The 72,089-nt window shown below is 45.2% G+C and overlaps 3 protein-coding genes across 6 annotated transcripts in view; 1 reads left to right on the top strand and 2 right to left on the bottom strand.

The window, feature by feature from the left end:
• Window positions 1-19,414: 19,414 nt before the first annotated feature.
• U2AF1 (U2 small nuclear RNA auxiliary factor 1) lies at window positions 19,415-26,289 on the bottom strand. Of its 2 annotated transcripts, none has more exons than XM_075197562.1 (9): window positions 26,187-26,289; window positions 24,308-24,395; window positions 23,656-23,722; window positions 23,472-23,521; window positions 22,350-22,448; window positions 21,687-21,820; window positions 21,407-21,499; window positions 21,291-21,323; window positions 19,415-19,757 (listed from the first exon to the last, which is right to left on the bottom strand). In XM_075197562.1, exons 1-9 carry the CDS (start codon window positions 26,228-26,230, stop codon window positions 19,592-19,594), a joined length of 774 nt encoding a protein of 257 aa, XP_075053663.1. In that variant the 5' UTR covers window positions 26,231-26,289; the 3' UTR covers window positions 19,415-19,591. The 2 variants fall into 2 exon arrangements, with proteins under 2 accessions (XP_075053663.1, XP_075053664.1); XM_075197563.1 differs by having other exon boundaries at window positions 24,308-24,370; window positions 26,187-26,277.
• CRYAA (crystallin alpha A) lies at window positions 26,193-60,176 on the top strand. Of its 3 annotated transcripts, none has more exons than XM_075197565.1 (4): window positions 26,193-26,428; window positions 35,513-35,573; window positions 58,982-59,104; window positions 59,862-60,176. In XM_075197565.1, the coding sequence occupies exons 1-4, from the start codon at window positions 26,208-26,210 to the stop codon at window positions 60,069-60,071; spliced, it is 615 nt and encodes a 204-aa protein (XP_075053666.1). In that variant the 5' UTR covers window positions 26,193-26,207; the 3' UTR covers window positions 60,072-60,176. The 3 variants fall into 3 exon arrangements, with proteins under 3 accessions (XP_075053666.1, XP_075053665.1, XP_075053667.1); XM_075197564.1 differs by having other exon boundaries at window positions 26,193-26,449; XM_075197566.1 differs by lacking the exons at window positions 26,193-26,428; window positions 35,513-35,573 and adding an exon at window positions 57,617-57,840.
• A 10,203-nt stretch (window positions 60,177-70,379) lies between these two features.
• SIK1 (salt inducible kinase 1) overlaps window positions 70,380-72,089 on the bottom strand; it is a 13,304-nt gene continuing 11,594 nt past the window's right edge. Inside the window, exons 9-14 of the mRNA XM_075197561.1 lie at window positions 72,076-72,089; window positions 71,785-71,856; window positions 71,581-71,701; window positions 71,284-71,496; window positions 70,904-71,054; window positions 70,380-70,782 (exon numbers count right to left, since the gene is read on the bottom strand). The exon at window positions 72,076-72,089 is cut by the window's right edge and continues 103 nt beyond it. Coding sequence (XP_075053662.1) covers window positions 70,587-70,782; window positions 70,904-71,054; window positions 71,284-71,496; window positions 71,581-71,701; window positions 71,785-71,856; window positions 72,076-72,089 — 767 coding nt within the window. The 3' untranslated portion in view covers window positions 70,380-70,586. The remainder of the gene's footprint in view (window positions 70,783-70,903; window positions 71,055-71,283; window positions 71,497-71,580; window positions 71,702-71,784; window positions 71,857-72,075) is intronic.

The raw sequence follows: 72,089 nt of genomic DNA, 5'->3' as shown, positions 1-72,089 counted from the left end.
CCACGACCCAAATAGTATTGTGTCCCGCAGAGGGTGGCAGATCAACTATAAAGTCCATGGACAAATGTGTCAAAGGTTTTGCAGGAGCGGCCAACGGAACTAACTGACCTACTGGGCGAGTCCTTGGAACTTTCTTCCTGGCACAAACTTCACAAGACAGGACGTGACTCTTGACGTCAGCAGACAAAGACGGCCACCATACAGTATGGGAAAGGATTTCCAATGTTTTGAAGACTCCAGGATGTCCAGCAGACTGACTATTGTGTGCTTCAGTAAGGACTGCTTTTCTTAGATGAACTGGGACAAACAAGCATCCTACCGGAGTATTATCAGGAGCCAACCTCTGGAACCTTTGTAAGGTACAACTTAAGTCTTGGGTTAACCCGGCATGGATCATAGACACAGGAACAATAGGTTCTGGACTAGTAACCGGGGCATGGTGTGCCAGGAAACTTCTGGACAGGGCGTCTGCCCGAACATTTTTAGAACCTGGACGATTGGTGATTATAAAGTTAAAACGGGTGAAGAACAGTGACCAACGAGCCTGTCGAGGGTTCAGTTGTTTGGCCGACTGTATATGTATATACTGTAGATTTTTATGATCCGTTATAACGGAGACCTGATGTGCGGCGCCTTCCAACCAATGTCGCCATTCCTCAAAGGCCCATTTAATTGCTAACAGTTCTCGATTTCCAACATCATAGTTGGTTTCCGCTGAAGAGAACTGACGGGAAAAATAGGCACATGGATGTAGGCGGTGAGTATGGGGATCTTTTTGTGACAAGATGGCCCCGGCACCGACGTCAGAGGCATCAACTTCAAGGATAAACGGTACTTTAGGATCCGGGTGTCTAAGGACCTGAGCAGACACGAAGGCTTTCTTCAGGGTTTCAAATGCCATTATTGTTTGTGGAGACCAATTAGCTGGATCGCTTCCCTTGCGGATCAAGGTAACGATAGGGGCCACGATATCAGCAAAGCCGCCAATAAATCTCCTGTAATAATTGGCAAATCCTAGGAATCTCTGAACCGCCTTGAGGTTATTCGGCTGTACCCAGTCCAGGATTGCTTGGACCTTGGTTGGGTCAATGGAGAAACCTTCTGAGGAGATTATATAACCTAGGAAGGATACCTTCTGGACCTCGAACTCGCATTTCTCGAGTTTAGCGTAGAGATGGTGTTCCCGCAATTTTTGTAGGACTTGTCTGACGTGACCCTGATGTACTGACAACGATTCAGAATATATGAGGATGTCGTCCAAGTAAACAACAACGAAGTGTTCCAGAAACTCACGTAACACCTCATTAATCAAATCCTGGAATACTGCAGGGGCATTACTAAGACCAAATGGCATGACCAGATATTCGTAGTGGCCCGAGAGCGTGTTGAATGCCGTCTTCCACTCATCACCAGCTCTAATACGTATGAGGTTATAGGCACCACGAAGATCGATTTTTGTGAAGATAGTTGCCCCTCTTAATTGGTCAAAAAGTACGGATATGAGAGGAAGGGGATAGGTATTTTTAACCGTAATAAGATTCAGCCCTCGGTAATCGATACAGGGTCTGAGTCCCCCGTCCTTCTTGGATACAAAGAAGCACCCTGCTCCTACTGGGGACTTGGATGGCCTGATAAAGCCTTTCTCCAAGTTTTCGTCAATATATTCTTGCATGGATTGGGTCTCTGGACCGGAGAGAGAGTACAAGCGTCCCTTGGGTAATTTTGAACCCGGAATGAGCTCAATGGCACTGTCGGAATCCCGGTGCGGTGGTAGAGTGTCAGCAGCCTTTTTGGAGAAAACATCCCAGAAGTCATGATAGTGTGAAGGAAGCTGCTCCGGAATAGGCTGAATCACACGCAGAGGTAGTGTCAAGCAAGACTGAGTACAATAAGGGCTCCACTGGACAATCTCTCCTTTTACCCAATCTATGACAGGGTTATGGCGGGATAGCCAAGGAAGGCCCAGAATCAAAGGAACTGACGGGCATTCGATAAGACGGAAGACTATGGATTCCGAGTGGAGAGCTCCAATGTTCAATTGTAGTAGCGGGGTCTCCCAGGTAATCTTACCGCCTGGCAATGGAGTGCCATCTAAGCCACATACCGTGATGGCAGATTTGAGTTTAACCCGCGGAATTCTAGCAGAGTGGGCAAACTCGAAGTCAATGAAGTTGCCTGCAGCTCCACTGTCAATGAAGACCGACAGGTCCACAGAACGAGCACTGAACGTGAGCTGTGCAGGGATCAATACAGCATTTTTCGGGGAGACAATCTGCAGACCTAGGTGAACTTTCCCCTCGTTCCCTAGGCATGCTCTTTTCCCGGCTTACTCGGGCAGGAACGGGAGAAATGGCCTTTTATGCCACAATAGAGACATAAGCCCTGTGATCGTCTCCTGTTTCTTTCGTCAGGGGAGAGACGATACGCTCCTAATTGCATGGGTTCCTCACCATCCGTGGAAACAGGAATGAAGGCGGATGGAGGTGAAGATGCCTCTTTTTCGGTTTTCCGCTCTTTAAATCTCCTGTCGATTTTAATGGAGAGGTGCATCAGATCCTCCAGAGAGGTAGGAGATGGGTATTGCACCAGAGAGTCTTTAATCTGTTCCGACAGGCCGAGACAGAACTGGCTACGTAAGGCGGGGTCATTCCATCCACTATCATGTGACCATCTTCGGAATTCAGCACAATATTCCTCTGCCGACCGCCGGCCTTGTTTCAAGGCCCGTAGATGAGCTTCTGCAGAGGCCATTCGATCCGGGTCATCATATAGTAGACCTAATGCCTCAAAGAAAGCGTCTACGGACTGCATGGCAGGACTGGTCTGTGGCAAAGAAAAAGCCCAGGACTGGGGGTCACCTTGTAGGCGGGAAATGATAATCCCGACTCTTTGTTGCTCTGAACCAGAGGAGCGGGGTCTTAACCGGAAATAGAGCTTGCAGCTCTCCCTGAAATTCCGAAACAGGGATCTATTTCCAGAGAACCGATCCGGTAAATTCACCTTAGGTTCACAGGTGGAACTCGGAGTGGGTTGTGAAGTTTTCGCGGCTGACTCTTGAACGGACAACCGTTCAGCCAATCCCTGGATCATCTGGTACAAGGACTCATCATGGCCTGCTAAGGCTTGTGCCGGAGACGTTGTGGATCCACTTTCATCCATCGCAACCTTGTCTCAGAGTGGGGCCGGTTATAATGTTAGGAACCCTTCCAGCCGGCACAACACAACCCGGAATCTACTCTGCCAGTCAGGTGTTCACTGGAGCCCCTGATGGTGGGGAAAGACTGGGCCGCAGACTGACAGAGGGTCGTGAAGTGTGTACCGGCTGGGGAGAACCCAGGCAAGCGGAGTGAGGTCCGCGCAGAGGTCAAGGGCCGGCAGCAGACAACAGTATCAGTAAACAAGCTGAGGTCAGGGGTCACAGGCGGATAGCAGGAACGGTAAACAGGCCAGAGATCAGGGTCACAGGATACACAAGTGAAGTCCAATTCAAAGCCAAGGGTCATACACGGGAAATCAGTAGCGGTCTCAGAAGACTATAACAGGAACAAGCAGGTCAGCAGACTGGAGCACAGAAGCTATAACCGGCAATGAGGCAGCAGACCTCACTCATTGCCTTAAATACAGACACAGACCAATCAGCAGTTGAACACACTCCTGCAGACTAATTACAAGTATCCCGCAGGGCCAATCAGGGCTTGTCTCTGACCTACACAGTTGCAGGCTAATGCCTGTTAATCAGACTCATAGACTGAATGCTTTGCGCATGCGCCCGGCTACCAGCACCGCCGGGACGCAGCACTAGTGAACTAGCGTCTGGCCGTTGCCCTGGTTACGGCCGGACAGGAAGAGGAAATTACGTCTCGGTCGTCAAGGTGACGGCCGGGACGCTGGGGCGCATGAGAAGCGAGCCACGGCGGCTGTGAGTACCGCCGCGGCTCATGACACATACCTTCCATATGTGTCTCTAGAGACACAAAGGGTGGGAGGTGAGGAGACCCTGGTTGATGATGAGTTAGGCAAGAGTACTGACACGCATGATTGTATGGAACACCTGAACCAGACCTTTACTGCAAGGCCCAACATACGTGACACCCCCTTAGAAAATGTAGATTTTACGTTTTATACAGACGGGAGTTGTCATAGACGGGAGAGCTATGTACTGGTTACGCTGTGGTAGACGATCAGGATGTGGTAGAAGCTGAACCCCTTGGCCCACCTCACTCAGCCCAAGTGGCAGAACTAGTAGCATTAAGGAGAGCGTGTGAGTTGGCAGAGGGTAAATCAGCCAATATATATATACTGACTCTAGGTACGCCTTCGAGGTAGTGCACGATCTTGGGGCCCTTCGGCGTCTTAGAAACTTTACGACAGCAGCAGGTACGCCAGTGGCACACTCACAACACATAAAAGGACTTCTGACAGCAATACAATTACCTAGAACGGTACCCGTTATAGAGTGCAAAGCCCATACCTTTGAAGAAGACCCAGTGTCATTGGGCAACAACAGGGCAGACGAAGCTGCTAAATGGGCAGCAGGGCAACCTATGACTGTATCGACCGAGACTATGATGGTTTTTCAGACATTAGACATGCAAAAATTAATTGAAATGCAAGATTTGTGTTCCCTGCAGGAAAAGGCGGTCTGGAAGGCGAAGGGATGTGGTCAAGAGTCCTCAGGACTCTGGAGGGATGGACAAGGTAAGCCTGTAGCTCCCTAAACATACTATCCAAGCCTGGCTGAAACAGCACACGGTCTCACTCACCTGGGTAAAGAAGGTATGTGCAAACTGGTGAGAGCATACTGGTGTGCTCCTGGATTTTCCTCTCAGGCTGGTAAGAAAGCAATGTCATGTCTTACTTGTCTGAGGAAAAATGTCGGGAAAACTATTCCAACTGAGCCATCCCACATCCCTCCTACAGATGGACCTTTTCAGGTAATACAAATTGACTATATCCAATTACCACTGTGCAGGAATCTAAAGTATGTGTTAGTATGTATTGATGTGTTTTCCGGTTGGGTAGAAGCATATCCAGCATATACTGCTGTGTTCACTGCAAAGAAAATTGTACAAGAATTTGTGTATAGGTTCGGTATCCCTAGAATCATTGAAAGTGATAAAGTAGATGACAGTGATGCAGAGATGGATAGGGTAGAAGAGGCGGATAGAGTGGGCTTCAAAGGAGGAGAATGAGAGGGAGGGTTCAGGAGGGATGACACAAAAAGCACAAGTGGAGGAAAGGAGGAAGCCCACTCCACTGCCAGGGCGGGCCCCAGGTCTGGCGGAGTGGGTGAAGGAGAGGCCACCATAGGAGAGGGCAGCAGGGAGGCAGTGTCGGAGTCAGAGAGCCAGGTTTCAGTAATGGCAAGAAGGTTGAGGGAGTTGGATAAAAGGAGGTCATGGGTACCCACTTTACTGGTGATATCTTCCAGAATATGTGTAAGCTCATGGGAATCAGTAGCAGACTTCACACCCCTTACCGACCACAAGCCAGTGGTAAGGTGGAAAGAGTAAATGGTACTATAAAGAACAAGCTTGGTAAGATAATGGCTGAAACTGGGTTGGCATGGCCTGAAGCTTTGCCACTAGTCCTCCATAGCATCCGAACAACTCCTAGACCTCCTCTTCATCTGTCCCCCTTTGAGATACTGTTCGGACGACAACCTCATTTGATCGTGAGTCCGCAAGACGACTTAAAGTGTAATAATAATGTGACTGTGCAATATCTTATAAAAATGAGCAGACAACTGAAACAACAACAACAAAATTTCAAAATGCTGTCACCTGGTATGCCAGAAACGAATTGTCATGATGTTGAACCTGGGGACTATGTTATGATCCGCAATTTCTTACGTTCAGGTTGTTTAACAGACCGTTGGGAAGGCCTGTACCAAGTGCTGCTGACCAGTACTACATCACTGAAGGTTGCAGAGAGAGACACTTGGGTCCATTCCACCAACTGCAGGAGAGTCAATAACCCAGAGAAAGTGCGAGATAAAACTGAGACCGACGACACAGATCTGTCACTCGTAAATCTGTTCCGGGAGACCTAAGGCCCGCAGTCAAGACACCTAAGCCAGAGACGTTGCATCAGAACTATCTTTCCAGCTATGGAGTGGCGGTTTTTGTTTTTCTTTTGTTCCAGGATTTTCCTTGTTTTTACTTTTTCTAGGACATTCTATTTTTGTGAAGGAGGATGGAGGACAGAGGAAGGTTCTGGCAGCGATACGGATGAAATGGAAATCGAGGAAAACTTATTAGAATACCCAGAGCAGTCCATTATTAAGCTTGGTCCAGGGGTTATGAAAAGGTCTGCTAGCTGTCACGAGCCGCGGCGGTACTCACAGCCGCCGCGGCTTGCTTCCTTTTTGCCCCAGCATCCCGGCCGTCACCATGATGACCGGGACGTCACTTCCCTCCAACTTCCAAACGTTGCCAAGGCAACGGCCGGACGCCTCCTCAGCGCCGCGTCTCGGCGGCCGGGCGCACATCTCAGAGGAGATTAAGGATTCACTTGTGCAATATCCTTCCCCCGCCTCATTGGAGAGCCTTATGCAGCTTGCTGTTAAAATTCACAGGAGAATCAAGGAGAGGAGGACTGAGAAAGAGTCATCTTCTTTTTCATCTGCAGTTATTCCAGCCTCCACGGCTGTTGAGAAGCCTACGCAGTCGGCAGCGTTTCACCTCCCTCCTGAGGAAAGGGACAAGAGACGGTTACAAGGTCTATGTCTCTATTGTGGCAATAAAGGCCACTTCTCCTGCTCCTGTCCATACAAACCTGAAAAAGGAGTATGTCTGGAAAAGGTTCACTAAGGCTTCCAAATTGTTTCCCAAAAGAATGCTGTCCTTATTCCTGCACAAGTCGCTTTCGGTGCCAGTTCCGTGGCCCTGTCGGCCTTCATTGATAGTGGAGCTGCAGGCAACTTCCTCGACATCGGGTTTGCCCATTCTGCTGGGATTCCTATGGTGAAGCTTCGTTCTGCAATTACAGTTTGTGGCCTAGATGGGAGTCCATTGCCTGGAGGAAAAATTGTTTTTGAGACCCCATCACTACAACTAAACATAGGAGCTCTCCATTCCGAGGCAATAACCCTCTTCCTTATCGACTGTCCGTCAGTCCCGCTGATCCTGGGCCATCCGTGGCTTTCCCGTCATAATCCTGTCGTGGATTGGGCAAAAGGTGAAATTGTCCAGTGGAGCTCGTTTTGTACACAGTCCTGCTTGACTCTGCCTCTGCGTGTTATCCAGTCTATTCCGGAGCAACTTCCCTCACAATATCATGAGTACTGGGATGTTTTCTTCAAAAAGGCTGCTGACACTTTACCACCTCATCGAGATTTCGACTGTGCTATTGAGCTGATTCCTGGTTCCAAGTTACCTAAGGGGCGCTTGTATTCTCTCTCTGGTCCCGAGACCAAGGCCATGCAAGCTTATATTGAGGAAAATCTTGAAAAGGGATTTGTCAGGCCATCCACATCTCCGGTAGGTGCCGGATGCTTCTTTGTGTCAAAGAAAGATGGTGGACTGCGGCCCTGCATTGACTACCGGGGCCTTAATTTAATTACAGTCAAGAACACCTATCCTCTCCCTCTCATCTCGGTGCTATTCGATCAGTTAAGAGGTGCCACCGTCTTCACCAAAATCGATCTCCGTGGAGCATACAACCTCATCCGCATCCGAGAGGGAGATGAGTGGAAGACGGCATTCAATACACACTCCGGCCACTATGAGTATCTGGTCATGCCGTTTGGCCTCAGTAATGCACCTGCTGTATTTCAAGACCTGATTAATGAAGTTCTCCGTGAATTTCTTGACCACTTCATGGTTGTCTATTTGGATGGCATCCTGATATACTCTCAGTCGCTGTCCTTGCATCGGAGTCATGTTAAGCAGGTTCTCCAAAAACTTAGAGACCACCATCTCTTCGCCAAGTTGGAGAAATGCGAATTTGAGGTACAGAAGGTGTCATTTCTGGGATACATCATCTCTCCGGCTGGCTTCTCCATGGATCCAACTAAAGTCCAAGCCATTCTTGACTGGGTACAACCCAACAACCTCAAGGCCGTGCAGAGGTTCTTGGGCTTCGCAAATTATTATAGAAGGTTCACCCGCAGTTTTTCTGATATAGTGGCTCCTATTGTGGCCCTTACCCGGAAAGGGATGGATCCCACTAATTGGCCTCCTCAGGCGGTAGCTGCATTTGAAGCCCTAAAAAGAGCGTTTGTATCTGCTCAAGTCCTTAGACATCCCGATCCAGATGTTCCTTTTGTGTTAGAAGTGGATGCCTCCGATGCCGGGCTGGCGCTATCCTTTCTCAGAAGGATCCTCACACTCACCGTTTGCATCCATGTGCATACTTCTCTCGTAAGTTCTCTACTGCTGAAGCGAATTACGACGCGGGCAACCGAGAGCTATTAGCTATTAAGTGGGCCTTTGAGGAGTGGCGTCACTGGCTGGAAGGAGCGGTACATGTTGTCTCTGTGATTACGGACCACAAGAATCTACAGTACATCCAGTCGGCAAAACGGTTGAATCCCAGACAGGCCCGCTGGGCACTCTTCTTTACCCGCTTCAAATTCGTAATTACGTACAGACCTGGTTCTAAAAATGTCCGGGCAGATGCTCTGTCAAGGAGCTTTATGTCGCATCACGTTCCTGTTTCTGATCCTCTAACTATCATTCCTTCCTCTGTAATCCATGCCGGACTAACTCAAGATTTAAGTATGACGCTCCATAGATTCCAGAAGATAGCTCCTGCTAATACTCCAGGAAATCGTCTGTTTGTTCCAGTCCACTTGAGAAAAGCGGTCCTTTCCGAGGCACATGACAACAAGACAGCCGGGCATCCTGGAATCCATAAAACATTGGAAATTCTTTCTCGTGCCGTGTGGTGGCCCTCGTTATCTGCGGATGTCAGAGACTTTGTCCTCTCCTGTGAGACTTGTGCAAGGAGTAAGATCCCCAGAAACTCTCCTTCAGGCCAGTTTGTTCCGTTGAATATTCCCTCAAAACCTTGGACACACTTATCAATGGACTTCATCGTTGATCTTCCACCCTCTGCAGGACATAATACCATATGGGTGGTTGTAGATCGTTTTAGTAAAATGTCCCATTTCATACCGCTAACCAGACTTCCCAGCGCTAGAAATCTGGCTGTTCTCTTTGTCCAACATATATTTCGACTCCATGGTCTTCCTGTTGATATTGTCTCAGATCGTGGTTCTCAGTTTGTTGCGCAGTTCTGGAAATCGTTCTGTACCCTTCTTGGAATCAAAATCAGTCTCTCATCTGCGTACCACCCTCAATCTAATGGCCAAACTGAGAGGGTTAACCAGTCCCTGGAGCAGTTTCTACGATTATACACCACTGAATTCCACGACAACTGGTCCTCTCTGTTACCCTGGGCAGTGTTTGCGTACAACAATTCCTGTCACTCATCCACTCATACTTCTCCGTTCTACTGTAATTTTGGTTTCCACCCCAGGTCCAATTCTTTATATTCGCTCAGATACGTTCTACAGCTACAGATATCACAAGTATCTGGAAGAAAGTTCAGTGCTCTTTAAAACTAGCCTCATTTTTCTCTAAAAAAAATTCGGATCGCCACCGTACCACCTGCTCATTCAAAGTGGGCCAGAAAGTGTGGCTTTCAACACGGAATATTAGGCTTAGACAGCCTTGTAAGAAGCTGGGGCCTAAATTCATTGGTCCGTTCATGATCATCAAGCAGATTAATCCGGTAGCTTTCAGATTAAAGATTACTGGTTCACTGAGGATCCCCAACACTTTTCACTGTTCTCTATTTAAGCCGGTGCTATACCCGAACCAATCCCAGCCTCCAAATTTGCCTGTGAGAAATATGAATAAACCACCAAAATACATTATCCAGAGGATTCTCGACTCTAAAAAAGTGCAGGGTCAGGTGCACTTCCTAGTGCAGTGGAAGAATCGCGGATTAGAGGAGCGGTCCTGGGTCCCGCGAAGACGACTGCACGCTTCAAAGCATTTGAAGAAATTTTTAAAAAAATTCCCTGGGAAACCTGGATGTCGGGGTCCCTCGACCCCTCCTCAAGGGGGGGTACTGTCACGAGCCGCGGCGGTACTCACAGCCACCTCGGCTCGCTTCCTGTCTGCCTTGGCAACGGTCAGAAGTTGGAGGGAAGTGACGTCCCAGTCGTCATGGTGACGGCCGGGACGTCACTTCCCTCCAACCTCCGACCGTTGCCAAGGCAACGGCCGGACGCCTCCTCAGCGCCGCGTCTCGGCGGCCGGGCGCACATGCGCACTAGAGGCAAGTAATCAGATTCAGCCTGTGTCTGAATTAGCAGGTATTAGCCTGCAAGTGGGGATTTCAGGGCTAAGCCCTGATTGGTCTTTCTAAGTATCTGGCAATTAGCCTGCAAGTGTGGGACAGGTTCTGATTGGCTCTTGGCTGTATTTAGGGCAATGAGGTCTGCTGCCTCATTGCCGGTTATAGCTTCTGTTGCCAGTCTGCTGACCTGCTCTGTGCCTTGTTCCTGTCTCTTGGAATTTCTATTGACTACCCGTGTATGACCCCTTGCCTAGATTTGGACCCTGCCTGTGTTTCTCATGACCTTGACCTCTGGCTTGAATACCGACCACCCTGTCTGCCCGTGACCCCTGACCTTGGCTTGTTTATCGGATCTGCTATCTGCTGCCGGCCCTTGACCTCTGCTTGGACTCCACTTCGCTTGCCTGGGTTCTCCCCAGCTGGTACACACTTCACGACCCTCTGTCAGTCTGCAGCCCAGCCTGTCCCCACCATCAGGGGCTCCAGTGAACATCTGACTGGCAGAGTAGACTCCGGGTTGTGTTGTACCGGCTGAGAGGAGTTCCTAACACTAGCTCGGGAACTCGGAGACAGTGTGAGGGGCTATTGTCTGATGAGTATTGTATCTGCAAGTTCTGTGACTCCCTAGTTGAAGAGAGATGCATCCAGCTATGTCAGTCCACCGGTAATCTGAATGTGGTCGGGCATCCTTTGGAGGATTATCACTCCCTGGTGGGTAAGGTGCTAAACCAAACCGAGTGCTGGGTGTGCTCTCACGTGCCGCAGGGGCAGCATAACATAGGACTAGTGCCATTCCCATTAAACATCTCCGAAGTACTCGAATTGAGGGGTGGGAGGCCCATAGAGGGGAGGTGCAATAACACTAGGTCCCCTAGTCTAACGCTTCGACAATACTCTGTAGACAGATCTTTGCTGTGTCTAAATATCTCTCATGCAAAGCGTCTGGAGAATTGGGAAGCTGACCTATCAGATCAGACAATGGCTCACCACGCTCATTTTGGAGGGAGACTGAGGCCACCAATAAGCAGGTCGTGTAACCAAACATAAAAAAGTATCCATTGGAAAAGTCTCTATAGATAATTGTAAAAATGTCATCCATGCGGACACGTGTCTTGAGCAAATGGAGACACTAGGCATGGGTAGTTTTATCGAAACTCTGTGTGATATAATCAATGGACATACTGTTCCTTATGTTCTCCCTGATGATGTGTACTTTGTTTGTGGGAGGAAAGCTTATTCCTGGGTGACTCCGAGTTCCAAGGGCTTGTGTTTCTTAGCTAAACTGGTTCCTGAAATCATGACTATTACTCATGAAGAAATGGTTGGTATTCACAAGACTACATCACCACCATACATACACACACAGTATGAACACTGTGGCAAGAGAAATATGATTCCTGGTGAGGAGCCCATAGCTACAAAATTGATTAGTGAAACCGCTGGGTTTCAAGTTATGGTTGCTCTAGATCTCACCAGGACGCTCAGGGAACATTAAACTTTAAATATATCCAAGACCTAGCTAAATTAATAGATAATATCACCGAGATGTATGATGACACTTTCAGGTATACTGGAAGGGAGCTACAAGCGTACTAGAAGGAGTTGGTGCAACATAGACTGGTACTAAATTATCTCACCTCTATTACTGGTGGGTACTGTGTGACACTGGCCACCCAGTTCGGTGTAAAATGTTGCACGTACATCACCAATAATACGGATGACCCTAAGGAGGTTATAGACCGGAAGATGGATGAAATTCTGCAACTGAAATGGGAATTTCGAAGGAACCATAATTCTTCGTTATATGAGGTCGGGGAAAAGGTGGCAGGTTGGTCTTTATGGTTGAACCCTGTGAAATGGTTCTCTGGTCTGGGGGAGTGGGTACAGGAAATGGTTGCTAGTGTAGGTAAGCTCCTTCTCCTTATACTGGGTGTCATCTTAGCAATTGGTTTATTTGTCAAATGTGTTCCTACTGTGTTGAAGTGTGGGAAACAATCTTCTAGGAGAAACACTGAGAGCGAGACAGAAAGGGTGGTGCAAGACACCGAGATCATGGTATGTAAAGAAGTGTTGTATAACCTGAACTTGAAACGGTGATTAGGTGATAGTTTATTATACTATCAAAGGGTGGAGCTGTCGAATTCAGCAAATTGGATAAAGGCATTTCAATTAAAATCGAGCAAACTTGGTTGTGTTTGTTTGAAAAGATGCGTACGGTACCCTACGGCGTGGAATGGCGTACGCATCTGCAACACGTGGCAACAACAGTATTTAGTCTTTTACATACATTCGCACAAACACGCACACTTGTAAAATAGAACACATTAATGGTAGTTGCAACACATAGTCATTTATGTCGAAATATAGTAGTATTTATATGTAATATTATAAGTTATAGGCATATCCGTAAAACATATGGTACACGTTGAAGGAATCTAGTCATGTGTGGTATCATACTAATCCTCTTCGCATTTGCAACTGTCCGGTTCACTCTGCGAAGGAATCGCAGAGTGCATACGCAAGTTATTAATGTTAAGGAATTATGGACTATTATGATAAAAAATCTTGGTGGGAAGATCAGAGCTCATCCCCTGGAGAGATGACCCCCTCCTTTGGATTCCTGAGCTTAAACTAGCCTATGATCTGCAACCCCCTGGACCCTCCTGATGCCTGGACCAATAGAAGCAAGCCCCACCTTTGCATTGTTTTACTGTATCTCTGTTTACATATAAGCAGCAGCTCCTCATCCAGAGTTCAGTCACCTAGATCACAGACTTCAGGACTGAATGACTGTTCACTGGATCCAGAGCGCCTGAGATAAGTAACGGCTGTACTTATTATTATTTCGCTTGAATATATTCTGCTACTTTTTGAGAATAAATCTTTGTGCGTTGGAAACACAAATCGAGATTCGACAATCGTTATTGGATAGCGACAAAACGCTCATAACACCCCGGTGCTGCAAATGAACATTGGAGCTCTCCAGAGTCCTTGACCTTCTTCCTTATCGATTGCCCGTCTGTTCCCTTGATTCTGGGCCAAATTATCCAGTGCTCTTATTGTACACAGTCTTGCTTAATCTTACCTCTTCGAATTCAGCAATTAATCCCTGAGCAGCTTCCTTTACAATATCATGAGTTCTGGGATGTGTTCTCTAAAAAGGCTGCTGACGCTTTACCACCTCATTGTGACTTCGACTGTGCCATCAAGCTTATTCCTGGTTCCAAATTACCTAAGGGACGCTTGTATTCTCTTTCTGGTCCGGAGACCAAATCCATGCAGGATCATATTGACGAGAATTTAGAGAAAGGATTCATCAGGCCATCTAAATCTCCAGTGGGAGCTGGATGCTTCTTCGTATCCAAAAAAGATGGTGGACTAAGACCCTGTATCGACTATAGAGGACTAAATCTCATTACAGTCAAAAACACCTATCCTCTTCCTCTCATCTCAGTATTATTCGATCAGTTAAGAGGCGCTACAGTCTTCACCAAAATCGATCTCCATGGAGCGTATGACCTCATCCTTATCAAAGAAGGAGATGAATGGAAGACAGTGTTCAATACGCACTCTGGCCACTATGAATATCTGGTCAAGCCGTTTGGTCTTAGCAAAGCACCTGCAGTGTTTCAAGATTTGATTAACGAAGTTCTTCGTGAATTCCTTGACCACTTTGTGGTTGTCTATTTAGACGATATCCTCATATACTCTAAGTCGTTATCTATACATCGGGGTCATGTCAAGCAGGTTCTACAGAAACTACAGGAACACCACCTTTACGCTAAACTAGAAAAGTGTGAGTTTGAGGTGCAGAAGGTATCATTCCTGGGATACGTAATCTCTTCTGCTGGGTTCTCCATGGATCCAACCAACGTCCAAGCTATCCTGGATTGGGTACAACCTAACAATCTCAAGGCGGTGCAGAGATTCTTGGGCTTCGCCAATTATTATAGAAGATTCATTTGTGGCTTTGCTAATATTGTGGCTCCTATTGTCACCCTGACCCGCAAAGGAATGGATCCAACTAACTGGTCACCCCAAGCAGTAACCGCATTTGAAACCTTGAAGAAAGCCTTTGTATCCGCTGAGGTCCTTAGACACCCAGATCCTGAAATACCTTTTTAGAGGTTGATGCCTCCGACGTCTGTGCTGGTGCTATCTTATCTCAGAAGGACACTCATACTCACCGCCTACATCCATGTCCCTATTTCTCCCATAAGTTCTCTTCAGCAGAAGCCAACTATTATGTGGGCAATCGGGAACTATTGGCAATTAAATGGGCCTTTGAGGAGTGGCGACATTGGCTGGAAGGTGCTACACATCTAATCTCCGTTATAACGGACCATAAGAATTTACAATACATACAGTCGGTCAAATGCCTGAATCCCAGACAGGCCCGCTGGTCACTATTCTTCACCCGCTTCAATTTTGTGATCACCTACCGACCAGGTTCTAAAAATGTCCGGGCAGATGCTCTATCTAGGAGCTTCTTGGCACATCATGTTCTAGTCATAGATCCTATGCCTATCATTCCCTCCTCCATAATCCATGCTCAAGGCCTAAGCACCACGCTTCACAGGTTTCAAAGATTAGCTCCTGATAACACACCAGAGGGATGTTTATTTGTTCCAGTCCACTTAAGGAAGACAGTCCTTCCAGAAGCACACGACAGTAAGACTGCTGGACATCCTGGAATCCATAAAACTTCGGAAATCCTCTCCCGTCAAAAGTTATGTCCTCTCTTGCGAGGGTTGTGCCAGGAATAAAGTCCCCAGGAATCGTCCTGTAGGCCAGTTGGTTCCATTGCCCAGTCCTGCAAAACCCTGGATTTTATAGTCGACCTGCCACTCTCTGCAGGACAAAACACCATATGGGTGGTGGTAGATCGGTTCAGTAAAATGTCACACTTCATACCGCTAACCAGGCTCGCTAGTGCTCGAGATTTGGCTATCCTGTTCATTCAGCATATATTCCGTCTCCATGGACTTCCTACTGATATCGTGTCTGATGGTGGTTCCCAATTAATAGAACAGTTCTGGAAATCCTTTTGTACCCTTCTTGGAATCAAGATTAGTCTTTCGTCTGCATATCACCCTCAATCTAATGGGCAAACTGAAAGGGTTAACCAGTCCTTAGAGCAGTTCTTACGGTGTTACACTTCAGAATTTCATGACAACTGGTCCTCGTTACCCTGGGCAGAATTTGCCTATAATAATTCATGTCATTCATCTACTCAAACCTCTCCATTCTACTGTAATTTTGGTTTTCATCCCAGATCCAATTCCTTGTATTCCCTTAAATCCGTTGGTATTCCGGAGATTCGTTCCACAGCCATTGAGCTTAAAGCTATTTGGAAGAAAGTACAGTCCTCTTTAAGACGAGCCTCATTTTTTGCAAAAACAAATTCGGATCGCCACCGTACCACCTGCTCCCTCAAAGTGGGCCAAAAAGTGTGGCATTCGACAAGCAATATTAGGCTCAGACAGCCTTGCAGGAAACTGGGGCCTGAATTCATCGGTCCTTTCACCATTGTTAAGCAGATTAATGCGGTGGCTTTCAGGTTGAAAATTCCTGGTTCGTTGAGGATCCCCAACACATTCCATTGCTCTCTACTTAAGCCGGTGCTATACTCTGACCAATCTCAGCCTTCAAGTTCGCATGTGCAGAATCGGAACAAACCTCAGAAATACATCATTCAGAAGATTCTCGACTCTAAGAGAGTACAGGGTCAGGTGCACTTCCTAGTACAGTGGAGGAATCGCGGTTTGGAAGAGCTGGGTTTCGCAAAGACAACTTCATGCTACTAAACATCTAAAATAATTTTTCAAAAGATTCCCTAGGAAACCTGGGTGTCGGGGTTCCTTAACCCCTCCTCAGGGGGGGGGGTTATGTTAAGACAGTCACGGCCACCGCTGCGACTCACTGTACCTCTTCCTGGCATCCCAGCCGTTTCTATGAAGACCGGGACTTCACTTCCGGAAATTCAGGGCCGACTCTTGCCATGGCAACAGCCGGACAACAAAAATAATCTCTAGGCGCTCCGGCAGCATGTGCAGTAGGTCTCACAGCCTGTGGGCTGATTAAGTAGCCTCTAAAATATATCAGGCAAAGGCTGGGGGTGATTTGCAGAGCTATGCTCCGATTGGCCACATTTAGTATTTAAGGCAGGGAGGGCTTAGCCTCCCTGCCGGTTATAGCGTTTCTGTCCAGTCTTGCTGACCTGCTCCTGTTTGCTGTACCCTGTCCTGCGGATACTCTGTTGGATTTTGGATTCTGCCTGTTTGCTCGTGACCCTGACCCTTTTGGCCTCTACCTTGGACTCTATTACTTTGCCTGTGACCCCGACCTCTGGCGTGTTTATTGACTACCCTGCTTGCCTGTGACCCTTGACCTTAGCTATCATTTTGATTATCCGCTGCTTTCTACCAGTCTCCTGGCCTGCCGCTGTGGTCCTGCATTACCAACCCACACTATATCTGGAGCTAAGTCCTGGGGGCATTTGAGTACCGGTGAGCGCATCAAGCTCTAAGGGAAAGGCGGCTGCTCTAGGTTAAAACCTCCGTCATCTAGTTCTGTGGGTTGGTGATCAGACCAGCACGCTAACACTCTATCAACAGACATAAAGCTGGCCGACTACAGTTTTCAGGCAGAGCCACACCAACTTTATCCAGCTTCAAGGAACCATCACAAACTTTAGACCAGCTGACTTGCCCAAGCAGACCCTTACTTCTGAAAGGATGTCTTTGAGCAGCTCGATGTTGTTTCCAACTAGCCCGACCATGTTGGATTGCTTGAGGATGCTCTTGTTCCTATTAGAAGCCAGTATTGAATAGTGAAGAGCATAGACATGACAATAACCTCAGTGACTGACCCGATCATGACAGAAACTAGTAATCCCAAGGTGACAGACCGTCTCTCCCCCAATATTATGTTCAGAGCTAGCAGAGTGAGGTCCACAGTAAGAAGTTCAGGGTAGCTCAACTTTCTGATGTATACAGTAACTAAGAAGGTATGCCTTTCCAGGAGCACATTCAAGTGGTATTTTCACATGGCTTTCAGGTTATTAGTTGCCCACGAATTCCTCTGGCCAGACACCAGCAGATTAATCAAACACTGAATCAACTCACATACAACTTTTTTGTAATCAATAGTGTCAGTTATTCTCTGTCCTGTGGCTTACGTGTAACACTGCTCCCGATTCCCACTGGTCTTCACCATTAATTGCTAAATCTTTTCAGAGGGTAGCCGTGGACATAGTAGGTTCTCCCTTGTTCCCAGTAGATTAGGGAATAGATACATCCTCACCGTGGTGGATTATGCCACCTGGTATTCTGAGGCTGTTTGTGATACTGAAGAAAATGTAGTTGATGCCTTGTTAGCAGTGTTTGAGTAGGATTCCTGTGCGATACAAACCCATCGGGGGATGCAGTTCATGTGTGAACTGTTAAGTGTCTCTGGGTAGAGTGTACCTTGCAACTTTGTACCACCCCATAACACTCACAAACCAATGGATTTTGTAGGTGCTTCAATGGGACTCTGAAGCAGATGCTACCAGCATTTGTGCCTTCAGAGGGGAGGGGGGGACGGGACGTGACTAGGAGCCCTACCTACCACACCTCCTGTTTATCGGGAGAGGTCACAAACAGTCTATTGGTTTTTCACCCTTTGAGTTCCTATATGGCACCAAAGGCCTGTTCTGAAAGCTTGCTACACAGGTTACTTCATTGTGGAGTATGTGATGCAACTCAGTGGTTAGAGCTTCTCATGGGGCTCGCGCATGCTAACCTAGAAGCACAGAACAAGCAAAAGACTTGGTATGAACAGCACCCCCCAATCAGGAAGGTTAGAAGGTGCTGGTCCTGATGCCAAGATCAGAAAAAGCAATAGGTTACCAGGGCCAGATTGTACAATGTCAAAGTGCCCAAGTTACACCAACTCTGTACTGATAAAGATAGGCAGTGGTAGCAAACCTGCAAAATAAATATACTCAAGGCATACCACACTCATGTGGAGTTGGTAGCATTGGTTTACCGATGGAAGAATCAGGTATTGGACCCACGACCCAAAAGCCAAAGGTGAGGTTGGTGAAAGAGAATTGTTGGGACAAACAGCTCAATGCCCCTTATAGTGGGCATCTGTAATCAGTACCACAGTACATTGAGGAGCTGTAGAGTAGGAAAGCGGTCACAACTTCCTTGGTGTCGCACCTTGTAGAAACCATTGAGCAGAGACCAATTAGACAGAATACTTACGCAGTTTTCACCAGAGGGTGGGAAAGCATAAACTATGAGGTGCAGAACTGGTAAATTCTACAGACCTCAACAGACTGAAAAAGTCAGCCACCTGCCAGTACTTAATACATGAACTACTGCAACAGTTCAGAGACTTCGCTCAGGCTTATTTCAATGACAGCCATCTTTAGTAAATACAAATGGGGCAAGTTTTGGGGAAAATCCAGGCAACAGGGTTAACTATCTGGTTTGAGAAATGTCAGGTGGTAATGTCTCCAACAGCAGATTATGTTGTGTTCTGGTTCCTGTATTGTCAGTTTGGTTGCTGTATTTCCTTATTTTACAATAACCTACAGAATTATAATGGTGCTTTATAAATAAAAGAACTACATCCAGAAAGTGAATTATAGCATTAACATGTTTGTCATAGGTTCCAATGGTTTTAATTAACCCCCACTATCACCTAGGTTTACATTGCTCAAATGTGCTCCTAGGATGCCCCACAACAGTGACAGGGTCAGTAATTACCCTGCCTGTTACCATGTATCCCTCTAATCACCGAGCCAATGGTGGTCAAGTCTAGAGATTGAAGGAGAACATATCAGAGGTAACATAAAAAGGTATTAACACTAGTATTCCTGACACAAGGTCGTTATCTGATGGGAGTGATGGGGATTGTAGACCCTCAGATAATTCCTGGTCCCCCAACCTATGTGGTGGTGGACTATAACAGAGGAATAGATTAAAGTCTAAAGAGTAAAAAGATGTAAAGACAATAAAGCATGCTGTGAACCAAACTAGATGCTAGAAGTGTGGTCTCCACTCCATTCTGACATTATGTGTTTATCAAACAAACTCACTGCAAGACTCACTTCAGCATTACTGGATCACTACAAATGTTTAATCAGAAGCCCAGCTTAAAAAAAAAACAAAAAAAAAAACAACAAATGAAACGCAATGAAAAAGAACCCCTAACCCACAGCTGCTGAGCGCAGAGCCCCCGCCCCAACCCACTGGAACCTCCCAGAACACGGAATAAAAACAGCAGCTCAGAAACGTCCCGATCTCTCGCGGTCTCTAGACCTCCGTCGATCTCTATCCCGACCTCCTCCTCCACCACCACCACCTCCTCCTCCTCCTCCACCACCACCACCACCTCGCCCACGGTCTCTGGAACGAGAGCGACGTTCACGGGATCTGGAGCGAGACCGATGTCTGGAGAAAAAAAAAAAAAAAGAAGCAGCATAAATGCTTGACAGACAACTGCGGGAACAGTGATAGGGTAGTGAAGGGGGACACACGTATTTAAACATGAAAGACTGTACGAATATAGATATCTGATCTAAAATACAACAAAATCAATGCACAGGTGACTACAGTGAAAGCCATTTCAAGGTTTTTTTTAAATATAGGACAACGTGTTGTTAATGTTTCGACTATCAAATGTTTTCACAATTTACAATGACATTCTCTAGAAAACCATTTAGCCATGGCAGAAAAAGCAGCAAGCAGAGGACTACTATAGACTGGTGTCGAGACATCTTCTGATCACACTAACATGCCACAATAAAATAAGATGTGATCCAAACAGCAGAACCAGAGACAAATATCAGCAGGTTTGCCAACCCTCACATGGCCATTGAACTATGAGGGTGTGGCTTGACAAACGCCAGACTCAGCCTGCAGTGCAAACTTAGTGGCTCGACCAGACTGGTGCTTTGCAACAAAATGCCCACATCACCTCTCAAATGTAACCAAGCGAGTAACACATTACCAGCTGCGGATCCACTGATCACTAATACTATGCCAAACGTTAGACAATCCATCAGAAAAACAACTGAAATTTATGCAGTCGTTGTGCAGACATTGATTAATGGATCCTGAGCCAGGGGTATTTTACCAATCTGATTATTAGCAGTACTTTCCATTAGTAACATGATGTGAATACTCCATCTGGGCAATCCCTATTTGTGCCCATACAACCTCATTATCATTTATATATATAGCGCCACCAATTCTGCAGCACTGTACAGAGAATATTTATCACTCACATCAGTCCCTACCTTATTGGAGCAGACAGTCAAAATCCCATAATACACACACATTATTTTGTGAGCAGACCCAGCTACTCCGGTCAAGGGATCAGATGTTCCATTTTGGCACCTACATGTTTACTGTCAATTCTGACTGACTAATTCTCAGGCATTTTGGATTCCCAATCATCAACACAGGACCAATTTGGTCTTAGACCTAAAATTGAGCATCCAAACAGCTTCATGCAATGGGTAACAAACAAGTCTGTGTTTTGTGAAGAATGTATGCCCACAGAAAGACAATCCTCCCATACTCTTCTAAAGGTCTGTGTTGTCGTCAACAAGACAACTACACAGAGAGCAGACAAATTGTTTAGATCTAGTATGACAAAAACCCATCACATCCTCTGTCAGGCTGAATAATGTAACTGGAGGGAGCATCAGAAAATCTGCTGTAAGAGCAGGAAACGCCAACAAAATCAGCAGCCACAGAAACAAATGTGGGCTGTTACAGAGAGGCAGAGGTCTGCCTACGGCGGGGGGTTTACAAGCATGCCGAGAGGAAATAGACAGAAATAAAGGGGACACTGGCAGAGGAGCCATTGCTAATTGGTAGTAAATAAAGACCAACATAAAATACGCATACAATACACATGAGACAATATGGTTTACAGCTGCCCTGGGGAACCCAAAAATAGAAAATATTGTAACTTACTTGTTTATTTCTACTCTGCCCTGTGGTCTGTCCCTAAGGAAAAAACAGAGTTAATATGGGAGAGATAAAAACTGAACACAAAAAAACAAAACAAACAGCAACAGATGTGGACTCACTTCTTCCTGCGACGGCCGTACAATTCTCGCCGCAGCTCCCGAGAAATGGGTTTCAGATGCATAAAGTTACAGAAGCCACCACGTGTGCATTCCCTGTAATGTCAGGACAATGACATTCAACATGAATTGGTAAAGGATCTTTGGAGCATTTGTCCCCAGGATCAACACACAATTGCCGCAAGAAAGCATGGAGCACAAGGAGGAAACATTACTCATTCTGTTACTACCAACTGACTTACAGTAAGGACAGATGCATACAATGCCCAGTACAAATACTAACCCCATCTCATACTGACGGCAACAGGCCTCCCGAAAATCAGTAACCGGAGAGAGTTCTGCATGGATGGGTTGACCATTAAACCAGCGATTATTTAGATCTTTCACAGCCTTCTCCGCATCTTCCTCCCGGCGGAACTAACAGAGACAATATAGATCATCACAACTACAAGTTACTGAGGAAGACGGAATATAGTGGGGGGTGAATGAGGGTTTATTATAGAATAGTAACAAGGCTTAGTGGGTAAGTTCTGAGATACAGAAGCTTGTTCACAAGTCTATGGCTGAATTACTGCAAACAAACTGATAAGGGCAGAGAGGTCTCAAGTTGGCATAGGAAGAGAGAAACAGTTTACCAAGAAAGACATCAGCGATAAAGTCCCTTATTACACACATACGAATGTTACTGTTAAGTGTAAAACAAAAGGTAACTTTCCTTAAGAGAAACAATACGGTTCTTCCTGTCCGACGCACATCAGATCTAAATCCTGCAAGTGCTGTATTATGTCAGAGAAAACACTTCTAACTTCCAGCCTCTGTGATACAAGAAAGGATGAAGCTCTTACATACAGGAGCGTGATGGTATCGCCTACCACCAGACTGATCCCTTTCTTTTATAGTGTGAAGCATGACAGGGAAAGTGTACTGTAGTGTTGTAGTCACTCACCTTGACATACACATTCCCCACTAGGTGGTCTCCCAAATTATCACACACATTCATCTCTTCCACCTCCCCATACTTCTCTTCCATCTCTGTGAAGACTTCCTACAAGGAAACAATGGTCACAAAACAAGAATAAAAAATTATCTCCAGCACATTTATAATCAAAACTGTATGTACATGTTCCATTATTCATCTGTGTTGAAAGTCAAGCCACAACCATATGTGGGTCCAGTGCGCCAATCCATGGCCGCCAAACGCAACCAAAGGGCAGCATGATGGCTCAGTGGTTAGCACTTCTGCCTCACAGCACTGGGGTCATGAGTTCGATTCCTGACCATGGCCTTATCTGTGTGGAGTTTGTATGTGGGTTTCCGCCGGGTGCTCCGGTTTCCTCCCACACTCCCAAAGAACCATACTGGTAGGTTAATTGGCTGCTATTAAATTGGCCTTAGTCTCTCTCTCTCTCTCTCTCTCTCTTTCTGTGTGTATGTTAGGGGATTAAGGTTGTAAGCTCCAATGGGGCAGGGACTAATGTGAATGAGTTCTCTGTACAGCACTGCGGAATTAGTGGCACTATATAAATAAATAGATGATGAAAGGTTTCACTGGTATCTAGTAAAATTGATGAAGTTTCCGTTATTTGATGATTTTAGAACTTAATCAGAAAGGCAGCTTCTATCTAGCTGCAATAGGAACGGGAGCAGATAGGGCAAGGATTTGTGGGAGTTTTTTTAAATCCAGGAAGAACATTTTTCAGCAAGTTTCTACCTAGAACGGTTTTAACCCTCTACACAACTGACAACGTTATTAAATCTGGATCTCACATTAAAACATAAGTATCCACCATTTCTACCTGGGACAGCAGGTTGTTTGGAGTTACATTGGCTGGGATGCACATTTTTATTTTAAATAGGTAAAATTAAATAAAAAAAAAATAAAAAAAGGCTGATATTTTATCCTGTACATTAGAACTCTGCCGGCAGACAATAAAGTACTGTGTCCCCCCCCCCCCCCCCCCGACCTGTAACCATACTGTGCTCCGACTGAGCTGCTCATCATCATTTACAGAGCCAGTAATACAGAGTATAAAACATTTTATAGCAACCATGGCTGCTATGTTCTTACCTCGAAAAATTCATCATAATGTTCCTGCATCTCAACATCGCTCACGGCACCTGGAGATTAACAGGAAACACCATTACACTTACAAAGGTCCCCACGTGGGAGGATAGTATGTCAGTCTGGGTTACACTGCAGGGACATGTGTGAGACAGAGGACACAGACATGGAGCAGACATGGGATACTCACAACGTAGTCCATCTGCCGACTGTGACGAGTTCTGTGGATTCCGGTAAATATTGAGCAGAGCAATAGTCTGAAATAAAAGATATAATGATGTAGCCCATTACCGAAGCTACAAGTGTGGCCTTACTCACAGTTATTCTTTCATGTATGAACCCCCATAGAAACATTTGCTATTTCAGCATCAGATTGGAGTGCACAGGAACAAAAGAGAAGATACAGGACACGAGTTCTGCAGCAGACACTAACATGTTCTTGTGTTTTTAGATTTAGAAGAAAAAGGTTGCAAGTAGTGCCACTATCTTGCATGCAGAGGATCTATGGTTCTTTATAAATGTGTTAAAGTTTTTTTCATTAACCTTTTTATAAACTGGCCTGATTTTCCAGAGCATTTTTCCTGCCAAATAACTTGGCATTGATTACAGAGCGTAATACTGCTAAATACACAGTACTTAGACCAATTGCCTCATTCGTGTAGCACAGCTTTCCCTTCCACCTTCTACCTTTGCGAAAGAAGCTACGTTATATGTACACAGAACAGCATGCCAGGGGAGGTGGAAAAAGAATGTATACAAAGAAAATACAAGAACACTGGATAAGCTCATACACAGATTAGATTTGTGCATGGAGATACAGAAAGATATGGGGGGACACATACCTGGCTGAACGTGGGCTTGTTATGGAGTCGTGAGCATCGGTCTCCATGGCGACACGCCCCGATCTTAAAGTAAAATGAGCAGTTAACCCTGAGGAGAGAACGAGTCCCTGTTACAAACACAAAGACTGAAACTATATTAGGGGCCAACCTCATCTCGGAGGTTCAGTAACACTACGACTACGCCTGACAGACCACCAGCACTAAAACCCAAATACAATAGCTGCCAACACAGAAACAACTAACTACAGACCATCCCCTGTGACCCCTGCGATTCCCAGGACTGTGGAATCCAGACACCAAATGCCAATATATATCTATCTCATCACTGATCCTCACAACGACCAGATTCATGACTGGCATAAGTCTGACATCTAATCATTAATGTGATAAAAGGGTCATCACGCCAAACACAACAAATATCTAGCCGCTGTGCAGCAGGTCAGCCAGCAGCACACAGGAGGCAGGGGACACAAAACTGCCCTGTTGTTACAAGATATGGATTTTAAATGGAGATACTCTATTACTTGTGAACTAGCCCCATGGGGGCACTGCTGGCATGTCCCCTTGATAAACTCATATTGATGGGCAGGTGCAGCACTCGTAGGCAACATAACTGCTTGGAACATTAATCTCAAGGAAGATGTAGAGGATGTGAACACATCTCTTGGGATGGCAAAGCTTGACAATGGAGGCACCTACAGAGAGTGGACACTGTTCTCTAGATGTCTCCACAGATCGCCGCCAAGCGTCAATTGCATTGGTGCCTCCACAGACCCTCACCCCCACCTGCCTGTTTCCCGGGGGCCTCCACAGACCCCCACCAGCCTCTCTTCCCCGGGGAACTCCACAGACCCCCACCAGCCTCTCTTCCCCGGGGGCCTCCACAGATCCCCACCAGCCTCTCTTCCCCGGGGGCCTCCACAGATCCCCACCAGCCTCTCTTCCCCGGGGGCCTCCACAGATCCCCACCAGCCTCTCTTCCCCGGGGGCCTCCACAGACCCCCACCAGCCTCTCTTCCCCGGGGGCCTCCACAGATCCCCACCAGCCTCTCTTCCCCGGGGGCCTCCACAGACCCCCACCAGCCTCAGGGTGTATCAATAGATTCAATCCTTACTCCTCATCCACCTTCATATCTTCCATCCAGCCTCCATAGACCCTCTCTCTAAGTCCATGTATCCTCCCCAGCCTCCATCCCCAAGGTGCCTCCATCGACCCTCTCTGTCAGCCTCTATGTATCCCCTGGGTGCTTCCATAGATCCTCTCTCAACCTCCATCCCCTGGGTGCCTCTATGGACCATCCCCCTCAGCCCCCATGTGTCCCCCTCAGCCTCTATGGACCATCCCCCTCAGCCCCCATGTGTCCCCCTCAGCCTCTATGGACCATCCCACCCAGCCTCCATGTGTCCCCCTCCATCCCCTAGGTACCTCTATGGACCATTCCCCTCAGCCTCCATGTGTCCCCCCTCAGCCTCACTCCCCCAGGTGCCTCCATAGATGCTCTCTCTAAGCCTCCATGTGTCCCCCCTCAGCCTCCATCCCCTAGGTACCTCTATGAACCATTCCCCTCAGTCTCCATGTGTCCCCCCTCAGCCTCACTCCCCCAGGTGCCTCCATAGATCCTCTCTCTAAGCCTCCATGTGTCCCCCCTCAGCCTCCATCCCCTAGGTACCTCTATGGACCATCCACCTCAGCCTCCAGGAGTCGCCCTCAGCCTCCAGGAGTCGCCCTCAGCCTCCATCCCCTAGGTACCTCTATGGACCATCCCCCTCAGCCCCCATGTGTCGCCCTCAGCCTCACTCCCCCAGGAGCCTCCATAGATCCTCTCTCTAAGCCTCCATGCTCCCCCCCAGCCCCCGGGGCCGCCGCTTTATTCCTCACTTGTCCTTCTCGGTGCCGAAGATGGACGCCAGATACTCCGCCATCTTCCTCTCCGGTCCCCGCGCACCGCACACGTCACCGCTCAGCGACACCTACGTCATCTGCCCGCGTCTCCGGTGGGCGGGGCTGCGTCGCTATAGTAACAGGCGGGAGGAAGACGACTCCCACTCAGGCTTCACGCGTGGCTGCAGGCCGCAGTGTGCACAGGACAAAGACAGCGGGAACCCGGAGAGACCCTGTGTGTGCGGGAGACTGAGCTCGTTGTACTGTTATATTATTATATTACATCATTATACAGTAATATCACATTATATACCACAGGACATGTATATATACATAGAGACCCCGGAGTCTATAATTATATTATTATATCATTATACAGTAATATCACATTATATACCACAGGACATGTATATATACATAGAGACCCCGGAGTCTATAATTATATTATTATATCATTATACAGTAATATCACATTATATACCACAGGACATGTATATATACATAGAGACCCCGGAGTCTATTATTATATCATTATACAGTAATATCACATTATATACCACAGGACATGTATATATACATAGAGACCCCGGAGTCTATAATTATATTATTATATCATTATACAGTAATATCACATTATATACCACAGGACATGTATATATACATAGAGACCCAGGAGTCTATTATTATATCATTATACAGTAATATCACATTATATACCACAGGACATGTATATATACATAGAGACCCCGGAGTCTATAATTATATTATTATATCATTATACAGTAATATCACATTATATACCACAGGACATGTATATATACATAGAGACCCCGGAGTCTATTATTATATCATTATACAGTAATATCACATTATATACCACAGGACATGTATATATACATAGAGACCCCGGAGTCTATAATTATATTATTATATCATTATACAGTAATATCACATTATATACCACAGGACATGTATATATACATAGAGACCCCGGAGTCTATTATTATATCATTATACAGTAATATCACATTATATACCACAGGACATGTATATATACATAGAGACCCTGGAGTCTATCATTATATTACATCATTATACAGTAATATCACATTATATACCACAGGACATGTATATATACATAGAGACCCCGGAGTCTATAATTATATTATTATATCATTATACAGTAATATCACATTATATACCACAGGACATGTATATATACATAGATACCCAGAAGTCTATCATTATATTACATCATTATACAGTAATATCACATTATATACCACAGGACATGTATATATACATAGAGACCCCGGAGTCTATCATATTATTATATCATTATACAGTAATATCACATTATATACCACAGGACATGTACATATACATAGATACCCAGAAGTCTATCATTATATTACATCATTATACAGTAATATCACATTATATACCACAGGACATGTACATATACATAGAGACCCCGGTGTCTATCATTATATTACATCATTATACAGTAATATCACATTATATACCACAGGACATGTATATATACATAGAGACCCCGGAGTCTATCATATTATTATATCATTATACAGTAATATCACATTATATACCACAGGACATGTATATATACATAGAGACCCCGGTGTCTATCATTATATTACATCATTATACAGTAATATCACATTATATACCACAGGACATGTACATATACATAGATACCCAGAAGTCTATCATTATATTACATCATTATACAGTAATATCACATTATATACCACAGGACATGTACATATACATAGAGACCCCGGTGTCTATCATTATATTACATCATTATACAGTAATATCACATTATATACCACAGGACATGTATATATACATAGAGACCCCGGTGTCTATCATTATATTACATCATTATACAGTAATATCACATTATATACCACAGGACATGTATATATACATAGAGACCCCGGTGTCTATCATTATATTACATCATTCTACAGTAATATCACATTATATACCACAGGACATGTATATATACATAGAGACCCCGGTGTCTATCATTATATTACATCATTATACAGTAATATCACATTATATACCACAGGACATGTACATATACATAGAGACCCCGGTGTCTATAATTATATTATTATATCATTATACAGTAATATCACATTATATACCACAGGACATGTACATATACATAGAGACCCCGGTGTCTATAATTATATTACATCATTATACAGTAATATCACATTATATACCACAGGACATGTACATATACATAGATACCCAGAAGTCTATCATTATATTACATCATTATACAGTAATATCACATTATATACCACAGGACATGTACATATACATAGAGACCCCGGTGTCTATCATTATATTACATCATTATACAGTAATATCACATTATATACCACAGGACATGTATATATACATAGAGACCCCGGTGTCTATCATTATATTACATCATTCTACAGTAATATCACATTATATACCACAGGACATGTATATATACATAGAGACCCCGGTGTCTATCATTATATTACATCATTATACAGTAATATCACATTATATACCACAGGACATGTACATATACATAGAGACCCAGAAGTCTATCATTATATTACATCATTATACAGTAATATCACATTATATACCACAGGACATGTACATATACATAGAGACCCCGGTGTCTATCATTATATTATTATATCATTATACAGTAATATCACATATACCACAGGACATGTTTATATACATAGAGACCCCGGAGTCTATCATTATATTACATCATCATACAGTAATATCACATTATATACCACAGGACATGTACATATACATAGAGACCCAGAAGTCTATCATTATATTACATCATTATACAGTAATATCCCATTATATACCACAGGACATGTATATATACATAGAGACCCAGGAGTCTATCATTATATCATTATACAGTAATATCCCATTATATACCACAGGACATGTATATATATACATAGAGACCCCGGAGTCTATCATTATATTATTATATCATTATACAGTAATATCACATTATATACCACAGGACATGTACATATACATAGAGACCCAGAAGTCTATCATTATATTACATCATTATACAGTAATATCACATTATATACCACAGGACATGTATATATACATAGAGACCCCGGAGTCTATCATTATATTATTATATCATTATACAGTAATATCACATTATATACCACAGGACATGTATATATTCATAGAGACCCCAGAGTCTATCATTATATTATTATATCATTATACAGTAATATCACATTATATACCACAGGACATGTACATATACATAGAGACCCAGAAGTCTATCATTATATTATTATATCATTATACAGTAATATCACATTATATACCACAGGACATGTATATATACACAGAGACCCCGGAGTCTATAATTATATTATTATATCAATATACAGTAATATCACATTATATACCACAGGACATGTTTATATACATAGAGACCCCGGAGTCTATCATATTATTATATCATCATACAGTAATATCACATTATATACCACAGGACATGTACATATACATAGAGACCCTGGAGTCTATCATTATATTACATCATTATACAGTAATATCACATTATATACCACAGGACATGTATATATACATAGAGACCCCGGAGTCTATCATTATATCATTATACAGTAATATCCCATTATATACCACAGGACATGTATATATACATAGAGACCCCGGAGTCTATCATTATATTATTATATCATACAGTAATATCACTTTATATACCACAGGACATGTACAAATACATAGAGATCCAGAAGTCTATTATTATATTACATCATTATACAGTAATATCCCATTATATACCACAGGACATGTATATATACATAGAGACCCTGGGGTCTATCATTATATTACATCATTATACAGTAATATCACATGATATACCACAGGACATGTTCATATACATAGAGACCCAGGAGTCTATCATTATATTACATCATTATACAGTAATATCCCATTATATACCAGAGGACATGTATATATACACATAGAGACCCTGGAGTCTATCATTATATTACATCATACAGTAATATCCCATTATATACCACAGGACATGTATATATACATAGAGACCCCGGAGTCTATCATTATATTACATCATTATACAGTAATATCACGTTATATACCACAGGACATGTATATATACATAGATAAGGCCATGGTCATTTGACCACAGTGCTGTAAGGCAGAAGTGCTAACCACTGAGCCACCGTACTGCCCATTATCCACTTCTCAGAATAGTCCTTGTGTTTCACCTTAACATGACCCAAACACATTATGCAATTAGTGATTTCATCCGGCGTATACAATATGTGCTGATTTAATATAACACTTTGTTATGAATTTCTTTGGGTATCAAAACCTTAAACAAACAATATAGTGTCAAAATAGCATAAAAAATCAAGATGGTAAAATATGCTTCCTTACATAAAAACACAATCAGCAAGAAGCATTGGATCATGTTCTCTTTTAATGTTTGAGACCATAACTTAAATTATTATAATGGTTTTTTCAATTGTCCAGCACTTCAAACAATAGTATGATATCAGTTTGACTAGGTTAATACACAGTTACTTAGTAGCAGTCTCTGTGTGATGATATCGGGTGACCTTTGGTAAAGTTGAGCTCTTCTATTGGCTCTGCGACTTCTGTGCTCTGTGTTGTGATTGCAGCCCAGGTCCTCATCAGTTTAAATGGCAGGGAGGGTTTAGCTTTCCTGCCGTTTATAGCGTTCTTGTCCTGCATTCGTGCAGCCTGCTGTGTGCTAAACCCTAAAGGTTCAGATTGCCTGTAATTGGGCCTGATTCATTACCGTTCTTATCTGCCGATTTTGTGCGGATCATATAAAATCCACTCTGCACATGCCCAAAAAGGGAGATAAGAATGAAAATCCGTCACCTAAAATAAATCTTTCATAAGTTAAGGCCGCAACTGTTCTTAACTGCACTTAAGAATCTCTCCAACTTCTTGAGAAAAAAGGGTGGGGAATGGGTGGAGATTGGGCGGAGATCGTAGTGACTTAAGAAGAGTAGGCATTTACCTCCAGATCCGTCAGATAGATAAGAAGCAGTACTTAGCGTTTTTCTTAAATTCATGCTTAACACTCTGGGTCATGTTTAAGTCCAAAAATGCTATAGCGGTAGCACTGCATAACAACACTAAACTGTTGAAAAATCATTGTTTGTTTAAAATACCCCTACTCACAACTAAATATGCACAACATACATCTGCATACACCTCATTCAACAAATTTTTTTTTTTTTATATTGTCACTAATTAAACAATGTATTCTTTTTTTTTTTTTAAACGTAAATGCACAGTTTAAAGATATTGCAATGTGAAGTGGTTGATGTCTAATATCTTATAGTTAACCTATACCTTGTTTGATATTTTTTTTTCACGGGTAATACGCTAGAACAGTGCTTCCCAAACTTTCTCAGTTCGAGGCACCCTTAGGGTCACCATAATCTTTCCAAGGCACCCCTAAGCCAAAATAATTACAGAGTAGTCCAGTTTTTTAAGTAGTTGGGTCAAAATGACGTAAGATGTATTTAGGGCCCTTCATCATATCACTGCGCCCCTTCACCATATTACTATGTCCCCTTCTTCGCCATCTCTCTCTGTCCCCCTCCTTCAGCGTCTCTCTCTGTCCCCCACCTTCAGCGTTTCTCTCTGTCCCCCTCCTTCAGGGTGTTTCTCTGTCCCCCTCCTTCAGCGTGTCTCTCTGTCCCCCTCCTTCAGCGTCTCTCTCTGTCCCCCTCCTTCAGCGTGTCTCTCTGTCCCCCTCCTTCAGCGTGTCTCTCTGTCCCCCTCCTTCAGCGTGTCTCTCTGTCCCCCTCCTTCAGCGTGTCTCTCTGTCCCCCTCCTTCAGCGTGTCTCTGTCTCTCTCCTTCAGCGTGTCTCTGTCCCTCTCTTCAGCGCGTCTCTGTCCCCCTCCTTCAGCGTGTCTCTCTGTGCCCCCTTCAGCGTGTCTCTCTGTGCCCCCTTCAGCGTGTCTCTCTGTGCCCCCTTCAGCGTGTCTCTCTGTGCCCCCTTCAGCGTGTCTCTCTGTGCCCCCTTCAGCGTGTCTCTCTGTGCCCCCTTCAGAGTGTCTCTCTGTCCCCCTTCAGCGTGTCTCTCTGTCCCCCTTCAGCGTGTCTCTCTGTCCCCCTTTAGCGTGTCTCTCTGTCCCCCTTTAGCGTGTCTCTCTGCCCCCTTCAGCTTGTCTCTCTGCCCCCTTCAGCGTGTCTCTCTGTGCCCCTTCAGCGTGTCTCTCTGTGCCCCCTTCAGCGTGTATCTCTGTCCCTCTTCAGCGTGTCTCTCTGTGCCCCTTCAGCGTGTCTCTCTGTGCCCCCTTCAGCGTGTCTCTCTGTGCCCCCTTCAGCGTGTCTCTCTGTGCCCCCTTCAGCGTGTCTCTCTGTGCCCCTTCAGCGTGTCTCTCTGTGCCCCTTCAGCATGTCTCTCTGTGCCCCCCTTCACTCTCCTTTACTTACCTTCTTTCCTGACATCCTCTCTGCTCCTCACTGAGGTACTGTAATTTTAACACAGATTTCTGCTTGCGGCTCTCAGTAAAAATCAGCATTAAAATGACAGTTCTAACGGTAATAATACGCACTATTACCATAGTAACGGTAATGGTGTACTGCCCGCGTTACTTTGACAAGTAACGTGGCCAACTGAATTCCCCCCTATGTGTCTGAAACTATCACCAAACAGCAGCAAGTATTTTCTTTTTATGGTCTTCAAAAGTTTGCTTTAATTGGCTTATGGTTTAAAGATCCTATACATGTATCTGTTCCTCTTCCTAATAAAATGCTAGTTAAATATGTGATCATATCCAGTGTTCAAGTTTGGGTAGCAATGTGCTCTCTAAAGTGTCCTTTGGGTGGTATAATTTGAAAAAGTGACCCTGGAAATGGATATATAAATAAAAAGTGTAAAAAAAAATTCTATGAACATGGTAAACTTCTAATGAAGGTTCAATTTTCTGCTAATAGCAAACTAATTAGCGCACTTACAGAAGACATAATGTGCCTTTACCCATAGTGTTTTAAATGTCTTAACAGTATTATGCTTGTTAAATACATTTCTGTAATCCAATGCAGTTCTATATTATTAGTTCACATATTCATTATGATTTGCTGCTCTTTCATGCAATTAACAACACATTTATGCTCTCTAACTATGAAAAACACAGTGACCTGTTGCAGCGTTTATTTCTTAGGCTTTCTGCATATAGTTAAATGTTTAACTTGGTGTTCCATTGGCCTTTCATCTTTCCTTCTATAATCAATAAATGTCTTTCTGCGCCCCCCTTCACTCTCCCTTACTTACCTTCTTTCCTCTCTGCTGTTGCTGCTGCTTCTCACTGAGGCTGCCGGACGTGATGACTTCCTCAGTGAGGAGGAGGATCCGGCACTGGATGATGGGTAAGTTTGTTTTTTTGGGGGTTTTTTTTGTTTCTCTTCTTTTTTTGCTAGGGCGATCGCGGCACCCCAGGGAGCCGCGGCGCACACTTTGGGAACCGCTGCGCTAGAATAAATGAAAGGCATTACAGTTCAATTTGTTTAAACTATGTTTTTAAAATGTAAGTACATAAACCATGCCTACTCTTTTATAAGGTACACATAGGAGGAAACCCACAAAAACATGTGGGGTATATTTAAACTTCGCAGAGATAAGGCCGTGAGTCAGGAATCAAACTAATGACTCCACTGTTGGAAGGTTGATTGTCTAACCACTAAGGCAAGGTTCAGATGGAAAAATATGTGTATTATATAGCCTAGAACGACAAGCTCAACAATACACCATTGCCTGCAAGTCATGTAAGTGCTAGTGGCAAGCTAAAGTGTTACTGAGAAAAATTAACAATTGTACACACTAGTAGCGCCGAATAAGCCACAACACTAAACTGTTTTAAAACCAATGTTTGCTTTAAATACCATTAATCACAAATAACTATGAACAACACATATGTCTGGATTCCCAATAAAAATCACAGAGAGCGTAGTGAAATGAAGTGGTATTTATTAACACAGGTTACACAGGTTTCAGGTTGCAGTACGGTAGGGTATGGCAGAAATAGCTAAGGAACACAGTGGATAACAAATGCAGAATGCGATGGTCCACAGGACTTAACCACAAAGTAGTGGAGATGGCACACAAGGTGTGACAGTCTGCGAAGCAAGGCACTGAAGACTCAGAGAACAGGTATCAATAATATGCAGAACATTACCGCAGGATAGTGGAGTAGACACAGAGTTTGTGATGATCTGCGGATAGATGTGCTGTGAATGTCAGAGAACAGGTAGCAATACTGGAGTAGACGCAGTGGCTGAGATTATCTGTGGATAGATGTGCTGGGAACTAAGAGAACAGGTAGCAATAATCTGCCAGAGCGTTACCACAGCGATACTGGAGTAGACACAGTGGCTGAGATGATCTGCGGATAGATGTGATGGAAACTTCAGAGAACAGGTAGCAATAAGGAGCCAGGGTACAGGAACAGCAACATCTGGCAAAGGTTGCTGGGACAGACAGGCATATATAGGCCAGAAGCAGGTGTTTAAGCTTCCAGCAATAACGAGGCAGGTAAGAGCAGTCTAAGTACCACAGTGGCCCCTTTGTTGGACAGTGGAACTACAGGCAGGATACAAATGTCCAACAAAGTACCTGCAGACAGGAGCTGCAGGATGCAGATCGTGACAATATAACTGCATACACTTCACTCATAATAAACTTTTTTTTTTATTAATGTCAATAATTATACAATGTACTATTTTACCCCTAAATCAATGGTGCATGCACACTTTTAATATATTGCATTGTAAATTCGTTGATGTATAATATAATAATAGACTAATTTGTTTGGCTCTAATTTTTTTTGTGACATGGGTGTTACTTGCTTTTATCTGTGGATATTTTCTATTTGTTTGGATTAACTTTATTTTGATCACCTGCTTGTCCCTGTTGTAGCGCTACACAAATTACAAAATTCAATTTAGGGATATTCCCCAACAGTCAGGAATCTAACTCATGACCCCAGTGTTGGCAGGTGGAATGACTAACCAGGAAGACAACGTGCAGATTGAAAAATTAATACATTATATAGACTTGAACTATTTTCATATGTAACGTGCATTTTAATGTGTGTGTTGTTTGTATTATAAATTTTAACCAATATTTTTTTTCTTGTTTAATATCTATTAAGATGATTCTTATGTGTTTTGGTACTTCCCCCATGTTACATGTTTGTCCAACAGATCCCCAGCCCTCCTGAAGCTGTGGAGGCAGGACACTTCAGGTGCCAAACTGATTTGCAAGGTAAAATCTTTTTCAAATATTGTTTATATCACACTTTTTAAATTCTCTTAAGATCCTAAAAATACAGTTGGGTGTTTGGTGATGAAAGTAAAGGCATGTTTAATTTTTCAATACATAATCATATACAAATGCATGCATCAGACAGTTTTGACTGAAAATAAAGTTTACCATTGAAATCTGCAAATATTTTCTAACTAGGCTGTTAGGGCTGCCCCTGCTGAGATTATCAGATCTGAGTTTTCAATAATGTTGAAGCTTGATTGTTAGAGTTTAGCTGAAATAAAGACCAAACTGAAGGCTTTCATTGATGAACTACCAGGCCTTAACTGGGAAATATCTGCCTCAGCTGAAAAATAATCAGTAATCAACCATAGTCTGTGTTAAACATATTGTCAGACGCCGTCCCTGTGCTATGTCCGCTGCACAGAGACTGACGTCTGCTTCTGTTGCCGAGCGCACTTCCGGGTCGGCGGTCGCGCGTTCCGTTGCTATGCAACGGAACGCTTCTCAGTAATTCCGGCAGTGGTGTTTAGCGTCACCACCGCCAATGATTGGACTGTCTCCTGTATATAAGGGTCACTCTGGCACTTGGTGAGTGCCAGAGTATTAGGTCTCACCTAGCTCCAGCGTTCCTGTGTTACCTCTTGTGAATTACCCGGATTGTTCCTGACCATTCTTCCTCTGCCTTCCCTGTGTACCAAACCCGGCTTCTTGACAACTCTCTCTACGCTTCTGACACCTGACCCGGCTATCCCTGACTACGATATTGGATTCTCCTTGTGGCATATCCTGATTCTCCATTCGGATCCAGCCTGCCTGACACCGTTCCATCTTACAGCTTCACTGGTTACTCCCTCTGAGGACCGCGACCTGCGTGTCTCCCGCAGCTAAGACCATACATCTCCTGTTGTGTTCCTTTCCTTAATGATTCAGGTCCACAAGCTGCACACAGATGCTAAGGCCATGTTTGGTATTCGAACTCATGATGCCAGTGTTGTATAACAGAAGTGCTAACCACTAAGGTAACGTGCTGATCATAACTCCCATATATTTTTATCTCTTTCCACATATTCCCTAGGAAGATGTGGGCCTCCCCCCCCCCCCCCCGTGATGAAAGCACGCTAGCCCTTCCCCGACCAGTGTGTGTGTTTGCAATTAATATTAACAACATTTTAAATACATTTATCCAAGGTAATATAATTATATAAATGCTAATGCAAATAATTAGGTAACAACAATTCTGCACAATACACTCCAGTTTGTGTTGTAACATTTCTAAACAAACCCTTTGCACCTCCCACTTTTCCTGTTCCATAATACGGATTTATCTTTAAGTAAGAAACTTCGTAATATGAGGTAAGAACTTCTTAAGTTCCATAGTCGTTCTTATCTCCATGTTGCGTGTTTTTATCCGTTGCGGAAGTCACTTAAGTAGGGATTCATCTTCGTTTGTGTCTTGAGTTCCGTTCCTTGTTGAATCGCTACTTGCGTATCTCAACGTTTTTTCTTAAAATACTCTTCACAACTTCCGGGCAAGATAAGCTTGTTACTGGATTCTCCTTGTCTGTCGACCTTTTGCTTGTTTCTGGACTATCCCTGCTCACTGCCCACCTCGACCCTTTGGTTTCTCTAGGGTTATTATTGTCTCTGTCCTGGACAATTTGCTTCGTTACCGGTTATCCCTCTGTATACCATGTGGTGTGCTGTATTCTTAGTCTCTTTATATCTTTACTACTTGGTACCAGTGCTAAACTTTTGCTACTTTGAGTTTAAGTACCAGGCGCATCTGAGTATTTGTGTGAACATCTATCTCTATGGGAAGGCGACTAGCTATAGGTGAAGATCTCTCTCGTTCTGTTCTAAACATTTATCAGTGGGACCCGTAACAATTGGTACAACTAACCCGGGACTTTTTTCCTGCCGATATACATCATTTATGTGGTAGGACCAACTACTAAACCCAAGGAGTTTTCTCACAAAGTGTACAAAAATGCACAGTTAGACAACACAGTTGGACAAACATTGGATTACTTCCAGGAATAAGCTACATCTGCCAGTCTCTTTCTGCAATACTTGTCTATCTATAGACAGAACACTGCAAATAGGTAATTCTTTAAAATCCCCTTTTTGGTCTCTTTTCATAGCATTATCTTTAGGACGGTATCATCTTTCACCCCTCCAACAACACAAATATTTGTCCACATTGCACCTGCCTTACTCCACTCACCGCTAGTTAACACCCATGAACTGTTGTCCTATTTATTATCTCTAACAAGTACAGCCTCCACTTGTCGCCATAAAATAAAAGGTCACACATGTTACAATCCCCTTACCTATCTTTCTCTCTCTGCTTCTATTAGCCGGTGATATATCACCTAATCCAGGTCCCCCACACTTCTCACACACACATACATCAGAACACTACCGTTCTAAAGCAAACCTCAAACACACCCCTGTTTCCCCTCTCTTCCAATGTCCTTTAAATGTGCCCTTTGGAATGTACGCTCCGTTTGTAACAAACTTACCTCCATACATGACCTCTTCCTCTCCAAAAACCTCAACCTTCTGGCAATAACAGAAACATGGCTCATGCAATCAGACGTTGCCTCACCTGCTGCACTTTCACATGGTGGTCTCCATCTCACCCACACCTCCAGACCTGAAGGCAGACAAGGAGGTGGGGTTGGACTACTTCTCTCCCCACAGTGCACGTTCACAGTTCTACCAAATGTCCCATCACTCACGTTCACATCTTTTGAAGTATATGCTGTTAGGATTTTTAACTCGTTCTCTATGTGTGTTGCTGTCATCTATCGTCCCCTTGGTCCATACCAACAGTTTATTGAGGATTTCTCTGCATGGCTCCCTCACTTCTTATCTTCAGATATCCCCACCCTCATCCTGGGTGATTTCAATATCCCCATTGATAACCCACCTTCCAAAGCTGCTTCCAAACTGCTCTCTCTAACCTCCTCACTTGACCTCTCCCAGTGTATTGAATCATCTACTCATCAGGATGGCCATTGCCTTGATCTTGTTTTCTCTAGACTATGCACACTTTCTAATTTTCTTAACACACCCTTCCCCCTCTCGGATCATCAACTTATCAGCTACACACTCACCCCACTGCTCTAACCTCTCTACTGTCTAACTCTACCAAGCCTCCTCATACCCGCAGAAATATTAATTCTATTAACAATTTTCCACCTCTCTCCAACACCTTCTCTCACCTATCTCTACATTGTCCTCCCCTGAGATGGCAGTACCTCATTTTCACCAAACCTTAACAACGGCCCTTGATAAAGTGGCTCCAGCGACACTACACGTCGACTTCGATGTCAGCCATGGCACACTACAGCAACTCGAAATCTTCAAAAACTTTACCATAAAGCAGAACGTTACTGGCGTGAATCTCGCACCTCTAATGACTTCCTCACATATACTTCTATCTACCGCTCCTATTGAAATGCTCTGGACACTGCAAAAAAAAACATACAATCTCTTATCTATGCTCAGGCTTCTAACCCCAAATGCCTTTTTAACACATTTAAATCTTCTCAATCCTCCCACCCCAAACCCTCCATCTACTATCAGTGCCCAGGATCTTGTTTCCTACTTCAAGGACAAGATTGATAAGATTAGACTAGAAATGGTATCCTCTTCCTCGACAAGCAATCAGCTCAATTCCTTCCCACTACCCTCTGACACCCTCTCTTCATTTGACTCTACCTCCTGTCCTCTTGATCCTATTCCCTCGCAAATTGGTAGATCCCTGTCTCCTGTGCTCATTTCACCTCTAACTAAAATCTGTAATCTCTCGCTCTCTACTGGCATCTTTCCATCACTATACAAGCATGCAGTGATTACTCCTATTCTAAAAAAACAGGATTCCGACCCAAACTATCTCTCAAATTACCATCCCATCTCTCAGCTCCCAGCTCCCGTGCCCCTCCAAGCTTCTAGAGAGACTTGCCTACATTCGCCTCACACGCTTCCTTTCCGAAAACAACCTGTTGGATCCTCTTCAGTCTGGCTTTCGCTCTCAACACTCCACAGAGACTGCGTTGACTAAGGTTGTCAATGATCTGATCACTGCTAAAACTAAACGCCATTACTCTCTGCTAATTCTGGATCTTTTGGCTGCATTTGACACCGTTGACCACTCCCTTCTCATACAAACGCTGCAATCCCTAGGTCTTCAAGACACTGTTCTATCCTGGTTCTCATCCTACCTTTCTAATCGCTCTTTCACTGTTAATTTCTCCTTGGCCACCTCTGCTCCGCTTCCTTTATCAGTCGGAGTACTGCAAGGCTTGGTCCTAGGTCCTCTGCTGTTCTCTATCTATACCACTTCTCTTGGAAATCTAATAAGTTCCTTTGGATTCAGTATCTCTATGCGGATGATACCCAAATTTATCTATCCTCTCCTGATCTCTCGACATCTGTGTTGTCCCGTGTAACTGACTGTCTTTCTGCCATTTCATCTTGGATGTCCTCTCACCAACTCAAACTTAATCTTTCTAAAACAGAGTTAATAATATTCCCACCCACCAACAAGAGCATACCTGACATTTCTATCTCTGTTGATAACATGATCATAAATCCCACCTCACAAGCTCGCTGCCTAGGTGTAATACTTGACTCACACCTATCCTTTGTTCCCCACATTGACTCTATATCTAAATCATGTTACATACATCTAAAAAACATTTCCATATTCGCACATATCTCACGCAAGACACTGCAAAAACCTTAATTCATGCACTTATCATCTCTCGCATTGACTATTGCAATTCCCTCCTCACTGGTCTTCCCCAAAACAGACTCAACCCCCTACAATCTATTTTGCACGCTGCGGCAAGATTGATTTTTCTTGCAAATCGTCATTCCTCTGTTGAATCACTCTGTACACTGGCTGCCTGTTTTCTACCGTATCCAATATAAAATACTTTTACTAACCTACAAGGCCATCAGCAAAGCTGCACCAACATAAATCTCCTCTCTTGTCTCAAAATATCTCCCAACTCGGCAACTCCGTTCTGCAAAAGATCTGCGTCTCTCATCCACCCTCATTACATCCTCCCATTCCCGGTTACAGGACTTTTTTCGGGCTGACCCACGCTATGGAATTCTCTACCTCGCACAATAAGACTCTCCTGTGGTCTACAAGCTTTCAATCGTTCTCTGAAAACCCACCTCTTCAGACAAGCTTATAATATTCCTCAACCACCCTCTTAACCTTACTACATTACCCTATTACCACCCGTTACACAATTTCACACAAGACAACTACCCCTTGACCAACATTGTTGTGTGACAGGATCATTTAGCTTATGAGTCACTTTTACCTTTGCAGTCTGGCTGGGCCGAAATGCAAAATGTAGACTTAACATCATGTATCAAACTCCCATTATCCCATACATTGTAAGCTTGTGAGCAGGGCCTTCTCACCTCTTTGTCTGTTTTACCCAGTTTGTTTATTAGTTTACTATGTTTGTCCCCAATTGTAAAGCGATACGGAATATGTTGGCGCTATATAAATAAATGATGATGATGATGATGAAGTAAAGAGCACATCTTTATAACCTTGTTTCTATTGTTTATAATGGGAGTACATTTTATCTAAATAAATTATATTTGTATAGAGGGTAATGTGCTGAACTTGCTGACTTTTTTCCCATTTTCTGAGAATTAGAAGAAGATTACATAAGTGGAGGACATTGAGGGAATTGATGTAATCTTGTAACAATAGGGGGCCGCTGCCATTTGAACACTTGTAGATTTTACCATAGTTGTCTTAGAATGATCACCATTTATGTTATAGTTGTCTTAGAATGAACTCATTGAACTCACTGAACTCATTGTCTTTCCTCCGCCCAGACTCCCATCCCACCATGACCTCTCTATTGTCGTCAATAACACCACCATCTCCTCTGTCACCCAACTTCGCTGCCTGGGTGTCACCCTTGACTCCTCTCTCTCTTTTGCCCCCCACATTCATTCCCTTGCCCAAGCCTGTCGCTTCCAACTACGCAACATCACCCGCATCCGTCCTTTTCTCTCTCAGGATGCCACCAAAACTATCATCCACGTACTCATCATCTTCCGCTTATTGTAACCTCCTCCTAACTGGCCTCCCCCACTCCCGTCTCTCCCCCCTCTGCTCTATACTCAATGCGGCCGCAAGACTCATCTTCCTCTCACGCCGCTCCTCCTCTGCCTCCCCTCTCTGCCTTGCCTTACACTGGCTCCCCTTCCCCTACAGAATCCTTTTCAAACTCCTCACCATCACTTACAAGGCTCTCTCCAACTCTACTGCCCCTTATATCTCTAACCTCCTCTCCATTCACACTCCTGCCCGCTCGCTGCGCTCGGCCAAAGACCGCCGCCACTCCTCCACCCTTATCACCTCTTCCCACTCCATTATCCAAGACTTTTCCCGTGCAGGCCCCCTTCACTGGAACGACCTCTCTCGTGCACTCAAAACTCACCTCTTCCTCAAAGCCTACCAACCATCTACTTAACCCCCATCTCCTCCCTTTAGCTCATCCTCCCTTCTCTCCTCTTGCCTCAACTGGCTTCTCTTGTGCCTGGTCTGTTTACCCTCCCTTAGAATGTAAGCTCGTATGAGCAGGGCCCCCTCCCCTCCTGTCTCCATACCTGTTCTTCCGCTCCGTCTTTACTGCATATGACTGGCCGTAGTTTCTGAAGTATTGGTACTTTTTGTTCATTGTTCTGTATGGTTTCACCCTGTATAGTCTACTGTTAGTACTGTGTGCGGCGCTGCGGATACCTTGTGGCGCCTAACAAATAAAGGATAATAATAATAAAGGATAATAGAATGATCACCGTTTATGTTATAGTTGTCTTAGAATGATCACTGTTTATGTTATAGTTGTGTTAGAATGATTACCGTTTATGTTATATGTCGTGAACATAGAGAGCTTGCAGTTATTTATAAGTGATAATTCGTAACTGCAGCGTAAATAGGTTGTATCAAATTAATCCATTGATAAGTTAGTGTTACAGTTAAAGACGCAGAGTCTGATGTAATTGTGTTTGATGGCTTTGCACACACCAGTGTGAACAGATAGAAGTGTCACCTGGGGGCAGTTCAAAGGACTCCCGGGGTGAGATCTAGACTATTTGTGACACTTGAATAGACTTTTAGGTACCGCTCAGCATGTGGTCTGGCTCAATGAGGCCATGTGCTAACATAGCCTATATGTAATACTGTATAGACAAAAAGAATTCAGTTTTAAAATATGCCACTTAAAATAAATAAAAGTAGTGATCAACCACATATTCCTCAATAGCATGATGAAGGGCAGCTCATATGTTAAATTAAGAATTCTGCCCCACAGAGAAATGAAGAAAAGGAGTGTAAGCTCTGCGAATGCACTGTACTTAGGCATGTTTGATATAGAAAAAATGTACAAAGTCATAGGGGATTTATTAATGGTAAAATTAGATCGATGTATCGCTGTCCAGGAAAAATATATCACATAGTAGAATTGGTTAGGAAATCAGGCAACATGTAAATTTGGTTTGAAAAAGTGTCCCAGGACACAACCCCCGATTAGCATCTGTGAAGACCGTCCCATTTCATGTTGCTTAAAAACCTGTGTGTGGAAAGGAGAATTTGTCAGCTTCTTGGGGTATCAATCTAATTGAAGGACTGTCCATCTTTCCTGCCTGCCCCAGGCATACAGATTATTATTTGTAAGTAATGCTCTGTACTTTCATCCCATTTGTTTTATAACTGTTTGCAATTTTTTATTTGTATGTCAAAACTTTATTCATTATTTTTGTTATCTCAATGCCCTGTACCGTTTGTATATTAAATCTAAAATTTAATAAGTTGCGTCCTTGATACTCTAAAGAATCCATAGCCTTTTTAGAAGAGATCGCTCGACCAGGTTAACCATTGGAATGCCAGTGTGTGCTCGCAAGCTTACAATCTATGGTACAATGGGAGTGTGAAACACAAGGACATGTGCTACATCATATTGCACACTGGACCAGCTAGAACACAAAGGTAAAAGTACTGAGTGGGCTGTGTTTGTACCAATGTTGGTCAGAGGGTTGTTGTCTTGTGTTAGCTGTGTAGAGCGTGGTAATAGGGGAGATTAAGATGGTGGTTCATCATAAGCTTGTCTGAAGAGGTGGGTTTTCAGAGAACGCTTGAAGGTTTGGAGACTAGAGGAAAGTCTTATTGTGCGTGGGAGGGAATTCCACAAAGTGGGTGCAGCCCGAAAAAAGTCATGTAACCGAGCATGGGAGGATGTGATGAGAGTGGAAGCGAGACGCAGATCTTGTGCAGAACGGAGGTGTCGAGTAGGGAGATATTTTGAGACAAGTGAGGAAATGTACGTTGGTGCAATTTTGATGACGGCCTTGTATATTAGTAGAAGAATTTTATATTGGATTCGTTGAAATACAGGCGACCAATGTAGAGACTGACAGTGACTCAGCAGAGGAAGAACGGTTTGCAAGGAAAATCAATCTAGCCGCTTCGTGCATAATAGATTGTAGGGGTTCAAGTTTGACTTTGGGAAGACGATGCGGAAGATAAGTGCATGAATTAAGGTTTTTGCGGTGTCTTGTGTGAGATATGTGCGTATTCTGGAAATGTTCTTTAGGTGTATGTAACATGATTTAGATATAGAGTTGATGTGGGGAATAAATGATAGTTGTGAGTCAAGGATAACACCTAGGCAGCGAGCTTGCGGGGTGGGATTTATGATCATGTTATCAACAGAAATAGAAATGTCAGGCAGGAAGCTTCTGTTTTTGGGTGGGAATATTTTTAATTCAGTTTTGTTCAGTGGATGTGACCTGTGGGTGCGATGTTCAGTGGTTGTGACCTCTGGGTGTGATGTTCAGTGGATGTGACCTGTGTGTGCGATGTTCTGTGGTTGTGACCTCTGGGTGCGATGTTCAGTGGATGTGACCTGTGTGTGCGATGTTCAGTGGTTGTGACCTCTGGGTGCGATGTTCAGTGGATGTGACCTGTGGGTGCAATGTTCAGTGGTTGTGACCTCTGGGTGCGATGTTCAGTGGATGTGACCTGTGTGTGCGATGTTCTGTGGATGTGACCTGTGTGTGCGATGTTCTGTGGTTGTGACCTCTGGGTGCGATGTTCAGTGGATGTGACCTGTGTGTGCGATGTTCAGTGGTTGTGACCTCTGGGTGCGATGTTCAGTGGATGTGACCTGTGGGTGCGATGTTCAGTGGATGTGACCTGTGGGTGCGATGTTCAGTGGTTGTGACCTCTGGGTGCGATGTTCAGTGGATGTGACCTGTGTGTGCGATGTTCTGTGGATGTGACCTGTGTGTGCGATGTTCTGTGGAAGTGACCTGTGTGTGCGATGTTCTGTGGAAGTGACCTGTGTGTGCGATGTTCTGTGGATGTGACCTGTGTGTGCGATGTTCTGTGGATGTGACCTGTGTGTGCGATGTTCTGTGGATGTGACCTGTGGGTACGATGTTCGGTGGATGTGACCTGTGGGTACAATGTTCGGTGGATGTGACTTGTGGGTGCGTTATTCGGTGGATGTGACTTGTGGGTGCGTTATTCGGTGGATGTGACTTGTGGGTGCAGTGTTCAGTGGATGTGACCTGTTGGCTCGATGTTCAGTGGATGTGACCTGTTGGTTTGATGTTTTGTGGATGTGACCTGTTGGTTCGATGTTCGGTGGATGTGACTTGTGGGTTTGATGTTCTGTGTATGTGACCTATGGGTGTGATGTTTGGTGGATGTGAATTGTGGGTTCCATGTTCGGTGGATATGACCTGTGGGTGCGTTGTTCGGTGGATGTGACCTGTGGGTGTGATGTTCGGTGGCTGTGACTTGTGGGTTCGATGTTCGGTGGATGTGACTTGTGAGTTCGATGTTCGGTGGATGTGACCTGTGGCTGTGACTTGTTCAGGGGATATGACTTTTGGATGTGTTGATCGGAAGGATGTGACTTGTTAGTGCAATGTTATAATGATGTGACTTGTGGGTGCGATGTTCAGTGGATGTGACCTGTGGATGCAATGTTATGATGATGTGACTTTTGGGTGCGGTGTTTGTTGGATTTGACCTGTGGGTGCAATGTTCGGAGGATGTAACTTGTGGATGCAATGTTCGTTGGCTCGGACCACTGCCTGCCATGCTGTGTGGATGGGAAGTTGAACATGAGAATGTATCTGTGATGGTTGAATAAGTGCCAAGATGATCTGTTCTCAGCACATAGTGACAAAGAGATAATCCATGGGCATCCAGCCTGGTAATTTTCCACCTCACTGAGTCCAGACAGAGGCTGTTTTCCCTACGTTAATACCAATGTCTTTAACTTTGTGAACATTACCTGTAATGCACCACAGAGGCCCCCTCCATTGTAATATTTCTGGGGCCCCAAAAATATAATAGCATAGAAATGGGGCTTATTAGCTTCTGTATCAGAACCACATGAGAATGCATTTTTGTGCATTTTTTTATGTAAAACTGCAATTTGTCTTTATGACTGTACTAGCCAGTTCTGAGTCTGGTCAGGTGCCGTCCCTGTGCCTTTGCTTCGGCACAGGGATGGGCAGCTGCCTCCTATGATGCTGCAGCTTTGGTTGCCCAACAATCAGATGCATCAGCTCCGGGCCCTGGGGAAGCGCTCTGCACATGCGCTTCCCGTTGCTTGGCAACAGGACGCTATTCCTGAATTCATAAATAGAGGAAGGGGGACCACGTAATTACCGGTGGCGGTGATGTGAGCAGCCATCGCCAGTAATTACGTGGTCCCCCTTCCTCCATTTATAGACAGTTCTGGCACCATTAGGGTGCCAGAGTATTGGGTCTCCATGCTCCAGCGCTTCCTGATTTGCATCCCAGCATCCAGCCTGACTTCTGTGTTTGACCTAGGCTACCACCTGATTCGCTCCTGCTTATCCCAACTGGTTTGGTTAATTGATCCCTGTGTCTGACTTCGGTTGCCTGACTACTCTTACGGATTGCCCTTCTGTACATCCACTTCTGCTCCGATTTGACTTGGCCTGCCTGACCTCTCCTTTGTGTACTTATCTGCCTGTCATGACTCTGTCTGCAGCCGGCCCTCGACCCTTGCCTGGACTTCATTCTGCCTTCCTGGGTTCCCCCCAGCCGGTACGCATCTCACGACCCTCTGTTAGTCTTCAGCCAAGTCTGTCCCCACCACTGGGGGCAACAGCGAATACCAGACTCTCAGAGCAGACTCCGGGTTTTGCAGTACCGGTTTGAGGGGTTCCTAACATTATAACCAGCCAAAAAGATTTACTCTTGAAGTGAGTAAACTATCTACTCGGTCCTATGGAACCTAGTCCGGCTCAAGTACTGGCAGGACAAATCCAGACCTTGTCCCAAATGGTCCAAGAGGTGTCTCAGCGGCAAGCTGTCCAAGAACAAGCGTCAAGAGCCTCACAAGCCACTCAGCCTTCTGTGGTGGAACCCAAAATGAACCTACCCGATCTCTTTTCGGGAGACTGCAGACTCTTCCGCAATTTTCGTTGAAGCTGCAAGCTCTATTTCAAACTAAGGCCACTTTCTCCCGGATCACCTCAGCAAAGAGTGCGAATTATTATCTCCCTTCTTCAAGGGGATCCTCAATCTTGGACATTCAGCTTGGATCCTAACAGTCCTCAGCTGCAATCCATGGACGCATTCTTTCAAGCTCTCGGTTTGATCTATGACGACCCGGATAGAGTGGCCTCTGCAGAAGCGCAACTGCGGTCCTTAACGCAAGGACGACGTTCTGCTGAAGATTACTGCTCCAACTTCAGGCGTTGGTCCTCAGACTGTGAATGGAATGATCCAGCTCTTCGTAGTCATTTCTGATTGGATCTGTCCGAACGAATTAAGGATGCGCTTGTCCAGTATCCTACTACTGGATCGCTAGAGGAACTTATGCAATTAGCCATTCAAATTGACAGAAGATACAGAGAAAGGGAAGCTGAGAAGGAAAATCCTTCGGCCTTTTCACCTGTGCCTTCTCCAACCTCTCCCATTGATCAAGTGGAACCAATGCAACTGGGTGTATATCGGTTGTCTTCAGAAGAACGCACTCGGAGACGGAATCTGGGCCTCTGCTTATACTGCGGAGAGAAGGGCCATTTGCTCCGTTCTTGCCCCGTCAGACCGGGAAAAGACCAGGCCAAGTGAACATGGAGAGAGTAGACTTAGGCCTACAGGTAATCTCTCCGAAGGATTCCCTACTAATACCTGCCCAACTCTTGTATGGTGGACAGGAAATTTCTATTCCTGCATTTGTGGATAGTGGAGCCGCTGGAAACTTTTTGACGCTTGCCCGGTCCCTGGGTTTCTCAGCTGTTCCTCTGGAAACTACTATTTTTGTACACGGGCTAGATGGGAATCGCTTGAACAAAGGTGAGATCCATCATTGCTCACCTCCTCTTCTGCTGAAGATGTTTGCCCTTCACTCCGAGACCATCTCTCTGTACTTAATTTATTGTCCTCCGGTACCTCTTATCCTGAGTTATCCGTGGTTGGCCCTCCATAATCCCAGTATCGATTGGACTACAAGTGAGATAACCAGGTGGAGCTCTCTGTGCTCCTCCTCTTGTTTATCCTTGTCACTTCGGGTTACTCATACTTACCCAGAGCAGCTACCCTTTCCTTATCGGGAATTCCTCAATGTTTTTTCCAAGAAGGAAGCAGATATTCTCCCTCCTCATCGGGAGTAGAACTGTGCGATCTTATCCCAGGTTCCAAATTACCCAAGGGAAGGTTATACGTCCTGTCTATTCCAGAGACATTAGCCATGGAATCATACGTAGAGGAAAATCTGCGAAAAGGCTTTATTAGGCCTTCCAATTCACCTGCTGTGGCAGGTTTCTTCGTTGTGGCCAAGAAGGACGGCAGCCTGAGGCCCTGTATTGACTACCACGGGTTGAATAAGATAACCATAAAAAACACATACCCTTTGCCACTTATGTCGGTCATCTTTGACCAGCTTAAGGGAGCCAGGATCTACTCTAAGATTGACCTCCGAGGAGCATACAGCCTGATTCGTATCTGTGAAGGCGACAAGTGGAAAACAGACTTCAATACCCAAACAGGCCACTATGAATACCTCGTCATGCCTTTCGGCCTCAGTAACACTCCAGCCGTCTTTCAAGACCTAATTAATGACGTCCTTCGTCAATTTCTGTGCTCCTTTGTAGTCGTCTACCTAGATGACATCCTGATTTATTCTCAGTCCCTTAAACAACATCGTGAATATGAACAACTAGTTCTTTGGAAACTCCGCCATCCTCACCTCTACGCTTAATTAGAAAAATGCGAGTTCGGGGTCTCCACATTCACATTTTTGGGGTATGTCATCTCTCTGGGAGGATTCGCCATGGATCCCGTGAAGGTGCAGGCCATTCTCGAATGGGTGCGACCCTCGAATAAAGCAATACAAAGGTTCCTAGGGTTTGCTAACTATTAAAAAACATTTGTCAGCTCCTTTTCTTCTCTCGTTGCTCCTATCACAGCCTTGACCCGCAAGGGAGCTGATACAAAAAACTGGTCTCCAATTGCTATCTCTGCCTTCGAAGCCTTGAAACAGGCCTTTGTGTCAGCACCTGTGCTTAGACATCCAAATCCTGACCTTCCATTTATCATTGAAGTGGATGCCTCTGATGTGGGTGTGGGAACGGTGCTATCCCAAAAAGACTTGAAGGACCATCGCCTTCATCCCTGTGCCTACTTATCTCGAAGATTTTCTTCTGCCGAGGGACATTACAATGTTGGCAATCGGAAGTTGCTGGCCGTCAACTGGGGATTGGAGGAATGGCGCCACTGGCTTGAAGGTGCTAAATACGTAATCACAGTATATACCGATCACAAGAACCTGTCCTACATAGAGTCTGCCAAAAGGTTAAATTCTAGGCAGGCGCGGTGGTCTCTCTTCTCCCGTTTTCGCTTCGTTATCACCTACCGACCTGGCTCAAAGAACCTCAGAGCTGATGCCTTGTCTCTCAGTTTTGTCTCTTCTCAAGCTCCAGTCTCTGAACCCTGTTTCATTGTTCCCACTTCCTCTATTTTGATTGAGTGTCATAACAACAAGACTTCTGGACATCCCGGTGTTACAAAGACCATCAAAATCATTTCTCGTGTTGTCTGGTGGCCATCATTATCTGCGGATGTTAGAGAATATATTTTATCTTGCGATCTCTGTTCCAAAAACAAGATTCCCCGGAAATATCCTACTGGCTTATTGTTGCCTTTGCCTGTTCCAGTCAGACCATGGACCCACTTGTCCATGGACTTTATTGTCGACTTACCTCCATCTTCCGGGTGCAACACGATTTGGGTAACAGTGGATCCGTTCAGTAAAATGGCTCATTTTATCCCTTTGACTAAATTACCTTCTGCACGCACGCTGGCTTCATTATTCATCAAACGTGTTTCATCTCCATGGTCTTCCTGAAAATATTGTGTCCGATCGCGGGTCTCAGTTCATTGAAGCTTTCTGGAGATCGTTTTGCTCATTGCTAGGTATTAGTCTAAGGTTATCATCTGCCTACCATCCACAGTCTAATGGACAAACTGAATCAGTCACTAGCACAATATCTGCGATTGTATATATCAAAAAACCATGACAACTGGGTGGATCTTCTTCCATGGGCTGAGTTTGCCTACAATAATGCATGTCACTCCTCATCCCAGCACTCTCCTTTCTACTGCAACCTTGGGTATCATCCCAGAGCCAATTCTTTGTCTGCTGATAAACCATCAGAATATAGGTCTACGGCCAGCCGGTTTAGGAGGATCTGGAGTTTGGTTCATCAGTCCTTACTTCGGGCCTCCTTTAGGACCAAAGTTTTTGCTGACCTGCACCGTTCTGCCTGTTCTTTCAAGGTTGGAGATCTTGTGTGGTTATCTACTCGGAATATCAGACTTCGCCAAACGTGCAAGAAACTTGGACCCAAGTTTATCGGACCTTTTCCCATCCTGAAACAAGTCAACCCAGTGTCGTTCAGACTGAAACTTCTGGAATCCTTAAGAATGCCCAACACATTCCACTGTTCCCTGTTGAAACCCGTTTTTTCCTCCAAAAAGTTCGGACACCGACAGCCTTCTAAGCCTCCACCTGTATCTATCGACGGACATCAAGAATTTGAGATCGAGAGAATCCTGGACTCGAAGAAAGTTCAGGGCCAAATTCATTTTCTTGTCCATTGGAAGGGGTACAGCCCCGAAAAATGGTCGTGGGTACCGCTAAGAAATCGACACTCAGATAGGTTACTTACTGAGTTCTCTAAAAGATTTCCCGGAAAACCAGGTTGTCGGGGTCCCTTGACCCCTCCTCAAGGGGGGGGTACTGTCATGAGCCGAGGCGCCCGACGACTCTGCCCGCGCGTCCCGGCCGTCATCATGACGACCGGGACGTCACTTGTCCCGGCCGTTGCCAAGGCAACAGTCGGGACGCTTTCATTGTGCAGCGCCACGCTCCGGCATTTAGGACAGCCGGGCGCGTGCGCAAATAATTAAAAGGGGCCAGCTGGATAATTATCTTCCCTGGGAATGCTTCTCTCCCATTGCCATGCTGCTATTTAAGGCAGTAAGGGGCAAAGCCTTCCTGCCGGTTATAGTTCCTGCTTGCTGCATACTAAGCCTGCTGTGTCCCTTGCTATCTGTTTAAATTTGATTCTGATAATTGTTGCCGACTCTTGCCTTGTTTACTGCCTACGATTGATTGCCTGTGCCCTTCGACCTTCTGCCTGGACTCTTACGCTGCTGTTCTGCCTGTGACCTCTGACCTCGGCTTGTCTATTGGATACTCTGCTGCCGGCCCTCGACCCTTGCCTGGACTTCATTCTGCCTTCCTGGTTTCCCCCAGCCGGTACGCATCTCACGACCCTCTGTTAGTCTGCAGCCAAGTCTGTCCCCACCACTAGGGGCAACAGCGAATGCCAGACTCTCAGAGCAGACTCCGGGTTTTGCCGTACCGATTTGAGGGGTTCCTAACACTGCCCACACAGTTCCGACCCGGATTGCCTGACCATTCTATTCCATCTAGTTGCTTCGCTGATAACTCTCTTTGAGGACCGTGACCTGTGTGTCTCCCACAGCAAAATCCAAACTCCATTGCGGGGGTCCCTGATACCGGAGGTACATTAGACTTTACACCTCTCTATTGAGTTGAGTCAATATCAGCAAGTAACCATCTTGTCTCATACAGATGGTGACAATATGTTCTGGCCATGCCTTTAGATGGAACAGGTGAACCCACTGCCCATGACCTTCTTCTAAATCTCGCCTGCCGTGTTGAGCAGCAAGAGGTGGACCAAGGCTGGCTGGTGCAATGTGCCAAGGGGTAGTGTCCCACCTTGATTCTCTGCTAGGTTCCCTGGTAACTCCCCAAGCTGTCACCACTCCAACGTCTTCTGCCTCTACCACCGCTTCTTCCTCCATGTTACGCATTCCTTCAACCGAGAAGTATGATGGTGATCCCAAGAGATGCAGGGGATTTTTAAACCAGTGCGATATTCACTTTGAATGTAATTCTGATGCCTTTCCTTTAGAGAGAACCTAAGTTGCTTCAGAGTTTTCCATTATGGGAGAATAATGATCCCCTCCTTGAAAATTCTGACTCCTTTATAGACACTTTTCAAAAGATTTTTGATGAGCATGGTCATGTCTCCTCTGCCGCTTCAAGCCTTTTGAATCTCCGTCAGGAATTTTCACCTGTTGGCCTATATGCAGTGCGTTTCTGCACTCTAGCATCTGAACTACTCTGGAATAATGCGGCTTTGGATGCTACTTTTTGGCAGGGCCTCATGGACCGCATAAAAGATGAACTTGTCTCCAGGGAGCTTCCTTGCATCTCCATCTGCCTATCCAGACCTTGCCCCAGTCACTTTCTCTCACCACTGTAGATAGCAATTGCACCAGCAACGGTTCCATCTTCAATGTTACTTCTCCTGTGTGTTTGTCGATAAGAGCTTTGCATCAAGAGTGGATTCAGTTTCTGGTACTGCCCCAGTCAGTTAATCCTCTCATTTTGGCTTTACCATGACTATGTGTCCATACCTCCCTGTTTGACTGGGGTCAGGCTCAAGTCATTTCTTTGGGGCCTCAGTGTCACAAGTGATGCCTCACCTTGATTCGTCCTTCAGAATCTTGAACCTCCTGTCATATTCTTTAAGCCTTCTCTTGCCACTGCTTACAGTGCCTTCAGAGATGTTTTCAGCAAGATTCCTTTTCATCACCCTTGGGACTGTCCAATTGAATTGATACCAGGCAACCAGATTCCCAGAGGTAGAACTTATCCCCTTTCTCTTCCAGAGGCCCAAGCTATGTCTCAGTATATTGTAGAAAACCTACAGTGCAGTTTCATCAGGAAATCCTCCTCATCCGCTGGTATGGGATTCTTCTTTATAAAGAAGGAGGACGGGTCTCTTCGCCCATGTATAGAATATCACCAGCTGAACAAGATTATCATGAAAAACTGCAAACTATTCGACAGGATTAGTGGCGCCCAAATTTTCTCTAAATTGGATCTTCATGGGGTCTACAATCTAATCCATATCTGTGGATTGGAATGAGTGGAAAACCGCCTTTAATACCCGAGATGGGCATTAAAAGTACCTCGTAATGCCTTTTGGTCTTTGTAATACCCCAGCTGTTATTCAGTCATTTGTCAACAATATTTTCCGCTACCTTTTATGTGTTTCGGTGGTGGTCTATCTCAATGACATTCTGATCTATTTGCAGGATCTTCCTTCTCATCGAATTCATGTCATGGAGGTACTTTCTCGTCTCCACAGTCATCGGCTATATTGCAATCTGGAGAAATGCATCTTCGACTTCTCTCAAGTTCCATTTCTTGGTTTCGTGGTGCCTGGTTACGGGTTACAAATGGACCCCAAGGAGGTGGCAGCTATGAACAATTTGCCGCAGCCACAAGGCCTCAAAGCCATTCAGCGATTTGCAGGCTTTGCCAATTACTATCGGTAGTTCATCAAGGGGTTTTCTACTATCATCACCCCTATTACTGCCCTCACCCGAAAATCTGCCAACCCCAAGAATTGGTCTCCTGAGGCTGTGGCAGCCTTCAACCTTTTAAAAAGGGCTTTCTCTTCTGCACCTGTTCTCTCTCAGCCAGATCAACAAAGATCGTTCTTTTTAGAGATCGACCCCTCCTCTGTTTGAGTTGGAGCAGTTCTCTTCCAAAAGTCTTCTTCCGGCATCCACCACCCTTGTGGCTTCTTCTCTAAAAGGTTTTCTCCCAAAGAGAAAAATTATGGGGTTGGTGATAAGGAGCTCTTTGCCATTTAATTGGCGCTCTTTCCCGTTCCTTTGATAACTCTGATCTCCTCTCTCCAGCTAAACCACAACCGATTTTGGACCCACCAGTATTGTGGCCTTAACTAAAATTGCCGCTAAGACTCCGCCCCAAGGCTGCACATATCTGGAACTGCAGTTGCGGCTCAAAGCCTTACATTGGGCGCACTCGTCTAAGATAGCCGCTCATGCTGGGATCAAGAAGACTTATGCCTTTCCACAGCAGCGTTATTGGTGGCCCACTCTCTACCCTGATATTTGCAAATTTGTGTCAGCTTGTGTGATCTGTGCCCAGAACAAGAATCCCAGGCATGCACCTTTTGGATTGCTTCATCCTCTTCCTATCCCTGACCCTCCCCAACTTTCCCCCCAGCGGTGGCTTTACTACCATTTGGGTCGTGGTCAATAGATTTTCTAAGATGGCACACTTCGTTCCTCTGGTCGGTCTTCCTACAGCTTCTCAGCTAGCTCACATCTTTATTAAGAAGATCTTCAAACTTCATGGTGTCCCTTGTGAAATTATCTCGGAACGGGGTCTCCAATTTGTATCCCATTTTTGGAGGGCGTTTTGTAAAACTTTGAATTTGGGCTTAAAATTCTCTTCTAGTTATCATCAGACCGAGCAGGTAAACTAGGACCATATGGCTTTCTTTAAAGTGTTTTCTTCCAATAATAATAAGTGAACTGTGTTAACCTTCTCCCTTGAGCAGAGTTTTCCCATAATTTTCATGTCCACGAATCCAATGGCCTCTCCCCCTCTTTCTCTGTATTTGAGGTTCAACCCAACCTTCCGGACTTCTCTTCATGTATCTTCCTCTGTTCCCTCCGCGATGCTATGGTACGGGACTTTTCTCATATTTGGTCTGTGACCGATGCTAGGCTGTTGGAATTCTCCCAACATTACAAACGCGTTGCTGACCGTCATCAGAAGCGTATGCTTGTGCTCCATGTTGGTGACAAAGTCTGTCTATGCAAACAAGGCGCATCAGCTTGCCTTCTATGATGTGGCCGTGTCTGGTTGCCTGGCAACCAGGCGCATCAACTCCTGCCGCCCGGGGAAGCACTCTGCGCATGTGCTTCCCATTGCTAGGCAACAGGACACTATTCCTGGACCCGGCAGTTCCTCATGTTACCGCCGCTGGTAATTACGTGGTCCCCTTTCCTCTATTTATGAACAGCTCTGGCACCATTAGAGTGCCAGAGTATTGGGTCCCCATTCTCCAGTACTTCCTGATTTGCTTGCCAGCATCCAGACTGACTTTGCGTTTGACCTAGGCTACTACCTGACTTATCCATATTGGTTTGGTTAATTGATCCGTGTGTCTGACTACTCTTACGGATCATTATTTAGAAACGAAGAAAAAAGATGACCAATTGGGGCACTCTTTTAATGGGTGTAGACATATATATTGTTATTGTATTTATATGTATATGTAAGATGTAATAAAAACAAACTTTATTCGTATCTGATTAAAAACAATTACCTAATAGTGAAATATTAAAAAATGATGATTGAGACACACATGGATATGAGTACAAATTCAGTTAAGATAGACACAATTTAATTGTCTAGCCGCGATGCTACTCTATATATCTTGAGATTTGTTTAGTTAAATTCTTAAATAGATCCACCTTATTTAAATGGTTCAGAACCCCTGACCAGATTCTTATGCTATATGTAGCCCCTAATTCTGCATCTGTACAATAGGTTCCTAGGCATGTGATCTAACACAGAATTGTATGAATTCCAATTAACCCTCAAGAGTCTGTTCTAGGAAATAATATTTTCACAGATTTATGATAATCTACTTGTGGGTTTGTAAAGTTGATTATCCTCTAATAAGGAACTGAGTACAATTGGACCTGAAAGAATATTCACTGAAACTATCTTGGCTTAACTCCCTTAAATAGTGCCACTATAAAAAGACATAAGGAGCGTGGGTAGGGATTGTCTAATGCTATATAGGATTATCCAGTATTGCACTATGGTGCGATATGGATCTGGGGTTCCCCATCCTGTATCTGTGATATCTGAGCTGGGGTTCCACATGCTGAATATGTGATATCTGAGCTGGGGTTCCCCATCCCTTTATCTGTGATATCTGATCTGGGGTTCCATATCCTGTATCTGTGATATCTGAGCTGGGGTTCCCCATCCCTTTATCTGTGATATCTGAGCTGGGGTTCCCCATCCTGTATCTGTGATATCTGAGCTGGGGTTCCCCATCCTCTATCTGTGATATCTGAGCTGGGGTTCCACATCTTGTATCTGTTATATCTGATCTGGGGCTCCACATCTTGTATCTGTGATATCTGATCTGGGGCTCCACATCCTGTATATGTAATATCTGAACTGGGGTTCCACATATTGTATCTGTGATATCTGAGCTGGGGTTCCACATGCTGTATCTGTGATATCTGAGCTGGGTTTCCACATGCTGTATCTGTGATATCTGAGCTGGGGTTCCACATGGTGTATATGTGATATCTGAGCTGGGGTTCCCCATCCTGTATCTGTGATATCTGATCTGGGGTTCCACATCCTGTACCTGTGATATCTGATCTGGGGTTCCACATCCTGTACCTGTGATATCTGAACTGGGGTTCCACATATTGTATCTGTGATATCTGAGCTGGGGTTCCACATCCTGTATCTGATATCTGAGCTGGGGTTCCACATGCTGTATCTGTGATATGTGAGCTGGGGTTCCACATGGTGTATATGTGATATCTGAGCTGGGGTTCCCCATCCTGTATCTGTGATATCTGAGCTGGGGTTCCACATCCTGTATCTGTGATATCTGAGCTGGGGTTCCACATCCTGTATCTGTGATATCTGAGCTGGGGTTCCACATCCTGTATCTGTGATATCTGATCTGGGGCTCCACATCCTGTCTATGTGATATCTGAGCTGTGGTTCCCCATCCTGTATCTGTGATATCTGAGCTGGGGTTCCACATCCTGTATCTGTGATATCTGATCTGGGGTTCCACATGGTGTATATATGATATCTGAGCTGGGGTTCCCCATCCTGTATCTATGACATCTGATCTGGGGTTCCCCATCCTGTATCTGTGATATCTGAGCTGGGGTTCCACATGCTGTATCTGTGATATCTGAGCTGGGGTTCCACATGCTGTATCTGTGATATCTGAGCTGGGATTCCACATGCTGTATCTGTGATATCTGAGCTGGGGTTCCACATCCTGTATATGTGATATCTGAGCTGGGGTTCCACATGGTGTATATGTGATATCTGATCTGAAGTTCCCCATCCTATATCAGTGATATCTGATCTGGGGTTCCCCATCCTGTATCTGTGATATCTGAACTAGGGTTTCACATCCTCTATCTGTGATATCCTATCTGAAGTTCCACATCCTGTATCTGTGATATCTGAGCTCAGGTTCCACATGCTGTATCTGTGAGATCTGATCTGGGGTTCCACATCCTGTATCAGTGATATCTTACAATAATATAATTTCCTGCTTTTAATAATTCTCACTTGGCTTCTTTGATTCTAATATTGTTTTGAAGGGAAATGTGCTGGCACAGTAGAAGCTGGCAGGGTGTAGACAGTGAGCCACGGGTCAGACAGAGAAATGTGCTGACCTTGAGTGTGGATGAGGTAATGTCTCTCTGTAGGGCTCTATCTAATCCGTCCCCCTGTGAGTGTTTAATCCCCCCTCTCTCTCAGCTCTTAGTGGGGTATTTAAAGAGGATGGCTGAGCCATGTACCTCATTGGCCTGTGTCTGGCTTAAGTCTGAACCATGGACATCACCATTCAGCACCCCTGGTTCAAGCGTGCATTGGGGCCCTTCTACCCCAACCGCCTCTTTGATCAGATGTTCGGAGAAGGGATGTTCGATTATGACCTGTATCCTTTCTTTTCTTCCACCGTCAGCCCCTACTATAGGCAAAGCCTCTTCAGGGGATACATGGATTCTGGCATTTCTGAGGTGAGAAATCACAAACCAATTCTCTGATACCCCTAGACCCAAGATTGCCCATCTTCTATGATCAGTAGAATTGGACCCTTAGGTGTATTATAATATGTCTAGTCAATGTAGTCATTTAGATTTAGTGTCATGGAATCCTCTACAGAGACTTTATAATTGTAATGGTCACATAACCATTTTGATGTATATAATGTTATATTAATTGTTGTTGTGATCAGCACGGTGGCTCAGTGGTTAGCACTTCTGCCTCACAGCACTGGTGTCATGAGTTCAATTCCCAACCATGGCCTTATCTGTGCGGAGTTTGTATGTTCTCCCCATGTTTGCGTGGGTTTCCTCCGGGTGCTCTGGTTTGCTCCCACACTCCAAAAACATACTAGAAGTTTAATTGGCTGCTATTAAAATTGACCCTAGTCTGTGTGTCTGTCTGTGTGTATGTTAGGGAATTTAGACTGTAAGCTCCAATGGGGCAGGGACTGATGTGAATGAGTTCTCTGTACAGCGCTGCAGAATTAGTGGTGCTATATAAATAACTAATGATGATGTTTAGTTCACAGTTATGGCATCGCACCTGAATGGTACCGTAGATTCTTTACATCTGTAGTCCTCAGTTTTAAGACATATGAAGAGTAAATAGTTGAGCTTCCCCAAGCACCCCTTGTACTTATCTTATCAAAAAAATCTGGAATTTACATCTATTGCATTAGTATAAGATTGCAGCCCAACTGAATCCATGTCTGTGAGCTTTATACAAACTGCCAGGTGGCCATAAGACAAAGACAAATTTCTAGGTTAAATTATAACTTTAGTCTTTGGGTTCCTGTATAGGAAACAATTCCCTATATTTATGTCTTGTTATTAAAAGACGCAGCAAGAAGCCTGTCAAATATTGGGAGCTTTAACATTCTAAATATATTAATATACTCTTATATTGTGATATATGCAGATATTTTCATTTCTAATTTTTCATCTAAAGCTGGTTGACGTTGACACTGAAATGCTAAGTTATGAGTTATTTTATATGGCAGGGAAATGATAGAATGATCTCTATGAATGCACTCGGATAACTATCTCTGAGGGCGATATACCCAGATGTGTAGCCCGCTGTTCAGCTTATAGTGACCGTTTCCTCCATTTACAGGTGCGTTCAGACCGCGATCGTTTCATCATTAACCTGGATGTGAAGCATTTCTCACCTGAAGATCTGAGTGTGAAACTGTTGGATGACTTTGTGGAGATTCATGGAAAGCACAGTGAGCGACAGGTAGGTGTCAGTCAGTGGTCTTAGTAGCCAAGCTGTCAGTTAATCGCTGCTCTATCCCAGTTGTGTGACTTACAATGTAACAAGATTAATGGTCTTCATCACAAATGTGGTCTTTAAAATTACACTATATTTTTTTACATTAAAATTCTTTGAATTAATCTAGAAAACTATTCACCAATTTCACTAAATCTGGATGTAACTTTAGCCCCTCCCACTACTAAGATCACTTCTGTCATTATGTTATTATATAGGTTTTTGTTCTAGTTCAACGCTTGTGAATCATGTGTTTATGTCACTCAGGAGAATCCATCCAAAATGTAAATATTCTAACCCTGGAGAATCCTGAGATCCACTGAGTCCAGTCACAGATTAGCTGTATTTAAACGTCGGCATGAAACTCCACCTATTTTTGTGACATCACACGCTGAGTTCCCTCGTCCCATATAAGTGAACAGACTCCAAACTGGAAGCTTTAGTAGATATCATGAAGTGGCCAACTTGGGAGGGAAAGAGGGCCGGGTAGGTTTACATTAAGTCTACTAACAGAATTTACTGGGACACACTATGGAGGACTGGGAGATGTGGAAGGAAGATTCGTTGTGCAATGTCATGAAGTTATCCTCATGAAATAGTGAAACACCCAAAACACTTCTTTTATGTATTGCTGCAATATGAGTGATGGGGTGAAAAAAAATTGATGTTTTCTGTACTAAAAAGATTGTTTACACAAGATTACTAACCTGATATCTCTGTGCAGGATGATCATGGATACATTTCCAGGGAATTTCATCGCCGTTATCGCCTCCCACCAAATCTGGACCAGTCCTCAATCAGCTGCTCTCTCTCTGCCGATGGGATTTTGATCTTCTCAGGTCCCAAAATGACGTCCAGCCTGGACTCAAGCCACAGCGAGAGACCCATCCCTGTATCCCGAGAGGAGAAGCCCACTTCAGCTCCTTCTTCTTAAATATCTGGCTCCTCAACTTCCTGTCAATATCAATGGTCCTCTCCTCATACCCCAACCTGCTTTCTACCCCAGGGCCAAATATGCAATAAAGATATCATCACATCACCTGCTCTTTGTCTGTCATTTATTCTATGTTATAATGAGATGTTGAAGCTGCATGATTTGGGGCTGTGGGCAACAGAATGGGTAGTTGACGAGATAATGCAATGAGAGACCCATTCCCTATTATCAGAAGCTGGATTGGGTCAGATGTTAGAGAAAGGTTCCATGTTTGGAAGCTAAATAAGCAGCATTGGTTGGAGTTATCTTTAAGTGGCCACTCTGAGAATGAACACCACTTGCAGGGTTTAATCAAAGAGGATTTCAACACAATTGGGTCTGTGCAAACATATGTTCTCTCTGTAAGGAGGGGGGGGGGTTAAGAACAGGGAAAACACATTCACAGCCAATGCAGAGAAATGTATAAATGTAACACTTATACAGTAACGTGACATTAACATGTTAGGTGCATGCTGAAACACACACATACCTACTCACAGGTAACAGGTTGTATAACTAATCAGGTTTTCCCACACGGATATTAAGATCCACAAAGCTCATGTCCCTGCTGCAAACAATTAAATAGTATGTTGGGTTTGGAAAATAATAGACAGGCTACAGAGTTATGAGAGACAAGTTGAAAGTCTGAGTGATACACAGCTTGGAATAACTCAGCAAAATAGGGAAACAAGTGTGAGATCGCCCAGTCATTGTGGAAACCAGCAAAACCAAGAACCTAGTGATGGTGCTAACAACAACTAACCAAAACGAATCCTAATTATACAGCGCTACAGAATTTGCTGGTGCTATATAAATAAATGTTGATGAAGATGTGCAGTAAATGAACAAAACAAAGTCCTTTAAAGATGTTCTTTCCCGGGTAAGATGGTTCTTCGTTCATCAATTCCCATTCCCATAGGGTAGAGAGTCTTCTCCCACAACCAGGGGAGGGCTGGCAAATTTTAGCCCGGGGGGCAAGACTTTACTCAGCAACCTGTTAGGAACATGCAGGTGGCCCATTGACTCAGCCCAAGGTAGCCCACTGTGGGAGCAGCCCAGGGGACAGATACTGCCCACAACCGAGCAAAGGGTTTTGACCTTTATTTTGTCTTTATCAAGAATAACGGACTTTGTTTTGCCCATTTACTCCCTATATCTGAGGATGCTTTTACCTGATTAAATATTCCACACTCCATTATTGTGAAGGGCTCGATTACCACTGGTATCATGTGAGTGTAATTGAATCACTATTGTCACTTGTATCGATTTATGAAACAACTTCTCTATATGTATATACTTGGTTTTTATCTCTTTTTGCTATTAGATAAAGACATTGATCATCAATTACCGTTCTATCTCTCAGCTCCCATGCCCCTCAAGCTTCTAGAGAGACTTGCCTAAACTTGCCTCACAAACTTCCTTTCTGCAAACACCCTATTGGATCCTTTCAGTCTGGCTTTCGCTCTCAACACTCCACAGAGACTGCGTTTACCAAGGTTGTCAATGATTGGATCACTACTAAAAACAAAGGCCATTACTTTCTTCCAATTCTCCTGGATCTCTCTGCTGCGTTCGATACTGTTGACCACTCTCTTCTTATACAATCCCTAGGTCCTCAAGCAGGGGCGGATCTAGACATTTGTCCTACCCGGGGCGATTTTAGGGGGGGGCGATTTAGGCTACGCCCCCTTTCTGATGTCTAAGGCTGCCGGCGGCTGCACAGTATGTGCAGGTCCGCTCGGCAGTGGCAGTGTGCTGTCCCGCTGCTCTGTGTTTATAACACAATCAGAGCAGCCGGGCAGCACACTGTCACTACTGAACGGACCTGCACAGTGTGCAGCTGTCGGCAGCAAGCCCCTGCTAGGGGGGGCGATCGCCCCCCCCCCCCCCCCGGATCCGCCACTGTCTTCAAGACACTGAACTATCCTGGTTCTCATCCTACCTTTCTAATTGCTCTTTCAATGTTAATTTCTATGGATCCACCTCTGCTTCATTTGAGTGTGATAAGTGGAACTTTGGATGCGAAAGAATTCGTTACTTTGGCTTGAGTAAAATGTTTACTGCATCAAATTGAAGCGACCACTAAATGTCTGACTACATTTTTCCCAAATAGATGCCCTGCACTGGTTCTACGTCAGTTCTGGCCTGACTTAACACAAGTGTCTTTTATTTTGTCACACTAGATAAATGTTATTATTATTATCGCAGATTTGTAAGGCGCCACCGTGCTCCGCAGCGCCGTACAGTAGGGATAACAGTACATACATAAAACAGGGACATGAGAACAAAGAGTATGGAGGACCCTGCTTATTAGAGAGCTTACATTATAAGTTGAAGAGGGCACAGTTAAAATAAGAGGAGCAAATGTGGTTCAGAGTGGAGATTGGGACAGTTGTGAGGGTGCATTAGTGCGAAAAGTGTTATCAGGGATAAGTTCACCTCTAAAAAAGAGATGGGTGTTCAGAAAGCGTCCAAAGATATGAAGGCTGTGGGATAGTCTGATTGAGCGTAGTAAAGAAATCCATAAGTGAGGAGCAGCACAGGAGAAGTCTAGTAGGCAGGAGTGAGAGGTGGTTACCAGAGACGAGACAAGACAAAGGTCAGAGGTAGATCTAAGAGGTAGGGGTGGAGAGTTTTTTTATATGAGATGTATGTAGGGGTGATGTTGTTGAGGGCTCTGTAGGTGAGGGTGAGTAATTTTAATTTGATTCTGGAGGACACAGGGAGCCAGCGTAGGATTTGCAAGGTGGTGCAGAAGATGTGCAGCGGAGAGAGAGGAAGATCAGTCTTGCAGCAGCATTTAGGATGGATTGAAGTGTGGATATATGGGTGTCAGGAATGCCAAATAGCAGGAGGTTGCAAAAGTCAAGATGGGAAATGATGAGAGAATGGATAAGAGTTTTGGCAGCATGTTGAAAAAGAAAAGGGTGCATTTTGGCAATGGTTTTAAGGTGGAGTCGACAGGACTGGGAGAAAGTTTGGATGTGAGGAATAAAGCAGAGGGTGGAGTCAAGTGTGACACCAAGGCAGCGAGCTTGGGGGACTGAGAAACTTGTGGTGTTATTGACAGTGAGGGAAATTTGGGGGCAGGTGGTGATTCTGGCAGGAGGGAAAATAATAAGCTCTGTGGAGATAGCAGAAAGACAGTTGGTTACACAAGATAGTGCAGAAGGAAAGAGGTCAGGGGAAGAGATTTGGGTGTCATCAGTGTACAGGTGGTATTGGAGAGTGAATTAGTGCCCCAAGATAAGAGGTATATAATAAAAAATAGTAAAGGTCCAAGAGCAGAGCCTTGTGGGACTCCAACAGATAGTGGGAGCGGAGTGGAGGATGTGCCAAACACTCGACAGGTAGGAAGTGAACCAGGAAAGAACTGTGTCATGAAGGTCAATGGAATGAAGGGTTTGTAGGAGAAAAGGGTGATCAACAGTATCAAAAGCAGCAGAGAGATCTAGGAGAATGAGTATGGAGAAATGACCCTTAGACTTTGCAGGATGTAGATCATTGGTCACTTTTGTGAGAGCAGTTTCAGTGGAATGTTGGGGACAGAAGCCTGATTGTAGAGAATCGAGAATAGAATGAGAGGAGAAAAAGTGAGACAGACGTTTGTAAATGAATCGCTCAAGTATTGGAGGCAAACGGGAGGAGAGAAATAGGGCGGTAGTTGGAGAGAGAGGCTGGATCAAGAGATGATTTCTTTAGATTTGGTGAGATGAGCGCATGCGTAAAGGAGGATGGAAATGTGCCAGTGGAGAGAGACAGGTTGAAGAGGTGAGATAGAGGTGGAATGCAGCGGAGGAGTGAAGTTGGTAAGGATTAGGGTCAAGGGGACAGGTTGTAGGGTGAGATAGAATGCAGAGTTGTTGCAAATGTTGCACCGCAGGTACCACCAATAAGCTTTAAGACTGTAAGCTCCAATGGGGCAGGGACTGATGTGAGTGAGGTCTCTGTACAGCGCTGCGGAATCAGTGGCGCTATATAAATAAATGGTGATGATGATGATATAGGTTTATGTGAGACAACAAAAGAACAGGAACAATCTTTATATTAAAATAAATTAAACAGTGTAAATTTCGATAACCACTAAATAATTTGAGAATTATCATTGATCCTAGTTTCATAAATACAGCATCAACATTTAGTAAGAGACCAACAGCTCCATCCTAAATTAGGAGCTATGGTGAAGCAGGACAATGTGCTAACGTCACTGCACAAAGCTTCATCTAATAACTCTATAGAAACAAATGCCGATTGGTGTTATGGTAAAAATCACAATTAATTTACTACTGTCTGATGATAAATCCTGATTAGAGCTGAATTCCTTGGTTACAATATGGTCTTTTAAGTGGAGAACATCTCATTCATTTTGAGCTTCTTCTGCTGTTTTGGATATAAACATTTTATTAGGTAAATTCTACTTATTATCTTTCTTATTTACTCATTGGTCCAAGAATTACACATTGAGTCATTGGCCCAACAATTCTGAAAAAGACAAATCAATCCAGTAGATCTTTGTCATTGGAAACAATGACTCTACACTGTATGTAACACTGATGGTACTTGGGTGGGCTGGAGTTAGTGCTTGGAGAAGAGGCATTTGGTAGCCATCGCTCCGCAGTGCCGGACCCCCGCTGTAACCAGATTGAATGAAACAATTAGAGGTATTCCGAGGCTTTAAAAGTTTTAGCCAAACGTTAAAGAAATAATTAAAAGAGGGGAACAAGAAAATGAAAAAATCTAGATGCTGAGCACTAATCTGCAGAAAATTTCCTCTATGAAAGCAGCGTTCCTCTAACACACATGGCTTTACATGTACATATGTTCTCTCCTAAACTGAGACTATAAAACATCTGAGCAAAGTATAACTGATTATACACAACACACCACAATGGGCTAGATTTACTAAGCTGCGGGTTTGAAAAAGTGGGGATGTTGCCTATAGCAACCAATCAGATTCTAGCTTTTATTTATTTAGTACTTTCTACAAAATGACAGCTAGAATCTGATTGGTTGCTATAGGCAACATCCCCACTTTTTCAAACCCTCAGCTTAGTAAATCTAGCCCAATATGTTTTTTGTTGTGTTGTGTCAGAGCTGCAGAAACTGCATTAACCCCAGCCAGGGGGCGGTAACGTATTCTTCCCCAACTAATACACATTCATCCACATCTCCCCATCATGCACCTACTTTATTCACACTCTCACCATACTTCTCTCCAAGCTCCTCTTCTTTCTCCATCTCCTATTATGATTCCCCTTCACTACTTCCCTGTTCACTAGTCTGTACACATGAACTGGTTTGTTTCCTGCACCCACCACACTCACCAGCTACATAAACATAAATAAACCTCACACCCACTAATCCTCCTCACATGTCCTCTTTCTCACCCTGCTCCTTCTCATGGCTGCTGGTGATACCCTGAACCCGTACAATCCCCATTATCTGTTCATGCTCCTTCCCAAACCTTTCCATCCATTCCGTATTTCCAATCGTCCCAACCTGATACACATATCTCCACTACCCTCTCTTCCCTTCTTCTGTGCACTAAGGAACGCCAGATCTGTTTGTAACAAAATTACATCCATCCATAATCTATTTATTTCTAAGTTCCTCAACCTCCTGGTCATTACAGGAACCTGGCTCACCTCCTCTGACACTACATCCCCTGCAGCTCTCTCATATGGGGGACTCTCCCTCAGCCACACTCCCAGACCCGGAAACAGACAAGGTGGTGGAGTAGGAATTCTATACTCTCCAAGCTGCAGCTTCCAAGTCATACCCTATGAACCCTCCATCTCATTCTCTTCCTATGAAGTCCATACTATCCGTCAATTTTATCCTTTCTACTTTCATCTTGCTGTCAATTAAGGCGAAAGTAGGGTCCAGTTTCCCAATTTCCTGACAACTTTGCAGTCTGGCTCACTTATTTCCCATCCTTTGACCTGCCTACTCTCATACTAGATTTCAACATTACCATTGATAATCTCACGGTCTCTTCTATAACTAAACTTTTTTCACTTACTTCCTCCTTTGGTCTCTCCCAATGGACCTCATCTCCCACCCACTGTGATGGACACTCCCTTGACCTTGTCTCTCCCGGGACTGGTCTCTCTCTCTAGTTTCATCAACTTATCCTTCCCACTCTCCGACCACAACCTCCTTTCCATCAGCCTCACCTTAACTCATGCCCTCCCCCCCAAATCCAAATGTATACAACGACACCCAAGTACTCTTAACCCAATCCATTTCTCATCTTCACTAAAACAACAATTTTCTCCTATGTCTGCATTGTCCTGTCCTAATCAGGCCGCTTCTTTCTATGACAAAACACTCACTTCAGCCTCAGACAATGCAGCTCCAGCTATCATCATCACCATTTATATAGCGCCACTGATTCCGCAGCACTGTACAGAGAACTCATTCACATCAGTCCCTGCCCCATTGGAGCTTACAGTCTAAATTCCCTAACATGCACACACAGACAGAGACTAGGGTCAATTTTGATAGCAGCCAATTAACCTACTAGTATGTTTTGGAGTGTGGGAGGAAACCAGAGCACCTGGAGGAAACACACGCAAACACGGGGAGAACATACAAACTCCACACAGATAAGGCCATGCTATCCATATACATTCTCAGACAATCCAAACCCCAACCATGGCACACCAAACTGACCAGCTAAAAGTGCTGCCGAGCTACAGAGCGCCACTGGATAAAATCTTGTTCCTATCCCGATTATGTCCACTATAAATTCATCCTTTCAGCTTTTAGCACTGTCCTTTAAATTGCCAAAAAAACATTCTTCAAATCTCTAATATAAAACCAGTCTTCCAACCTATGTTGCCTTTTTGCCACCAACTCACTTCTCTTAATTCACTCTCTACAGTAACTGAAGACAAAGTCTTTACAATCATCTCACCCTACAACCTGTCTCCTCTACCCTATTCCCTCGCAAATTCTCCGATCCCTCTCCTCCACTGCATGCCCACCTCTATCTCACCTCTTCAACCTGTCTCTCTCCTCTGGACCATTTCCGTCCTCCTTTAAACATGCGCTTATCTCATCTATTCTAAAGAAACCATCTCTGGATCTCCTACTACTGCCCTATTTCTCTCCTCCTCTTTGCCTCCAAGCTACTTGAGCGGTTAGTGTACAAACGTCTGTCTTACTCTCTCTACTCTCATTCCATTCTCCATTCTCTACAATCAGGCTTCTGCCCCAACATTCTACTGAAACTGCTCTCACAAAAGTGACCAATGATCTACTTACTGCAAAGTGTAAAGGTCATTTCTCCAAACTCATTAACCAGGAAAACTCTGCTGCTTTGGGCACTGTTGATAACCCTCTTCTCCTACACACCCTTCACTCCATTGGCCTTTGTGATAGTTGTCTCCTGATTCACTTCCTACCTATCAAACTGCTCCTTTAGCGTGTCTACTTCTGGCACATCCTCCCCTCCATCTGTTGGGACCCACAAAGCTCTGTTCTTGGCCCTTTACTTTTTTCATTGTACACCTCTTCTCTTGGGGCACAAATTTGCTCATTCGGGCTCCAATAAAACCTTTACACTGATGACACCTAAATCTATATCTCTTCCTCTGACCTCCCTCCTTCTGTACTATCTCGTGTAACCAACTGACTTCTTATCTCCACATGGATGTCCCAACGCTACCTAAAGCTCAACATGTCCAAAACAGAGCCGATTATCTTTGTTCCAACCAGAATCACCACCTGCTCTCTCCCAAGCCCGCTGCCTTGGTGTCACACTTGATTCCACCCTCTGCTTTATTCTTCACATCCAAACTCTGTCCCAGTCCTGTCAATTCCACCTTAATGTTGCCAGAATACGCCCTTTTCTTACTCAATATGCTACAAAAACTCTTATCCATTCTCTCATCATCTCCCATCTTGACTATTGCAACCTCCTGCTATCTGGCAACCCTGACACCCATATATCCACACTTCAATCCATCCTAAATGCTGCTGCAAGACAGATCTTCCTCTCTCACCGCTCCACATCTGCTGCACCACCTTGCAAATCCCTACACTGATTCTGTGTCCTCCAGAACCCAATCAGACTTTCCCAGAGACTTCAAATCTTTAGACGTTTCTAAAAACTCATCTCTTCTCCCCAATAACACGATTCACATTTGCTCCTCTAATTTCAGCTGTGCCCTCTTCCCCTTAGACTGTACGCTCTCTAATGAGCAGGGTCCTTCATACCCTTTGTTTTCATTTCTGCCTTTATGTTGTCTACCTTGTATGTCCCTGTTTTATTAATGTACTGTTTTCCCTACTGTACAAAGATGCAGAGCACTGAGGCACCTTACAAATGTAAGATAATAACACCCAGACAAGCAGCAGTACAGCTACGAGAGTCCCATGTTGCTAGAGTTATAGGATATAAATCTGTTGATCAGGTATTAAATTCACAAATATCTTACTCACAGGCTACACTCTATGGTGTGTTTGTGTTTAGTGAAACCTTACGAGGTGACTACATACTAGTCCCAGCATCACCCTCTGAGACTAATTATGGTCGGCTCAGGATGTAACGGTGTAATTACATTACCCAGATTTCCTCTAGTGACTGAATACCAGAGTGTTTTACATATAACAAAGTTCTTTAATATGTATGAAAAATAATTTATTTAGTCATTATCAGTAGAAATGAGTCAATGGCCTGTTAGTGTCCTTCAGTCACAGACTGGAAATTGTGCAATAATTCACACTCAAACATTCAGGAAAATAAAGATAGGAGCAGAGGCCACAGAGGAGGGGGGCGACAGGCGGGCCCAGAGGCCACAGAGGAGGGGCGCGACAGGCGGGCCCAGAGGCCACAGAGGAGGGGCGCGACAGGCGGGCCCAGAGGCCACAGAGGAAGGGGGCGACAGGCGGGCCCAGAGGCCACAGAGGAAGGGGGCGACAGGGGGGCCCAGAGGCCACAGAGGAGGGGGGGCGACAGGCGGGCCCAGAGGCCACAGAGAAGGGGGGCGACAGGCGGGCCCAGAGGCCACAGAGAAGGGGGGCGACAGGCGGGCCCAGAGGCCTCAGAGGAGGGGCACGACAGGCGGGCCCAGAGGCCACAGAGGAGGGGCGCGACAGGCGGGCCCAGAGGCCACAAAGGAGGGGGGCGACAGGCGGGCCCAGAGGCCACAGAGAAGGGGGGCGACAGGCGGGCCCAGAGGCCTCAGAGGAGGGGCACGACAGGCGGGCCCAGAGGCCACAGAGGAGGGGGGCGACAGGCGGGCCCAGAGGCCTCAGAGGAGGGGCGCGACAGGCGGGCCCAGAGGCCACAGAGGAGGGGCGCGACAGGCGGGCCCAGAGGCCACAGAGGAGGGGCGCGACAGGCGGGCCCAGAGGCCACAGAGGAGGGGCGCGACAGGCGGGCCCAGAGGCCACAGAGGAGGGGCGCGACAGGCGGGCCCAGAGGCCACAGAGGAGGGGCGCGACAGGCGGGCCCAGAGGCCACAGAGGAGGGGCGCGACAGGCGGGCCCAGAGGCCACAGAGGAGGGGCGCGACAGGCGGGCCCAGAGGCCACAGAGGAGGGGCGCGACAGGCGGGCCCAGAGGCCACAGAGGAGGGGCGCGACAGGCGGGCCCAGAGGCCACAGAGGAGGGGCGCGACAGGCGGGCCCAGAGGCCACAGAGGAGGGGCGCGACAGGCGGGCCCAGAGGCCACAGAGGAGGGGCGCGACAGGCGGGCCCAGAGGCCACAGAGGAGGGGGGCGACAGGCGGGCCCAGAGGCCACAGAGGAGGGGGGGCGACAGGCGGGCCCAGAGGCCACAGAGGAAGGGGGCGACAGGCGGGCCCAGAGGCCACAGAGGAGGGGCGCGACAGGCGGGCCCAGAGGCCACAGAGGAGGGGCGCGACAGGCGGGCCCAGAGGCCACAGAGGAGGGGCGCGACAGGCGGGCCCAGAGGCCACAGAGGAGGGGCGCGACAGGCGGGCCCAGAGGCCACAGAGGAGGGGCGCGACAGGCGGGCCCAGAGGCCACAGAGGAAGGGGGCGACAGGCGGGCCCAGAGGCCACAGAGGAAGGGGGCGACAGGCGGGCCCAGAGGCCACAGAGGAGGGGCGCGACAGGCGGGCCCAGAGGCCACAGAGGAGGGGGGGCGACAGGCGGGCCCAGAGGAGGGGGGCGACAGGCGGGCCCAGAGGCCACAGAGGAGGGGGGGGCGACAGGCGGGCCCAGAGGCCAAGAACTCAATGAATTTCAATACTCTGAATAAACTGTGGTATATAATAAATACATTTCTCCAGGCTCAGTACAATTCCAGTATAAATATTATTGGAGTAATTTCATCCAGCTCTCTGTACAAATACATTATAAAGTTTGTTCTATGCTTAAACATTATTGCTGTAGAGACCCCTCCAGTAGCAGAGATGCCCTCTGTGCTTGTGATATATTGCAAGGCTCTCTGGCAATGAACGGGTAAGAGGTAAACTTCCGGCATAAGATCTTGTCCTAGGTCTTTAGGAGCCGCATTGGGCGGCGTTAGGGCCACAGACCACGCTACAGTGCACGACCTTTGGGGCCCCCAGCTGAGGTTGTGTGATGCTGTTGGAGTATTCCGGGAGAAGCTTGTGGTTCAAGTAACAACAATTTGGTGTATATACCGGGGGGCCGGATGGCGGCGTGCTCGGCGGGGAGAGGGAAATCTGTAGTAACCTGAAGAGAGAACACACGGATCAGAGACCTAGAGGAGAGCTGCTGGCGTCATACTCAAATGTCGCTTGTTAATAATCTATACAGAACAGAAATACACCCCCATAGTACCTCCTTTACTCACCGCTGCTGCTGTAACACATCCAGTAATAATCCTTGTGACTTGTCTGCTGAGCGCAGCCCACGGGCAGCGATCCCACGGTATCGGAGCTTACTGAGACACAGGAGCCCCCGGACTCTGACTGATCTCCTGAGCTGGCGAAGGGCGCTGGTTCCTGCACAGACAGGAGGTAATATTCATCACACACATATACAATTAGCATTATAAACTGTGTACGGTCATGTATGTATACAGGAGATTCAGCTTCTGTAACATAACTGGAACGTGTAACATGGCACATGTGTGTAACTCAATCCTTACATGTTATAAGTGTACTTTCATATTCCCTGCTACCCACAAACACATAAACTAGGGGGTCTCCGCTACATGTCCGGGGGGTATACCTTGGGTAAGGGAGGTGTCCGACGCTCTCCGGCCCTCCTGGAAGGTGACGGGGAGCAGACAGTTTGGTGCAGTGATTCCCTGACACTGTAGGACCGGAGTAGCAGACTGAGCACTGAGTGGCGCCGTTGAGCGCAGGTTAGTAGATCCCAGAGGTGGGTGAATGCAGTTTTCCAGACTGTTACACGGAGAAGACGTGGAGGAGACCGGAATACCTGCAAGTAAGAAAGGACAGATGGATGAAAGCGGAATCGGTAAAAGAGATCGGGGAGATGGGGGAACGAAGGGACGACACTTACTTGGTGCTGTCAGTCTCTCATGTCGGTCTTTCAGAATGGTGTCATGAGGCTCACTCAGCAGGGAGGAAGGGGAGAATACGGACCCCCCCACGGATGGCGGCTCCCCCAGATATAACAGCAACTACACAACAATAACCAGAGATCAGACCTGTCCCAATAACCAACCCCCTCTGCCCATAGCCAGATGTGCAGGGACCAGCTCACCTGTAGCGGACCGCTGAGCTCGCAGTCATAATCAGCCAGCGCAGCCTGCGGCTGACAGAGGATCGGAGAGATCTGGAGGAAAGGACTCCAGTTAGTTATACCAAGGATAGCCTCACCTGGGTACACACGCTAGTTACATACGTGTTATATTCTCCTGACTACACATGGCAGTCAAATACAGCACTGACTGTACACATTAATGCCATACACAATACATACACGTTACGCCCACACTATATGTAACACCTGTAACATACAGTATACAGAAACACTATTGCTCTCTCTTATCACCTTTGTGCAGTCCA

This window comes from Mixophyes fleayi, chromosome 2 (genome assembly GCF_038048845.1).
Source record: "Mixophyes fleayi isolate aMixFle1 chromosome 2, aMixFle1.hap1, whole genome shotgun sequence".
NCBI lineage: Eukaryota > Metazoa > Chordata > Amphibia > Anura > Limnodynastidae > Mixophyes > Mixophyes fleayi.
This window is presented reverse-complemented; position numbering and strand designations above follow the sequence as displayed.

What these genes read in the sequence shown, in the direction of transcription:
- U2AF1 (XM_075197562.1), bottom strand. Translation starts at nt 26,230, where the DNA reads ATGGCGGAGTATCTGGCGTCCATCTTCGGCACCGAGAAGGACAA. An exon ending in TGCCGTCAGTATGAGATGGG is followed by an intron (nt 21,500 to 21,686) that starts GTTAGTATTTGT and finishes CTGACATTACAG; the next exon opens with GGAATGCACACGTGGTGGCT. An exon ending in TACGGCCGTCGCAGGAAGAA is followed by an intron (nt 21,324 to 21,406) that starts GTGAGTCCACAT and finishes TTTTTTCCTTAG; the next exon opens with GGACAGACCACAGGGCAGAG.
- CRYAA (XM_075197564.1), top strand. Translation starts at nt 26,208, where the DNA reads ATGGACGCCAGATACTCCGCCATCTTCCTCTCCGGTCCCCGCGCACCG. An exon ending in TGCGGGAGACTGAGCTCGTT is followed by an intron (nt 26,450 to 35,512) that starts GTACTGTTATAT and finishes TTTGTCCAACAG; the next exon opens with ATCCCCAGCCCTCCTGAAGC. An exon ending in GTGCCAAACTGATTTGCAAG is followed by an intron (nt 35,574 to 58,981) that starts GTAAAATCTTTT and finishes CTCCATTTACAG; the next exon opens with GTGCGTTCAGACCGCGATCG.